The sequence below is a fragment of the Alexandromys fortis genome, unplaced genomic scaffold (assembly GCF_014885135.2).
Source record: "Alexandromys fortis isolate MF-2015 unplaced genomic scaffold, M_Fortis_MF-2015_v1.1 scaffold_129, whole genome shotgun sequence".
NCBI classification, from domain to species: domain Eukaryota; kingdom Metazoa; phylum Chordata; class Mammalia; order Rodentia; family Cricetidae; genus Alexandromys; species Alexandromys fortis.
In genome coordinates, this window is record NW_026068022.1 from 3,647,072 (window position 1) to 3,712,341 (window position 65,270).

The 65,270-nt window shown below is 49.3% G+C and overlaps 1 protein-coding gene across 2 annotated transcripts; it reads left to right on the forward strand.

Moving 5' to 3' along the window:
* Window positions 1–17,381: 17,381 nt before the first annotated feature.
* On the forward strand, window positions 17,382–53,425 carry Lmo1 (LIM domain only 1). 2 transcript variants are annotated; one of them, XM_050163346.1, is made up of 5 exons: window positions 17,382–17,571; window positions 21,865–22,124; window positions 48,189–48,402; window positions 51,120–51,245; window positions 53,028–53,425. In XM_050163346.1, the coding sequence occupies exons 2-5, from the start codon at window positions 22,100–22,102 to the stop codon at window positions 53,131–53,133; spliced, it is 471 nt and encodes a 156-aa protein (XP_050019303.1). In that variant the 5' UTR covers window positions 17,382–17,571; window positions 21,865–22,099; the 3' UTR covers window positions 53,134–53,425. The 2 variants fall into 2 exon arrangements, with proteins under 2 accessions (XP_050019303.1, XP_050019304.1); XM_050163347.1 differs by lacking the exon at window positions 21,865–22,124.
* Window positions 53,426–65,270: the final 11,845 nt, after the last annotated feature.

Here is a 65,270-nt window from a genome sequence, read left to right on the forward strand (position 1 = left end):
CTTTTCTGTGCAATGGAAGGAGAAAGGAGGGAGGGGAGGTCTGCAGGACTAAGGCAGGCCACGGTAGAGGCACAGGGGTCAGAGCTGGGGCCAAGGGGATTGGTGACTGAAGGATTCTAGTACCAGGAGAAAGAGAATGCAGACAGGGGCGGGGCTCCTGGGCACCCTGTCCGGTGACACTGAGAACCAAGGAGCCTCCTTACCCCAGAACAAGGTGTGTCTCTCTCCCCCTCAGGGAGTAACACTGCTGGTGTTCTTGGGTGTGGTTCATGGATTACTATTTGGTCACAACACTCCCACTTTCTCTTTCCACCTCCACAAACACATCAGCGCACAGAATCCTTCCTAGGAGGAGGCGCCAAAGGGCCATTGCACTCTTTTGGCTCGAGGAGTGGGGGCATGGTGCCAGGTTGGATGCCAGAGCTAGAGGCAGCAGAGGAAGGATGCTAATGACTCAAGGAGTGGGGGGGGGGGCTTGCAAGAATGGGAGGGAGTCAGACACATCAACAAGCAGGGCATTGATAACAGGAGGCATTAGGGCAAAACTGTAGGGCTTTGATGAGCTCACTCATTTGTCCATTTATCTATCCATCCATCCACCCACCTGTCCATCCTTCATATTTGCCTATTAAGCAACCCATCTGTATCCACACATACTAATTCACTTGCCAGTGATTCCGCTACCTATCAGCTTTCTAAACGGTTTCCTTTCTACTGTCCCCCAGCCCATCCACCCTCAGTTCCCTTTGCTCACCCACAAACTGTTTACATCGGTTCTGAGATAACTTATTCAGTGGAAAACACGGTTTAAAAATTATATGTCATGGTACGTTTAATTTGTAGAGAACTAAAGTCATGACAACCTGATCCTGTGAGTAATTCTAAAATGAGTCCCTCTTCTAAGAGTGGCAGAGGAGTTGGGAAATGGAATACTGAGCATAGGAATCACTTAGAAGGCTTCCTGGAGGACAGAGATGGAGTCAGAACAGGCTCAACCAGCAGAGAGGACTTGCCTAGAGTGCTGTACTTCTGGCAAGGACCAAGCAGAGCAAGGAAGGCCTGCAATGAGATGTTGGTTGAAGAACTGGGATGAGATGTGCTTTGGGAGTGAGATTCATTGCCAAAAGCTAGGCGGGGCCCAGGACACAGTCTGCAGGGCTCCCAGGCCTCTACAGAGTTCCTAGTCAAAATGTAAGCTCTCTCTTGTTGCATACCTACAATTCCCTCACTCCATTTTTCTAGGGGTGGACACTCTTGTGTCTTCATTAACCAATTATATGTTCTTTGACTTGCTTGGTTGCCCCTGATGAAGCTCCAACTAGTTTTAGAACACCCAAATGAAGAGAAAAGTAAGATCGGAGCTAGGTTTCTGAAAACAAAGAATTAGGTAATACAACACGGGGGGGGGGGGTCTATCACCCCATCTCGACTTGTCTCTTCTTGTGAACCTGATCGTTGTCTCCACAGAATAGCTTCATCTATATTCAGACAATATGAGTTTTGACTTTTAAATTTTACAACTTTGGCCACCAACGAGGGACTAATCCAACTCCTGGTCTTGAGTCCAAAATTCCCATGAAGGAGACCCATTGACCTTGCCTGGGTTAGATGTCTGCTCCAGGAGCCACAGTGCCGTGGGGTATGATTGCATAACAACTGGATATCCTTCATATGAGCACACGAACAGAGCGATGCGTGGGAGTCATGTAGTCACAAGGGAAAGGAAGGGAAGCTACGCAGACATTCCAGTATTTGTTCATTTATAGTAACTGTGAACCTTGGCATCAGCATAAAACATTAGGAAGCACATGACACTGTTGGCTACAGGCAAGAAAAACATCAGGAAAGATGGAGGCGCTATCAGGCCAGCCAGCAGAAATCTCAACCCCACTTCTGCTTGCTGATTTGGCCAGCCTAAGCAGGCTGGGTTACCCTAGGCCATTAGATTCTAGGACAGTTGCTTCCAGTCCTCATGCTCCTAATAGGATCACATCAGGACGAATATTCAAAGTTAGGCTGGCCTGGACCAAGCTAAAGAGCTCCCTCTGGGGCATGGGTTCGTGAATTATTATAATGCTCTAGGACCTCCAGAGAAGGCCTGAGATGCATGGCTCCTTGACTTGTCTTGCGTCTGTAGGCCTTGACTCTATCTTTAATATAGAAGTCTGATCTATAGCAACAGAAAGGGAAGGTGAAAGCAAGCTCTCCCAGAGGCCTTACAGGGAGCACGATTGAAATAAAGGGGTCATGGGTAGGGTCTCAGCCTGCCAGGGAGGTCCTGACATCCAAAGCAACCCTAGACAGAGGTGGTAATTCGTACTAATCCCCTTGACCTTGGCTCCTGCTCTAACTATGCCCCAGCCCTCAACAGAAGCCCTTGGGCCTCCTGCAGGTCAATCCATATCTCTCCAAAGATAAGACTTGCAAAGGAACTTTAGAGACTTTCTTAAAATAAGAAAGGAGCCAGGCACAGATGGGGGTAGGGGGAGTAGGAATGGATTTGTCCAGATTCACCTTGGGCCCAGGCTGAGGCCAAATTCCTGGACTAGACAAACTTTAGGAAGTTTCACAAAGCAGACTCTGAAAATCCGGAAATGTGGAAAAAATATCCAGATTATTGTATTAGTAGAGAATCAGGACCCATTTATTCATTAAGAAAAAGGTTTTTCGACAAGACCCCAAGCTACAGTAGTAGGAGTTGGAGCTTTATTTCTTTCTATTAACAGATTTAAGTCCAAATCAGGAGGGTGTGGTAGAAGCAGGAGGATCGGGAGTTCGAGCCTAACTTCAGTTTCTAGCAAGTTCAGGGCCACATGAAACTATCTAAATAAGTAAATTTTAAAAATCAGAATTGGTAGGGCTGTTTCGCAAGGCCACTCAAAAGTCTAGCATCCTTCCCTCTTCTTCTGTGAATTTCACAGTGTCACTCTTTCTTTTTTTTCTTTTTTATTAAATGTATTTATTTATTTATTAAACATTTCTGCCTCCTCCCCGCCACTGCCTCCCATTTCCCTCCCCCTCCCCCCCACCAAGTCCCCCTCCTCATCAGCCCAAAGAGCAATCAGGGTTCCCTGACCTGTGGGAAGTCCGAGGACCACCCACCTCCATCCAGGTCTAGTAAGGTGAGCATCCAAACTGCCTAGGCTCCCACAAAACCAATAGGTGCAGTAGGATCAAAAACCCATTGCCATTGTTCTTGAGTTCTCAGTAGTCCTCATTGTCCGCTATGTTCAGCGAGTCCGGTTTTATCCCAGGCTTTTTCAGACCCAGGCCAGCTGGCCTTGGTGAGTTCCTGATAGCACCCTTAACTGCATAGAACACAAGATCCCAGCTCTGGGGAGAGGAGAGTATGCCCTGGACAAGTTCATTTTGTGTATGCAAGAGAGGTGAAACCAGGTGATCTTTTCTGCTTACACACAGAGTCACTAACTTGCCTAGGAAGCTGGGAAATGGGGTCTCCAGCTGAGTAGCCACGTGCAGGAGCAAGGGGAAGACAGCTGTGAAGAACATTGCTAGTGGTCCTCGTTGCTCAGAAAGAGACAATCGGCCTTAGATCTGCAAGGAGACTTGAAACTTTGGGTCCAGGCTTTAGCCACTGTCACTAAGATGCATGCCCCCTTGGTTGCACTTGCTGGCCCTGACACTGAATCAGCAGCCTGTCCCCCCCCCCCCCCCCCGTGGCTCAATCTGCTCTGTTTGGGCAAGCCTAGTGTGGGCTCTGAGTGGTGGCTGCTCATGACCCACAGCCCTGATGGGACTCGGATATCTCCGTGACTCACTACAGGAGGTGGCCCAGATACAGGGGCTCGCAGCCTGACTTGGCAGGGCCCAGACAAGCCCTGGGTAGCACTGACTGTGGAGAAATGGAGACTTCTAGAATGATGGCTCTTTCCCAAATTTGCATCACTTAGGAGTTGGCAGGGCCTCTCAAATAGCTCGGGTGCTAGGTGAAGAGGAATTCCTTTGGTATTTTGGATCATAAGTCAAAGATGAGACGTGAAGACCCTACCAGAAAGTAGGGAAGGAAGGAATACGTTGGGTGGGTGTGCTCTGGAGCCAGCTGTCTCCACATACCACAGTCCCTGCCTGCAGCATTGGGGAGGACTCTTTCTGAGCTTTGCGTGCTGTCGGGACTTGTGGCTGTAGCTTGGAGGGGACCACCTGTGTGTGGGTGTGTTCACTCTGATGAGTTTGTCGGGAAACTGTCTGTTCTCCAGGAGTGAGTCACAGTGCCCAGCTCCATGGACCAACCCGTGGCAGCCCATGCAGCATGTCGACCAGCAACAGCCTTGGGAGCATTTGGCAACATCTGCCCTCTCAGAACCAGTCCAGGATCTCTGCAGGGCTTCAGTCTTCAGTGGACATGTGAGAGGGAGGCAGAAATGGGAACGGGTGACCCCTTGTTGTACAAAAGGGGAGTTTAAGCCGAGATTCTGAAGCATCAGGTCAGGCTGGAGCTCAGTTGCTGGGTATTTATAGTCTCAGAGGTGACTGTTGGGGTTCTGGTGACCTTTGGGGGAAGGTCCTGAACGATAGAAGCTACAAAAATGAATCCATTTAGAGCCTGGAGATCACCCCAGCTTTGTAGACGCACATCATCTCTCTAGCAACTTAGACTCTTATTGTAATCAATTCTCGGAGCAAGCTAGTTGGCTAGATGGATCAAAGAGTAGAGGGAGAAAAGTGGAGGGCAAAGGTGGCAACGCATGGAGAGCAAGGTCAAGTTTAGAATCTCTGACATGGGTTGCACTGCGGAGACCTCGTCTGACATCATCTGACCCATTGCTCTCCCAAGTCAGAGGCTGAGAGGGATGATGTGCATACTTCTAGCTTAATAGTTTTCCTTCTATCCTTGTCACACAAATAATTATACAAATAACTATGTAATTAACTAGATCGTTGCGATAAGTGATGTAAAAAAAAAAAAAAAAGAAGGCTTAACAGGGAGATCCAGCCTACTCTTACAGAGACGGGCCACCCTGATGTTAAATTCCAGATCTCAGGTGTGAGCAAGAGGGGGTCCAAACAAGGAGAGGAAGGACATTCCAGGCCAGAGTCAGAACTTCTGCAAGCCTGGAGCTGGGCAGTGCTTTGGGTAACCTGCAACACGGTCAATAAATTTCATCATGGGAGCAAGGAGGGGTGTTTGTGGTGGGAACATGTCAGGAATCAAGGAGAACCTGCAGAGGATGGGGGTGAGGGTTGCTTGCTCCAAAGAGCAGCAGGAAGCCACTATATGCTTGATGGTTGATAAACTCTGATTTGTATTTTAAAAACATCTCCTGGTTGTGCACTGAGCTCAGAGTGAAAGTGAGGTACCAGTGAGCAGATCTTGCAGTCATGAGCAAGAAGTCATGGTTCCTGAACTGGGGCAATAGCAGCTACCAGGATTAAGAGTGTCAAAAATAACTTCTGGCAGGTCGAGGACACAGCTTACCTAGCATGCGTGAAGCCCTAGGTCCAGTCCTCGGGGCTGCATAAACTGGGCCTGGTTGCATGTATCTGTAATCTCAGCACTCGGGAGATAGAGGCAGGAGAATTTGAGGCTATCATTGCTTACATAATGAATGTAAGACTAGCTTGGTCATGTCTGAAAATACCAACACAAAACAAAATAAAAGAGACATTTCAATTTATTTTTTATCAAAATGGTAAGTCCTACGAGGGAGGGGGACTTGATTTGGGGGGGGAGGGAAAGGGGAGGTGGTGGTGGGGAAGAGACAGAAATCTTTAATAAATAAATAAATAAATTAAAAAAAAAAATGGTAAGTCCTTTAGCCATTCTAAATAACAAAAGTATTCTATGCAGCCCCTCCTCCTCTGTCCTTCCTTCTTCTCACTAAGGCCTCCAAGTTTGACAGACTGACCAGAGACAGACCTTCCCATCCTCTCCTGTGTTTCCCCAATGGGACATTACTCCCGGTAACTCTGGAGGCAACTCCCCACTGCAATGCATCTAGGACTGCCCAGGATGGGAGCAACTGGAGAACCGCCATAAACTGGCTGCCCATGCCTGCTTAAGCATTGCCGGGGCATAAATAATGATGACGTGGTACTCTACAGCAGGCTGGAGGACGTTTTCAGGTTTTTTGTTGTTGTTGTTGTGGGGTTTTGTTTGTTTGTGTTTTGAGTTAGGGTCTTACCTTGTAGCCCTGGCCGCACTCCTTTGTAGCCAAGGATGGCCTTGAATTCCCGATCCTCCTGTGTTTACCTCCTAAAAGCTGGGATTACAAGAAGATTACACCACACCCAGACACATTTGCCCCAGACTGTAATAGATCATGCCAGATGCCCTGTTCAGCAGCAAAGTTTTAGTAAACAAGAACAGTTTGCTCTTTTACACTTTTTTCCCCAAAGTTGATTAATTTGAATAATGAAAACTTATTTTGTTTTAACTTGCATTTTCCCAGGGGATAATGAGGGTAAGCATTTGATAGGCCCTTGAAACTCCTGCTGTGAGAGCCCTTTCAGGCCTGGTGCTCTCCTCCTTTCTCTGCAAACTGCAGAGAGACTTTACATACACAGCAATGCCTTTTCTTTTATTCCCATACGTTTAGCAAATATTTTCTCAGAAAATTACTTGTATTCTCCATTTATTTATGTTATTGTTCGACGTAGAAGCCTTAGATTGTCAGGTGCCCTTCATGGCAGTACATGCCTATAACTCCAGCAGTCTGGAGGCTGAGGCACAAGGATTGTGGATTCAAGGCCAGCCTGTGCTTCATTGCAAAACTGTCTCTAAAATAAGCAGCAGCCAAAAGCATATGGAATATTTTCTCCCCCTTTGTTATTCTCAACAAATTATTTGTGCATTTACTTTTCAAACTCATTAATTTCTTTCTCTCAACATTTTTCTAACACTTTGTATTTTATTTTTAAGGTAAACATATCACTTGGAACATAAACCTTTTTATATTTCAGGGAGCAGGAATCCCTTATTTCTAAAGATAGATGAAGCTAGGCACAACAGTGCACACTTGGGAGGTAGAGGAAGGAGAATTGGAAGTTCAAGGTTATCCTTAGTGAAGATAGTAAGTTCCAGGCCAGCCTGGGTTGTATGAGACCCTGTCTCAAAGATGCATAGCCTTTATTAATATCATTTTTGAAACTAATTAAGATGTAATTCACATTTCCTGTAATATACCCTTTTAAAGTACACAGTTCTTAGGAATGGGACGACTCGTGTGGTCTTTGTGACTGCTTCCCTTCACATCCTGTTTTCAGCCTCCCTTCATCTTATGGCATCCTTATTTATGGCCAAATGACATTCGTTTTTGGTTAATAGATATTCTATTTTCCTTCCGTCTTTTGTTTTTTGTGAATAATACTGCTGTAAACATTAATGAGCAAATTTTTGCACAGACACACATGGTCAGTTCTGGGTATATAGAGTGAAGAGGAATTGCTGGGCGGATAGGGACTCTGTGTTTAACTTTTTGAGGCACCGTCAGACTGCTTTCCAGAGTGACTGTAGCATGTTATACTCCTGCTAGCCGTGCGGGAAGGTTCTGATATCTGTCTATGTCTTTGACAATATTAATTACTGGGTTTTTTAAAATATATTTATTTTTATTTTTTCTGTGTGTGAGTATTTTGCCTGCCTGTAAGTACATGCAGTGCTCACAGATGCTGTAAGAAGGTGTCAGATCCCCTGGAACTGCATTTACAGACAGTTGTAAGCCACCGTGTGGGTGCTGGGAGCACAACCCAGGTCATCTGCAGGAGCTGCAAGCACTTTTCCCTGTTGAGCATTCTCTAGTCCTGTCTGTCTTTGATCTGAGTCTAAGATGGAGCTGACAGTCCTTTCAGGTGCTTGTTGGCTTTACTGTGTAAGTCTTCTGCGGAGAAACCTTTGCGGATGACAACACCACTGATTATTTTTTCCTCTAATGAGTGGAAACGAATGTTTTGTCATAGTTTAAATACCTTTCTGTACTTGAATCCTGAATTGGCTCTCAGGTTCTCTGACTTAGTCTACTTTTCTGGCTTACACCATTAGATTAAGGGTAGCTTTATATCCAGTTCATTATCTGATAACACAAATTCCTCACACAGGCCTTTCTTAGATATGTTTTCATAACTAACCTCAGATATTTATTCTTTTTCAAATGCATTGCAGATTAGGACTGGTGTGATGGCTCGCTACACAAGCACGAGGACCTGAGTTTAGACCTCCAGAATCCATGTAAAAAATTAGGGACACTGTGCATGTCTGTCATCCCAGCACTGGGAGGCAAAGACAGGTGGAGCTTTGGAGTTTGTTGCCCTGTTAGGCTGTTGTGTGGGGTGAGCTCCAGGGTTAGTGAGAGAGTCTGTCTCAGAAAACAGGGTGAAGAACAACTGATGAAGATTAAAGATGTCAGTCTTTGGCCTATGCACACATACGCACACCCACATTCACGCTTCTGTGGGAGCATGTATAACACACGCACATGCACGTGCACACACACATACACACACCTAATATATTGCGCATGAAGTCTTTAGCTCTAAAAGTTTTGAATTAGAGATTCTAAGGAAAAATTGCATCACATCTATATACTAATTTAGGGAGGATTGGCTTTTTATATGGTTCCTTCCTTTCTTCCTTCCTTTCTTTTCTTTCTAACATGTGACTTTCTGTATGCTCAGAACTTGTCATATGCCTCTAATATAATCTTGTCACTATCTCCAAAGAAAACCTTTACTTGTCATGGTGCTTCTTGTTTTTAAACAAATCCTAGATAATTGATCCCTTCGTCACAAATAATCTATCTCTTTAATTACTTTTATTTTACACTAGCATTTGGAAAACTCTACAGATTTCACTTACTCATGTATTTAGCTACCTTCTCAATTACTGAGTCAATTATCCTGCTTTTAAACTTTATTGGGCTCTCGTTATACAATGACATAACTTGTAAATAAACATGTTTTGTCCTTTTTACAAACCTATTGTTTATTCTCCTTAGTTCCCTTTCTCATCTTACTGAGTTATAGTCTCCAGAAAATGTTGACTAATAGAGCCACTGATGGGCCTGGGCTAGAGTTCAGTGGTAGCGCATTTACCCAGCATCTGCCAGTCTCTGGATTTGAACTCTGCCCTGCACGGTGAGTGGTTTTCTTTTATTTCCATGTCTCTGAATGTTTTGTTACCAACATATGCTGAATCTGGTGATTCCTGACTTTTGTTTTGGCTCTTTGGAGACAGACTCTAACATAGGCCAGGCTAGCCGCAAACTGTCTACTTAGCCAAGGTTGACCTTGAACTCCTGGTCCTCCTACCTCCACCTCGCTAGTGCTGGGATTATAGCATGTGCCAGCATGCTCGGGTCTGATCTTTGGACATATGTTACTGCTATATTTTGTTCCTTTATTTGTTGATGTGGGTATTCATGTAGGTAGGTGTTCTGATGCTGATTCAGGTTTGTAGTGTGTCAATAAACCTACCTCTTTTATAGTGTGCTATTATGTTGGTACTTCCCCATCTCCAGTTGGTTAATACCTTATTTCAGACTTTATACTCCTATCAAACTGTTGTGTGATTTTTTTTCTCCGTTCTTTTAAAAAATCAATCTTTATAAGGTTAGGGAATTAAGAAATTGCTAGCTCATAAAACAAGCCAGGAAGCTCTCCAACTTTTTATATTGCTTGGGATGGTTTAAGTAGCATTACATTGGGCTTTAAAATGTGTAAAACTTCAGATGATAAACAGGCTGAGAAAGAAATCAGAGAACATCACCCCTCACGATAGCCACAAATAGCATAAAATAACCAAACAAATGGAAGACCTGTATGATAAGAACTTTAAATCTTTGAAGAAAGAAATTGAAGAAGACACCAGAAAATGGAAAGATCTCCCTTGCTCTTGGGTAGGTAGAATTAACATAGTAAAAATGGCAATCTTACCCAAAGCAATCTACAGATTCAATGCAATGCCCATCAAAATCCCAGAAAAATTCTTCACAGACCTCGAAAGAATAATACACAACTTCATATGAAAAAGCAAAAAACAAAACAAAACAAACAAACAAAAACCCAGGACAGCCAAAAAATCCTGTACAATAAAGGAACTTCTGGAGTCATCACAATCCTGATTTCAAACTCTACTACAGAGCTACAGTACTGAAAACTGGTATAAAACAGACAGGAGGACCAATGGAACCAAATGGAAGACCCAGATATCAATCCGTACATCTATGAGCATCTGTTTTCTGACAAAGAAGCAAAAAATATAAAATGGAAAAAAGAAAGCATGTTCAACAAATGGTACTGGGATAACTGGATATCAACATGTAGAAGAATGCAAATAGATCCATATCTATCACCATGCACAAAACTCAACTCTAAATGGATCAAAGACCTCAACATAAAGCCAACCACACTGGACCTCATAGAAGAGAAAGTGGGAAGTACACTTGAATACATTAACAGAGGGGACCACTTTCTTAATATAACCCCAGCAGCACAGACACTGAGAGAAACAATTAATAAAAGGGACCTCCTGAAACTGAAAAGCTTCTGTAAAGCAAAGGACATGGTCAACAAGACAAAACAGAAGCGTACAGAATGGGAAAAGATCTTCACCAACCCCACATCAGACAGAGGTCTGATCTCCAAAACATACAAAGAACTAAAGAAATTGGTCATCTAAAAAACAAATAATCCAATAAAAAATGGGGTACAGACCTAAACAGAGAACTCTCAACAGAGGATTCTAAAATATCTGAAAGGCACTTAAGGAAATGTTCAACATCCTTAGTCATCAGAGAAATGCAAATCAAAACAATTCTGAGATTCCATCTTACACCTGTAGGAATGGCCAAGATCAAAAACACTTATGACAACTTATACTGGAGAGGTTGTGGGGTAAAGGGAACACTTTTGCATTGCTGGTGGGAATGCAAGCTGATACAGCTGCTTTGGATATCAATATGGTGATTTCTCAGAAAATTAGGAAACAACCTACCTCAAGACCCAGCAATACCACTTTTGGTATATACCCAAAAGATGCTCAATTGTACCACAAGGACATGTGTTCAACTATGTTCATAGAAACATTGTTTGTCATAGCCAGAACCTGGAAACAACCTAAATGCCTCCTCAATCAAATAATGGATAAGGAAAATGTGGTACATTTACACAATGGAGTACTACACAGAGGGAAAAAATAATGACATCTTGAAATTTGTGGGCAAATGGATGGATCTAAAAAACATCATATTAAGTGAGGTAACCCAGACCCAGAAAGACAAACATCATATATACTCACTAATAAGTGTCTTTTAGACATAAAGAAAAAAAAAACAGGTCTACAGTTCTCAGTCCTGAAGAACCTAACAACAATGAGGACCCTAAAAGAGACATACATGGATCTAATCTACATGAGAATAGAAAAAGACAAGATCTCCTGAGTAAACTGGGAGCATGGGGACCATGGGAGAAGGTTGAAGGGGACAGGAGAGGAAGGGAGGGGTGCAGAGAAAACATGTAACTTAATAAAATCAATAAAGAATTTTAAAAATTATAAAAAAATAAAATGTGTAAAACTTGCTGCAATACAATCTCTGCTTTGAGTTTTAAAATGTTTTAATTGTGATAAGATATATATATACATATATATAAAATATTCATTGTCCCTATACTCCCCAGGTTTATATGTCAGTTGTTCATATTTATATTGTTGTGGAACCATTTTTTTGTCTTGAAAATCAGAAATGGTGTGCCTATTAAGCAATAACTAACTCCACACCGCTCCCTCCTCCCTGTCCCCGACAGCTATCATTCTGCTATGTGTCTGAGTAGACCAGTCACCCCGTGCGCTACATATTGTGAAGTCAAGCAGTATTTTCCTTTTCGTAACTGGCTGATTTCACTAACCATCACATACTAAAGGTTGTTGGAGCATGTTCCTTCTTTTTAAGGTTGACTAATATTTCACTGCAGGGATAAACCACACTTAGTTCACCCACTTACCTCTTGGTGGGCTCTGGAACTGCTTCCACCTACTGACAAGTGTGAACAATGCTCCTGGGGAAACTAGCTCTCAGTTCTTTGGGCGTGTATATCCAAAAGAGGAATTGATGGAGCACATGGAATCTTGCCACGTTTTAATGACAGAGTGTTGATTTCTTTAGTAGTATTGTCTGTCTATTGGGTGAATGTGAATTTTGATTTCTATGCTTGGTTTTTATCATTTTCTACCTTGCTTGATGACATCAACTTCCTGTGGCTTTTCACACTGACTTTCACAGGTCTAGACATACGAATGTTACAACTCTTTTACACGTTCTGTACCGGTGATGATCTCCCGCCGCCCTCTACTCTCACGTGCTTCTTTGTATTTGATATTGTACATTTTTGCTTCCTTTATTTCTTAGTCAAGTTTTCCAGAAGGACTTTATCTATTTTGTTGGTCTTTTTTTTTTAAATAAAAGTAGACTGGGTTTAAAATTTTCATATTAATTATTATTTTTGATATTTTCAATCACTTTCTAACTTTAATTTGACTAACTTCCTTATGTTTTTATAGACTTGTTTGCACTTCTTCATCTTAAAACATTTAATTACATTTTTTGGGTTTTTTCTTTGTTTGTTTGTTTCGAGACGGGGTTTCTCTGTAGCTTTGGAGCCTGTCCTGGAGCTAGCTCTTGTAGACCAGGCTGACCTCGAACTCACAGAGATCCGCCTGTCTGCCTCCCGAGTGCTGGGATTAAAAGCGTGCACCACCACTGTCCAGCTTAATTACATTTGTTATTGAAGGTGGAGGGATGTGCAAGCGTATATCAGTGCATATGTGGAGGTCAGTGGATACTTGCACGAGTTAGCTCTCCTTCTACCCAGTGGGAACCAGGGATTGAACTCCGGTCCTTAGGCTTGGAGGCTGGCATCTTGACTATCTGAACCATCTGGAAGGTCTTTGTCTGTTCTTTTTCTATTTCTTATATTGTGTATATAGATCATTTATTTTAGGTCTTTCTCTCCCCCCCTCCATTTTCTATTTTCTTTCTGATATTAAAAGCATTTAAGGGTATAGATTTCCCCTCTGACTGCAGCTGTGTCTCACAGGTTCTGCATGGCATGCTGTTGTTGTCATTTCCATTATTAGATGATTTCTATTTTAGGTTTGATCTCATTTTTGATTCAAAAGTAACTCCAGAGCGTATGCTTTCATTTTCAAGCCGTTTATGCTTTTAGCCTTGAAGTTTGCTTTGTTTGACATTAATATTGCTGTTTTTACTCCCTCTCTGCTTGCATTTGCTTGGTATATTTTTTGCCCCTTGCTCTATTTTCAGTCTTTTTTTATCACCTTGTTTTGGGAGAATTTCTTGTAAACAGCATTTGGTTGTATTTTAATTTTTAACTTACTCAGACAATCTGTTTTGCAGTAGGGAAATTCACTCTCTCTGCATCCCCTGTAACATACTGATGCATGAAGCTCCATTGCCACCAGGGGAAGTGGGCAGTGGGCCTGCTTTCTTGGTATTGTTCTGGTCCATCCTGGCAGACAAAGCCTTTCCCATCCTGCCCATTGAACAAGTGAAGCATATTGGAACATAAAGACTATATAAATGCTAAGTACCAGCCGTAAAGAGTTCCAATAATTTACCCCAAATTCTGTTGCTCCAATTCTCTTTTCCAGGACATCTTCTCCACAGCGTGCAGGACCTTTTAAAAATGCTTATGTGTACAGTTCAAATGCCCTCTAGACACCACTAGATTTCAAGTTCCCAAGAGTAATTTCCTGACAATCCAAGGGTAGAGAGGTAGGATTGATGGGCTAGGAGGATCAATGCCTCCCTACAGTTAGAGCAGCTGTCTCCTTCTCTACTAATGCCACCACGCTGCTGATCCCTCCCTCCCTCCCTCCCCCACCCCTTCTTAGTCCAGCAAGGTGACACCTTAGCTTCTAGGGACAAGTTGTTTCATAGGGGCTCCCAAAGCAGCATTATAGAGTTCCTAGTGACCCAGTTTCTTCCTTTCTCTATGGTCCCTTCTTGGCCTAGCAGCATGTTTGAAACCATTGCTTCCTCCAGACTAGGCCTTGCAGCCTAGCCCAGTGCATTGTCTCTCCCTCAGTTTTCAGCACCCCTCCCCATGCAATCAGAACCTTAACCCTTATGACAGGTCTACTCATGTCCCAGTCCCGGCTATGAACTAAGTTCAGTATCTTTCACCAAGATTTTGGGCCCCATACAAATGCAAGATGGGACTAGCTGTCCTTTGTCATCAACAGGCAGTATTAGTTGGTATTCTGTAGCAGTTAGCTCTCTCTCTCTCTCTCTCTCTCTCTCTCTCTCTCTCTCTCTCTCTCTGTGTGTGTGTGTGTGTGTGTGTGTGTGTTTTCCCTCTCAGCTGGTCCCTTAGGTTCATACAGGTTCTTGCCACAGTCAGGATGGCTGCAAAGAGGCCAGGGCTTCATGCTAGCCCCTATGGTACTTTGTATCAATATCAAAAGATGACTTTACCAAGAAGGAGAAGGTGCAGCCTATGCCAGGTATATGGCTTAGGCAGTGGTGGGCAGAGTTTCAGGTCCCAGTTGCCCCCTTCACCAGATGGCCAAGTACAAAGACCAGTTAACACCAATTTTAGGCAGTGGCTCTGCCTGGTCACGTGGAGAACTAAACACAGAGAGTCTTGCAGATTGCATTTGTAGAAGAAATTTGCTGTGGGTCTCTAGTCCCAGGCCATCTCTTTGACATCCTGGGAAAACTTGGTGTTCTGCCCCTGAGCCTCCATTTTGAAATACACAGTTCAAAAAGGGAGAACTGAGAACTGAACACTGACCCCAAGGCTGACCTCATTGCTCACGTCTCCACAGACCCCCACACACATCTCCCAGGAACCTCCGCCTTCGTGTGCACAGGCGCTTGGGGGAATGCAGAGAACCAGGGAGGGGCGTCTGTGGAGAGGGTTATGTATGAAGAGTCACTGAGGCAGAAGGGCAAGCAGATGGGACTTCATAAACATCTAAACTGAAGCAAGGGGCGTGGTGGTGGCCAGGTGTCCCCAGAATACAAGGAGCCTAAACTGATGGATTAAGCACTTCCAAGTTTATCTGTTAAACCCTGGAGAGCCATCACAGATGGTCTGAGCTGGACCTGAGGAGATAGCTCAGTTGCTGACGTCCCTGCCTCACAAACCCGAGGCTCTGCAGTCCAGGAATTGAGGAGGCAGAGACAGGAATCCCTGGGGCTCACTGGCCAGCCAGTCTCTAATTGTTGAAGCCTTGTGTCAATGCAGGTGGACAGTGTTCCTGGAGGGGACATCTGAGATTTCTCTCTGGCCTCCAGATGCATGAGCCCACTCACATACACACATGCATGTGTGCTCAAACCTATGTGTGTGTGTGTGTGTGTGTGTGCGCACACACACACACACACACCTACAGGCACACACAGACATACAGAAAGACTGTTTAAATTTTTAAATCACATTTAATTAGTTCGTTGGTGGGGCAGAGAACACATTCCACGGAGCACATATGGAGGTCAAAGAACCACCAACAAGAGTTCATTTTCTTCTTCAGCCATATGGGTGCCCAGGATCCAACCCAGGTTGCCAGTTGGCTGTAACTGCTTTTGCTTGCTGAGCCAATTCCCTGCACCCCCCACACTCCCCTCCCCTCAAAAAGATTGTTGGAGCAGGAGAGGCACAAGGTAACACTTGGCACCAGGAAGATGACAATTCTGGAACTGTTTAGAATGGAGAGAGAAAGGAACTGGCAAACCCGCCATGGCACAGATACATCCAGGGCCCCAGCACTCCTGGTCACCTACGCAGCCAATTTGGAGGCACCCTCTGAAGGGCCTTCTTTTCATCACTAAAGTGAACATAATTTGTGCGATAATTTCAGAAACTTTCCCAGACACTTGGAGACCATTTGCAAAGATGGAGGAGGGCAGGAGGATCAATGTGAACCCCCCTCTTTCCCCCACCCCTTCATCAGAATGTGTTTTGATAAGTGGGGGCTTGAGGACAGCATAAGGGCTACTAAGCCCCCACCACCACCAATTAAATTTTTTAAGCCTCCATGGAAGGAGTGAATATTAGTTTCCTGATTTATAAAAGCCAAATGGATTAAGCTCATTCATTGCCCGAGGAAACAAAAAGGAAATCTTCAATACCTCTGTGCACATTGAGAACTTGAACAATACCAGTCTTTGGAAAGCAGAAACCTAATTTGGGGGAATCAATTACCCTCTGTGTCCCTGCCTCTGTGGGCTCCCTCCCTGGCTCCCTCAATAGAGATTTCCTGGGAGGTAAGATGGAGAGTCGGGCCACTAGAAGCACACCCTCTCTCCAGCGTTGTGACAGCGGGGGAAACTAGGATGGGGCGGGTGGAGCTGCCCTGGTGTCAAGCATATGTGGAAGTGGGGGGCCTTCGTATTACAGCAGAGAGTGAGGGTAGCATTAAATGGGGGAGGCAGTGAGAGGGTAAAGGAGCAGGGTTGAGGGTGGGGTGGGAACGTGGGGGTGCATGTAGCAAAACTCACTACAGGAGCAGGTGACTGGAGCCCGGGTAGATATTGTGGCTTCAACTGGCTCCAGGCTCACCCCTTCTGTCCTCGCTGTCCCCCTCCCCTGCCCCAGCCTGGTTTCTCTTTCCTAGTCCGTGCTTTCCAGGTTTGCAGCTGCAATCGCCGGCTATAATGAAAAAGGAAGGGGTGAAATGACAGGGAGACAGAACCTCAAAGTCACACACAGAAGCACTCTGCATTCCTGTGCTTAGTCCGCAGTCCCAGACCCAGAGCCACACCCACACCAACTCTCACACACGGAGTCCCACACTCACAGCAGAACGTTCATAGATTGGAAAGTGCATACTTCCACACGCGATGGCACAAATGCCACCCTCCCCACCGGTGGTAAACTCTCCGAGAGGCCCACCACCCCACTCATCCCTCACTCAGGCATGCGGTCACACACGCACACACACATGCACACAGTCCCTCACACGCACACACTCTGGCTGTGCTTTTGTGTTTTGTCAGAATTAATGAGAAAAGTTCCCGTGCCCTGCGGGTAATTAGTGTCCTTGGAGTTAAATAAGCTAATGGCGGGCACCTCTGGCCCAAGCAATTATGTTTGTGTATTGAATAATTGATTCAAAGGGGGGAAGGGCCGCTAATCAGATCTGAGCATAATGAATTGATTTAATTAACAGGGGAATCTGAGGGGCTCTGGGAAATGCAAGCTGCACTCTGCTAAGAGCGGGCACGGCAGACTGCAAGAGGGAACCCGCGTGCGCGGCTGTGGAGGCTGCTCCGGCCCTAGCTCGGTTCAGGCTCCCGCTCGCCTCGGGCCGGGTCCCAGCAGCTCAGCCCACAGGGCTGCAGCCCCGCCTGGAGCCCGCCCCCCAGAGCGCCGCGCCCTCTCTCACTCCTCCCGCGCGCCCTGCCCGCGGCGCTGCGCTCGGGGCGCCGCTCCGTCCGCCCCCGTCGGCGGCCGCGGGGCGCGGGGCCCACGCGCGACCGCGGAAAGCAGTGCAGGCGCTCGGTTGGCGACGGTCCGAGCCGCGAGTCTCTCTGCGTCCTCCTCCCGCGCCCGGCTGGAGCCGCCTGGGGACTATGGTGTTGGACCAGGAGGACGGTAGGTGCCCGGGGACACTTGGGAGCAGCGGGAGCTCTGTCGAGGCCATCTCGACCCGAGTGGCAGAGGCCCAGACACCGGTCCCGACTTGGAACCGGTTGTCGTTTCCCGGAAGCTGGGGTGTGTGTGTGTGTGTGTGTGTGTGTGTGTGTGTGTGTGTGTGTGTGTGTGTAAGGTGCCAGGCTCTGCGCCCCGCGATGAGGAGTCGCCCCCTCCCTGCCCCGCATCCCAGAGCCTGTGAGGAGAGCATGCTCCAGCAGGGAACTTTCTCGCTCCTGCCCCCATCCGGAGCGCACAGAGACCCAAGAGACATAGGCTTCCCGGTAGTACCCATTGCCAGCCAGTTTCTGGGCCTCTCTGAGTATTTTCATATTTTTCCACACCTCGGTGTGGAAGGGATCCCCCAGAGGGTGCTCAGAGAACTTGGCTGGTGAAGGTGCATCTCGCCTAGGGTCCAGGACTTCAGGGCCTACTTGGTGAGTGATGCTGTCTCCCTGTAGGACTAGGAGACTGCATGCCATCAGTTCACCGAGCTCTGTAGTGAGTGTGGGGTAGACTGGCCAAGAGAAGTTAGGGATTCCCGGGATCTCTTTCTGTTGCCAGATCCCTGGTGATCAGTTTGATTAGCAATCTCATATTCCTCTCTCTCTCTCTCTCTCTCTCTCTCTCTCTCTCTCTCTCTCTCTCTCTCTCTCTCTCTTTTCCGCGTGGGTTGGACTGGGAGAATCGGGACAGTTAGTAAGGTCTTGATCTGCAGCCCGGACTGGTCAAAAACTCTGTAACCGAGGATCATACTCCTTTTATTAAAGAACCCTCACCCCTTAAACTGCTGTAAACTTCGGGCCTCACAAAATCTAAGTCTACCCTTGGATCTAACTAACACGCCTTCCATTGTGGGTATCTCGTCGTCTCTGTATCATCCTCAGGGCTGAGGACAGACACACAGGCATGCCTGGAGTATGACACAGCTGGACAGGAGGCTCAGAAATTTAGGGTTGGGAGCTGCTGATTAGCAGGAAGAGGGTCTGTCTGTCTGGCCTTCCTTTGGTCTCACTAGTTACTTGTCTTATCCTGCAATCTCCCCCATGGTGATCAATCATCTTGGCTTGTCCAGAGTCTTGTAGCACAGGGAACCCCTCGGTTTTAGGGCAGCCCTGGGTCCTCCTAAACCCCTAGCTGACTAGGGCCTCGTGTATGGGGGCTGGGGGTGGCTTTCATTTAGGGACAGGGTAGATTTGTGCTGATTTGGCATAGGCATGTCTAAGGCCTAAGTGTTTGTGAATGCAGTTTCTGAAAAGGCCTCTCTAGAATCCCAAAGAGGGAGTCTGCCGACTGTGCACTTCTCCAAGATGAGTTGGTTGTGAATTCCTGTGCATTGGCTGCTTCTGTGTCTGCAGGGAAAAGGCAGGGGACCCAGACTCGGCTAACAGGCATCCTGATGGCACTGCAAATAATGGTTTACTCTGTTCTGTAACTGTCATGTGCACAGGGAAAGGGTCCTTGTCACCCTAAATACCTCTCCAGTCACCACTTGCGAGGCCAGTATGTAACCCCAACCTGGAGATAACTTCACTGTACTGAGAGCAGGGCCCTCAGGCTCCGGCTTGTTGGCTAGCCTCTGAAGAGTTCTGGATTATCTGGTCTGCCTGGGCCCTAGGCATCAAGTGGGATTGTCCCCCACCCCCATTGCAGGAACCCTTTTCTCTGGATGTTTCTGCCAGGCACAGGGATGAACTGCTGGGACCTGTTTAGAAATATGTCAGGCAGTTAGCAACCACCCCCATTCTCTTCCAGGCATCCCTGGGGACTGAAAAAATGGGTGCCCCCCCCCCCGCTGTCCTCAGAGGCATTTCTGGAAGCACTCTTGGTGTGCTGAAGTGAGAGTGATGGCTCACCACCTGTGGAATGCACGGAGTGAGAACTACCTCTCCAGCCCCAGGGCATCTTAGGATTCCACTCAACATTGTTGGCATGTCCCTGGACCTGGAAGCTGTCGGAGAGGGGGAGGGCAGGAGGCTGAGACCCACCTATGAGCTTAAGACCACCCTACAAGTGAAGTCACATCTGGCTTCTTCCTAGGTGTAAGCTTCAAGATTCTCTAAATCCCCAAAGACTTGGCTAGGCAGCTCTGCCACTTAGTTCTGGGGTTCTTGCTTCAGTTTGGGATGTCATGCTCATAGCTAGGGTATAAAGGAAGCCACCTGTGGGGACGAGCCATCTTCACATACAGCACCAATCCCCTGCTGATGTGCCCGCCCTACCTGCTTCTGTAGCTCACTGCTTTGTGCCTCGGACTTAGGGAAGCAGGGGTCCTGACTCCTCAGAGGGATGCCGGCCATGTGGTTCTCAGTTGGGTACCTTGGAAGCTGGGGTTAGTTGTGGTTCAGACAAGAGAATGGGAATGTGGTTCCAGCTAATTGAGTTCTGATTTGTGGGTCAGGGTCAGACCCCCAAAGCAAGAAGTGGGCCTCTGGAGACCAGGAGGAAGACCGTATGTCTCCAGATAGTGCAGAGATTTCTTCTTCACGATGCTGCCCCTGCCTGGACCCTGTACTTGCTACATTGATTGGCCTCAGTTCAGAGAAGGGTGGGGGCTGCACCAGATGGGTGACAGAGGCAGCAACAATGAAGCTCCCCCCCACACACACACACCTCGAGGGCACAGCTCTGGCTGCAGTGGCAGGGGAGAGATCAAGCTTGCAGTCCTGAGGGACAGCGAGTCTGAGCAAAATGATATATTTAACATCAAACATACTCAAGGACTATTAGGATTAAGTATTCAAGATGAAGGGGAACGCGAAACCCTCTGAGCTGCGGATGAGGCTTCTCATTAGAAACAGCTGCACTTCAGTTTCCTCAGAGCTTGACTTCCCTGCCTCGGAGTGAGGATGGGCTGCGGCTCCCCCCCCCCATACTCCTGTAAAGTAGGGGGCCTCCCAGGATGGGAGGGGCAAGACTTAGCCTTCAGGCCTCTCTTGTATGAGACAGTGCCCCACCTCACATTATCCGGAGCACTAGTCTGCCTTTTCATGGCCTCTTTAGAGACAGAACAGAGGTGACTAGTTCATAAACAGGGAAACTGAGGCAAAAAGAGAAGTGACTTGCCAGCTTTGTCATTTATTAATTGGTAACAAATGACTAGGTTCCCATCTCATGTCCCCCACTCCCCCAGGAGACTCAACTTTCTACACCTTGCCAGAGTGGAAGTCCTCTGCAACTGCCAGGACTAAGTTCTGAACACATCTCTCTGGAGCCCTTCTTGAAATGAAGAAAAACCATTTCCACTCCATTTTGGAGCTCTATAATATCTGGGTGGGGGGACCGCTTGGGGTTTTAAAAGTATATGGCAGCCTGGACCAAGTGTTTCCAGGAAGCATGGTCTAAGAGGAAAAGCACAGGGCCTGTCTTCCTTCCTGCTGTGTGAGTGACAGAGCAAGAATTAGCTCCACAACAGATTCCTGGTTTTCTTCTCTGCCGTACACCCGGAGCCTTAGCGTAGTGTGTGGCACATAGTAAGTGCTCAGTAAATATTTGCAGAAGGAAAAACGCCTTCAGACACCTATGCTTCCTCAGAGGGAAGCTGAAACAGGACTTGCTTTCTGCACAGAATCAGGGCGCTGATGGGTGGTAGGGATGCGGTAGCAGATGCCTCTGTAGGACTCACAGTAGGAGGTTTTGTGCCCAGCAGAGGAGTTAACTTTGCCAAACAACTACAGAATCAACTAGGAACTCTAGGCAGAGCTGGTAGAAAGGAGTCCTGAGGGAAATAGCGCTCCTGTGAGGAAGCAGAAACCAGGTTTGAAGGGGCTAGGACCCGCAAAGGCCCACCAGACTGACATTGGAGACCAGGAAGAAACCTTGGGACTCCAGCGTAGTCATTCGCCTAGCTGGAGCGTAGAGACCTCCAGGTGGCGCTGCAGAGCCGGGCATCCGCGCGTCTCCACTCCCCATTAACCCGGCAGGGAGGGGGTCCTCGGGAAATGTGTGCATTTATTCAGTAGCAGGAGTGCAAACCTCATACATTGAGGGAGAAAGGCAGCGGGAGTCGGCCGCCGAGATTCCCCCATCTCTTTGAATATAATTTCAGATTGAGATTCAGATTAAATCCGAGGGGAAAACACTTTATGAGGCTGAAAGCTGTGTCGTTGCCAGAGCCAGGGTTATGAGCTATCAAATGCAATTACATTAAGACAGATTATACTGGGCAAATTGAGCCATTTAGAAGGTGAGAATCAAAGAAACGGCTCTGATCCTCTCTTCCCCCTTCTCTCTCCCTCTCTCTCTAAATTGCAGTTCGTAGTTCCTTGCAATTCTGAGGCACAAAAGTAGGTGAGACTGCTTTTGTATCTGCGAAGTGCTTCACTTCTGAATGTAATTCTAGCTGAGTGCAATCTAGGTTAAGAGCCGGACAAGCGGGTAATTAGAGCCCGCTCGCTGCCGGAGGACCGGCCTCCCAGCCGAAGCGCGCCCGGAGTCGGCGCCCTTTTCCCGGCCGAGCCGAACAGCGGCTGGACACGGAGCGCCCGAGATGATGGTGCTGGACAAGGAGGACGGTAGGTGGCGGGCAGGGATCCCGATGCCCCCAACGCCCTGGTCACGGTGCGCGGGATGCCACGCACCAGGACCCAGGCACACAGACGCGGGGCCACGCCGGGTTGTGGAGCCAGCCGGCAGCCCGGGGCGGGAAGACAGACCCGGGTGGGGTGGGTGAGCTCCTGGCCTAGCACCCCCAGGTCCCGCGGTCCCCGGGCTGGCGGGCGGGGCGAGGCGATGCGCCGAGGGGCGCCGTGAGGCTTGGGCTGCCCTCTGGTCTCCGCGCCCTGGCGCTTGGCGCTGAGTGTTTGGTCTCTGCGGCTGCTCCTCGCTCACCGCAGCCATCACCCCCGCGCCGGCCGCGTAACTCGAGAGGCGCTGAGCGCCCAGCAAATCAGCAGCTTCGGGGAGAATCGGACTAGAGAGCTTGGGGGCGAGAGGGAGCGCGGACGACCGCGCAAAAGCCGGGATGCCTGGCAGAAAGGGGAAGGCCAGCTGGGCCCTCAGGGGGACAGCTGCCCACGGGCATGACTTGGTGCGAGGGACGTCTCCTGTTCTGGCCACTATCTCACCTCACGTCTCCTTGAATGTGAAGGCGGGAATTTGATCCAGAGGAAGAATCGTCCCACCACGGGCCAGTAGCACTCCAGAGGGAGTGGTTTGAGGGTGGCCCGGATGTATGGTCAAGAGCCTGGGTGCATTCATGAGGGCTTGGGAGCTGGGAGGGTCACATGGCTATAGTACGCCACTAGCAGGTGGTCTCATAGACCCCTGACGTCTTTTCAGCTGGGAGAGTGCCTTGCAGTAAGTGGCCTCAAAGGTTGGGGAATCCCAGCTGCTTTGGAGAGAAAACTCAGCACGTGCCCTGTGACCTAAGACAGGCACCCAGGTCCAGGGAGTGGCTGTCTTAGGCCCCTGGGGTAAGGCTTGTATGTTCTGTAGGTGCTGTATGGAGAGTTGGGCAAGATTGTTGGCAAGACCACTGCTGCTGACATTTGGGTGGGGACTGGAAAGGCTGGGAGTAATGGGACATCCCCAGGAATCCTCCACTGGGTCTGTGCCTTCTGACCATTGAAACATTGTTGCCATGGCTACTGCTGAACCTGGGAAGTTAAGTGACTTGTTCAAGGTCATACCGCATGTTCACTTGGCTGCTGTTTCATCCAGCTATCCCAGACTATCTATACCGTCTGAGGTATCAGCAGCAAAGGGCTTTTGAGATGTCTGGCCTGGGTGGGTGTATGCAGGGAAGACATGGGACCATAACTCCCAAGGACTGGCTCTTGGCGTGATTGAAGGAAGAGGTAAAAGAGGGGATCTAGATGGTTCTGGGCTGGCTGGAGGGAAGCATCATCTTCAGCAGATTCTCCTCCATTCACAGACCCACCCCTGGGGCTCCAGAGGGCCATCAGCACTGGGCTGGAGCTGTTCTAGACAGATTGCAAAGGAGAAGGAGAGGCCTGGGGACAGGCCAGACGGGGAAAGAAGAGCCATTGGTTTGGCCACTTTCATCAGTATTTCCTTATCCTGTATTACTTCAGATCGGTCATGCCCAGCTCCAGAGTTTTCTTTTTTAAAAAGAGTGCAGAGGGCCCTTCTCTGGTGTCTCCAGGGACTGTCACTGTGAGAGGCGTATGGAAATCAAGATGTTTCTTTGACCACAGTTATTCCATATTCTTGACTCCCCAGGCCTAAGCCAAGAACCCAAAAGACCTGAGTTTTTTGTATGTAGGAGTCCTCTGTCCAGAAAGATTGGCAAATGGTGTTTCCACCTCTACCAAGGATCTGTGCCCTAGAGGGGGTTGGGCTCTGGGGATTTACAATGCTAAAGGCTGTGGATGTCTGCAGACCACCGAACTGCTATGTAATTGGGTATCCTGGGCATGTAATTCCTTTTGTCCCCACCAGAACTTCAGAGAGGAGCTCAAGATGTCCCTTCATCCCTGACCTGTGCAGTCCAACAATATGGTGACCGTGGTCCTGGAGGTGGCCTTTTCACTGGGGACCAAAGAAGAGCTGTGTATAAACTTACCTGCCTCTCTGTCCTACTACCTAACTTCATATACACTTCCGCCTCCCCAGAATGTGGCCACCTGGACTGTGTGGCAGATGTGGTACTCTAGGCCCGAGGGGTGTGTTCCATAGTGCTGCACCCAGCACCCATTGTCTGGCAGCAGCAGAACCTCAGGGCTCCTATTAGTCTCCCTCAACACCTTTTTTGTACCCGACAGCATCTTGTTGAGATAGTCTGGGCTCCTCTGGTTGAAGTCGGGTCTGCCAGCTGCAGAGGACCAAAGCCCTCTCTCTGCTGGGCTGCAGGGCTTTCATGTTGCACTTCTGAAAAGATAATAAAATATCAATCGTTTTGCCCTAGCAACGGGTTTAAGAGACTTTCTGAAGTATTGAATCATCAGAAAAAAATTTTTTTTTTTGCTTTTAAGCACAGTGCATTATTAATAAAGTAATCCATTAGGTCGAGCAGTGAAGGGTCACCACAGAGACAGAAAGATCTGTTTGCAAATGGTTAAACTTCGGGTTTTAAGATTAATTGCTTTCATTTGGACGCTTGCTCTTGGCCTAGCCATCTCCACTTTACTGGAACTCAGGGTCTGGGCTTTCTAAATGCTGCCGGTTCTCCCTGTCAGCGAAAGCCAGGCAAGCTCCAACTCTCCTGGAAAAGCAGCCCCTTCCCTGGCACCTGCAGCTTGGGCTGTCACCAGGCTATGGACTTTGAGTGTGGGCGGGGGAGACTGAAGTCTCAAGGGAGCAAAGAAAACTCCTGCCCTGAACCCTGCAAATCAAATTTGACCTTCACTGATGGAGAAAAGGCCCCCAAGTGGGGACACACTGAACAGTAAGAGCTTGAGCTGTAGGGGAGCCTGGGCAAGAGAGGATGCTGAGAGCACCCAGCTGGGAGTGCAGGCATGCTCCCAGATGCATGCTGGAGCAGGGCTGGTCTGGGTCTAAACTACCTCTGTAAAGCCCAGCGGGATGGCTTGGGTGACCACAGGAAGCAGCAGGCACATTGTGGAACTAAACACCAGACATGACTCCCAGAGCATTTTTAATAAGTAAAAAATGCTTAAGGAGGAGTGGGGCTGGGTTGAAGAAGACCAGACAGCAGCCGGGTCTTCAATTGTTAATGACTGCTAGGAACACAGCCTCGGCAGCCTACTCAGTTTGTCTGAGAGGTTGCTGCCAGCAGGGCCTCCTGGTCTGTCCCGTCATGCCCTGGACCACAGAGAGAAGAGTGTGGCCTTGGTCTCACTGGCCCTGGTGCTGGAGATGGGGAGCAGGCCTCAGTATTGTCACAACCCTAGCCCATCGGTAAAAAGGCAGAGCCGGTGGGAGCTAGTAAAGGCCTGGCATGGGTGGCAGGGTGGGGACTTCACCTGGCACTCACCAAGTGCCTGGCAGGAGGGGATGTCTTCATCCACACCTGCCACAACTAGTCTCAGCCGCAGCACTCTGCTGGGAGGGAGGCCGTCACTGCCCCTTCCTGTACAAACTCAACCAGGCAGAGTGTCTGCAAAGATGGGGCTCCCCCACCCCTCCTGGAACGCTGGGCAGAGAGGCAGGTGTTCCACTCAGTTCCCCTGCTCTTCCATTCATTTGCCCACACAGAGGACTAAGGGGGGTAGGGTGGGGGACAGGGAAACAACATAAATTGGTCTGTCGTCCAGAATCCATGTCTCACTAATGTACCCAGATTAACTCAACTGTAAATTGTCTCCTTGGATGGCGGTGTCTTGCTAAAAGTTTCCCATATGATTCATGATTTGGATTGCTTTTAACGGCTATTGGCTAAGCAAGCCGGTGACTGTACAAGGTGATGCAATTGGCATTAGCGAGGGGAGGCACGGGAGCGTGTAATGCAGTCAATACTGCATTAACTACTGATGCCCAATTACAGGGAGCCTTTCAGGAGCATTAAGACCAAGGGAAGCTGAGATCACTAGCCGCTGCTTGCCTAAAAGCTTCACCCTTTGCGCGCCGGGGCTCAGCACGGGCATGGCCACCTGCTTGGCCTCTGTGGCTGCAGGAGCCGCCTGCCCCCTTGCTCCCATCCCTCTGAATGTGCCCACAAACATGCTTCTAGCTCATGGAAATATGTTAGGGTCTGCCTCTCACCTCTTCTGAGAATTCATCCCTCCCAGCCCCCGCCGTCCCATAGAAATCAGACCTAGTGACAGTGCGGTCCTTCCTGCCTTCCTCAGTTTGAAGAGCCTCTCAGTATTTATGGACAGTGCTTGGAAGTGGTTTACTTTGGTGCCTCCCCCTTAGGACAGAAGGATGATTGCTGATGAGCATTGGTGGCAAGACCCTCTGTGGTCCTGGGAGAAGGACTCGAGATTCACCCTCATCTGGGCTGCCAGCTGGAAACAACCTGTGCTGGGAAATGGCCATGGATGCATGGGCTGGGCCGTCTTTCCGCAGAAGACAGGGCTGTGGTGATGTAACTGGGGAACGGGGAGCTCATGAATGACTTGGGCCGTGTTGGAAAAGTTCCAAGAAAATCAGATTCAGCAATTTGGGGCTCCCCCCCCCAGAACTGTGCCCCTCCCCCATGGCAAACCTATCTCTATCTATGTAACAGGGAGGCCAAATTATTGCTTGGATCAATAAGCCAGGCACAGGGCCTCCTAGTAAATTCTGATCAAGGCATTAGACAGACTGAGAGTTAGGACAGACGGTAGGGAAAGGGGTATGGGTATCCTCCCCAGTGTGCCAGGTTATTAGACCTGCTGCAGTCTCTACCATTTGCTGAGCTCTGCCAGTGCAGTGTGTGTTCTGTGTGCCACATTCTGCCCAGTGCTGAGGCTGCTGAACCTCCGAATCATCCAACCTCTACAATGAGAACAGCTCCACCTACCTAGATTATCACCAGAATTAAATGAGCTACTGTCTGTCAGTGCACACACTCTGCCAATAGGAAACTCGATGGCCATTTGAGGCATTGCTGCCCCTGCTAGGTTTCAGTACAGTCTGTAATAAGCCCTGGGCCCAGTCCAGTGGCCTGTTCACTAGTGAAAACTGGGCCCTCCTGGCTTTTGGTCATTGCAGGGAGACAAACTACCTTTACTTCTTACTAGTGTCGGGATTCCTGAGGCAAGTGGCTTCATGGGAAAAGCCCTCATGAACACTTTTCCCAAGTCCTTCTCTTTATGTGGGGGGGGGGGGGAAGCTAGATTAAGGGTCAGAGAAAGCAAGAGAGTAATGTTGGATTATGTGGAGAGATACAGTCTGGAACTTCAGTGTCTTTCTGGTTTTCATGTCCAGGTGATGTGCCCTTTGTCTTGGTCCCAAGGTATGGTGAATCTGGGCACAGATCATCAGATGAACTGGAACAATATGCCTGTCTAGGTGTCCTAGTCATGGCCTTAGACAAGTTACCGACTTCCCAGGGGACTGTCCTCAGATAAGATAAGGCTTCTTATCTGTCCTGGGCATTTGGACTGAGAAGACCCACACATATATGACATATAGCCCATCCTGTCTTCCTGCCTCTCTGAGATGCATGGAGATTAAATACACTGAGGCATGCCAGAGTTCTCCCAATGCCAGGCTTCCTAGCTATTCCTAAAATGAGGCCTCCTGGCAGGCCCTACTCATGATACAACCAAACATGAAGGCAACTTGGAATGCTTGCAAGAGCGAGAGGTTTTTGTGCATTGCTTCCAACTCTGAGCTCAATGACATGACATCAACAGCTTGAAAAGGGTCATGGTGTGGATAGTTGTACCCGGCAACCTGGCAAACAGCACATCAGGTCCTTTTCCTGGGGTGCTGATGGCTTAGCGTTTCTCAGCACATGTCCAAGTTGCATTTAAGTGAGATTTTGGACCTATCCCTCTCTCTTCTGCCGCTACCATCTTCCATCTCATCTACCACCTGTCTTCTGGTGCTTATTACAGCCAGACAGCTGACCTCTGCCTCTCTGACATTCATTCTGCCAAAGGCTGATGGCCATCCCAGCCATCACACTAAGCCATGTTGCAATACATCCATGCTGGCTTGTGTTCCACGTAGTCCCAGTGTTTGTCTCCATCCTTTTGCTCCTGTCGCTCCCCTTGCCTTACATGCCATTCTCCCTTATCTGACCATGCTCAGAGACAGTGCCTACCTAGTAATAAGCTTGCCTCTCATCGGTTGGCTTGTGTTTATGTTCTAAGGCAGAAGCCCACTGGGACTGATATAGCTGGAGACAAATAAAAGCAGGTGGTGAGAGAAGTGAGCAGGCTGGACCAGGTTTCAGGGGCAGATGCCTAATGTGAAGGCCTAGGAAGCCACATGACTAGCTCCTTCCTCATGTGCCTTCTCCTAGGGATCAGCGGGGCTTTCCTGAGGGACCTGATGAGTTCAGTGCAGTCTACTAGCGTGGTTCAGAAGACCTGTGTGGTCCTAGTTGGAAGCGGCGTGACTTCAGGCAACTTACTGGGTACCAGTCTTCTTGTCTCTACAGCACGAGTAGTTCCTGGTATCTGTTGTCCACAGATGCCATCCACCAGGATACCTCATGCCTGTGTGAGCTGACATTCCTCTCTGCCATATGATTTTCTTGCTCCTTGGGTATCATAAGCATACAGCAGCTTTCATTTTACGGAACCCTAAACACAAGGCACTGTCCAACGCATACGCATCAGTGACGGCTACATCACCACCTAAAAGTCAGTGGGTTGAAACAATAAGCATTTATTTAGCTTACAAATCTTTGGATTGGTAATTTAACCTGGGCTTGGCTGAGAAGCTTTTCTCTTCTCAGCTGGGTGTATTCAAACCTGGAGGATGGCTGCTCAGTTAGATGCTCAGTTAGACTCAAGACTCTCATCTTCTAGCCACGCCATCTAGAGAGAATGGATGCATACCAGTCTTCTGGGGCCACTGTTTAGCATGGGATAGAGTCACTTATGACACATTCCACTCGTGAAAGCAAATCACAAGGTCATCCCACGTTCAAGGGGTTGGGAAACAGACACTACTCTTGAAGAGGGGGGTAGCATCTTGTATCATGAAGGGTGTGGCTACCAAGAGGTATGGAAATCAGGCAGTGTTGGAACCAACCTTCCATCCATCCCAGCATCCTCCTTAATCTCATTCAGTGCCCATGTTGTTAATGGTAACAACCTCAGGAAGAAGCTACTATTCTTCCCCTCATTCCACAGATGGGGAAACAGTGCAAAGAGCCCGGTGGATTGGTCCCAGACTCTACAGCCTGCTATGCCTGGGCTGGGCTATGAAACCAGGAGATCTAATGGTGGAGCCCTGAGCTCATTTTCTGACCTGCTTTCCCATCTGTCACCCTTTGGTCCTAGGAGAACTCCTGGTAGAGCCTGTTTAAGGATGACATGAAGTGGGAAGGAGCTCTCTAGGTGGGCTCTGTGTGTGTGCTTGTGTGTTTGTGCACTCCCTAGAGCTCTGGGCCCATTCCTCCAAGGGCAGGCTTGGGGGTAGGAGCATTATGAGCCCATCTCCCCTGCTTCTTCCTGTCTCTACTGTGTCCTATGAAGACACAGGACAGTCTGGAAAGGGTGAAACTCCATGGTTAGCCTTAACTGGAGCACGTATGCAGATGCTGGGCACACCAAAGTCATTGGTTGCCCCCCTGGCCTCAAAACAGGGCAGTAAGTGGGCTGGTGAGAGGCCTGTGTACATTCATAAACCAGCTGATTGAAAAGCAATATTTCAGATAAATACAAGCCAGCGATCTATCAGTGGTTGTAATAAAACCCAGGCTTCAGGCTGTGATTTTATTTTGAAATAATAAGAATTGCTTGATTCTTTTTACTTGAGTTACCATGGTAATTCCGGCGTGGAGCGGTGTTATATTGATTTAGAAAGTGGACAGTAATATTTCTTTTGTGTTATTCTGTTTCTAGGCCTTGATTTCTAATTTCTACTTGGAGATTACTTTTATAAATTTCTTAAGTCCTTCCACTTTCTCCCCCCCTCACACACACAGTATAATTTTCCTCTCATGCGCCACGATGTTCTGAGCTTATTGGTTTGCTCTTATTTTAAATTAAACTTGCTGGTTTCAAATATTGAAATGACATCTTTGTCTGTGTCTGTACTTTGGTTTAGCAAAATATTACAGTCTGACGCTCTCTGCTTAATAATTTAAGGGAGGCTTTCTGTCGGCCCTCACTGGGTGCTGATAACTCATGACTCAAGCGACGCAGGCCTTAAACTCGTGACATTTTAATATTGTGTGGCGGGAGCAGCCACCCCTCTGCTTTCAGTCTTCGTAGAGAGAAATCTGCGTGGTACCCCAGAAAGGAGTTTTAATAATTCAACCTTGCTGGTTGGCTCTCTGTAATTCCATTGAAAGAAAGGGGGGAGACCCATACTTTCCAGGGGAGTCAGGCAGTGCTAGCCTGCACTGTGAGGACCTACAGCCGGCACCCTGCACCAACCCAACTTCTCTTCTTTCTTGGATATATAAATGAACCGCCATCCATAGTGTTGGATGGGTAGGGCTGCCTGTGACTGCCAGAGAATGCTTGAACTCTCCGGTTCACTGTTTTACCTTGGGAAACAAGTGCATCTCACACAACTGTTAGTCAGACAGCCTAGGTTCAAGTCCCACTTCCTCACACTCGATAGCGAGGCCTGTCCTCTAGAAGGAAGATGGCAGCTCCAGACTTCCGGGTAGGACACGTACGTCTTCAGGTGCCCTCAGTGGTCTGGATGGTGGTAGATTAGTTACCGCTGGGTAATCGATAGCCTGAACTTGGCACCTTGACACAATACACAGCCGTCATTGCATTTCTCTTGGACGGGAGGCTGGGACAGTTTGGCTGGGTCCTCAGAGCCTCTCGGAGATGGGAATGAAGGATGTCTGCCAGCTACTGGGGGATGACCACTTTTCAGCTCTTATTTGCCTGTAAAGATTCAGTTCACAGATGGACTGGACTGGAGGTTTTGCTGGCTGCCTATAGTCTACTGTGGGCCTCAGCGCCGCACAACACCCTCTGCACTATGGCACTTGCTTCCTGAAAGCCACCAGCAGACTAAAGAGAGAGTCATAGTCAGCTTCTGCAAACGCGCCTGAGGGACCAGGTGTCCAGCAGGCTACCTGCACTGTCCACTGTCCCCTGTTCGTCCTCTATCCAAACAAACACACAAAGTCAGGGTCTTATGTGGTCCAGGTTGGCTTGAACTCCTGATTCTCCTTCCACTGCTCCATCTTGTAGAGCAATAGGTCACTCCCAGAGTAGGAAACACTCATCTGAAATATCCCAGAAAGTGAATGAGTGGTAGGGCTGAGATGAGGCCCCTGCCTGTCAGGAGCTTGGGAAAATGACTGGTTCTAGGGTTATGAATGGATGGATCTCTCTATCTCTTTCTCTTTCTCTCTGTCTCTCTGTCTCTCTGTCTCTCTGTCTCTCTGTCTCTCTGTCTCTCTCTCTCTCTCTCTCTCTCTCACACACACACACACACACACACACGTGCACGCATACACCTACTCATGCACACATAGATGGTCTCTCTCGATCTGGCAGTTTTGTTTTTTTTTTTGTTGTTGTTGTCCTGCAGAGCAGCTGTCTGATAGGACTCAGCCCAGAGCATACCCCCTCTCTCAGCACCTTGGAGGAAGTGAAAGTGGTCCCTTTTTGAGCCAGCCTACCTGTAACTGTTAGCTGTTAGGACTCCCATCCCCAGTGGCTTTGCTCGGTGAGATGAGGACAGAGCTGTAAGGCAGCCTGGGCAGAGATGGCTTCACAGCTCCCTGTGAGGGGACAGAAGTGGAGACTAGTGCCCCCCCTTAGGTGCCTGGGAAGCATGGAGCTGAAAGTCAGAATTCCAGCATTCCCATCCTGGCCCATTGCCCAGTAGTGTGTCCTTGGGCAGGTCCCGTCCCCATTTACATTGGCAGGGTGGCTGACTGCAAAAGCAACCTGGACAGTTGGGCTCTTTGCTTGTTGATGGGAGGCTGCCTCTTCCAGGCAGCTGCACACCTGCCTCCCCTACCCAGAAGCCATTTGCCATCTGTGAGGCCTCTTCTTGGCAGGGGCCAGGACCCTGGGGAGCACTGGGCAGGGGGCAGGGCTCCCTGGGGCACCTGGTTGCAACCTGGCACCCGCCCAAATGCAGAGTGTGGTGTTTTCACCTGCCTGTTTGCCCCAAGGATGCCTTCATGCTGCTCTTTGATCTCGGGCGGACTTTATCAACTTCATGGCAAAGCTGTCTTACCCACAAGAATAATATCTCATTAGTATTATTGAAAATGCAAAGTAAAAAAAAAGAATCCAGGAAAAATTAAAATCAGTCGAAATAATTAACACAGAGTAAAGCTGGCAGCAGTTAAGCCTGCACCTGGTAAAATATGTTATTGACTAAAAATTGACAGAAGAATTGAATCTTCCTGACAAAATTTAGATCTGCAGAAGTTGGCTCTGGAAATATTTTCTGTGAGAAATCATTGTCACAAACAAAGTCTCAACGGTGAAAAACACTAATTTATAAGATTTGATATGAGCTAAAAACAATTCGTAGACTAAGAAGTCACTAAAATATCTAAAAAATAATTGATCTTGATGAAAATAATACCAATACATTTAAGATAGAGGGTGTGGCTTCATACTATTGAACAGAAAAATTGATCAAGAAATCCAATTGACCTAATGAAGCTTATTAAGAATTACTTTCTTAATTAAAACCAGCACCATTATTGTCAAAATGCAGGGGTCAACAACCAGGACCTGATAGCAGGCGGTTAGTGACTTCATTTGCATGGGTCGTGAGCTAACAGGTGAAGGAGATCCAGAGTGGAAGGGCAGGGCAGCGGGAATCATAGGATTCATTTGTCCCAGAGAGAGGGTGAGGTGGTGGCCCAAGAGGTCAGTAACTAGAGACCAAAGCATCGTTGGTATGGCCACACCAGTGAGCACTGACAGAATCACGCTATTGTGAGCTGTGCCTTGTTTAGGACTAAGATTCACGTTGAGGAGTACTCTGAGGCTTTGTGTGGGATCAGGATACTTTATCAGATCGTTTGGGTCACTCTGTGGGGAGTGGGCTAGAAAGGATAAAACTAAAAGCAGAGAATAGGGCATACAATAGGAGGAAGGGGTCCTCTTTCAGCCTTGCAAATGCCCACTCTCCTCCCCTCCAGCTTACATGTCCTTTGTACCTTCCTTTAGTTCCCTTCCTAGCTTGTAGTCTGGACCTATGGAGAAGGCAGTGGAGAGGGAGGGGTCTGCTTTGGTTATGAAAGAGGCAGTTAATGTTGACCCACAAAGGGAAGAACCTCTAGGGACATGTGTCCAGACACTGCAGATTTGAAATCTGCAGAAATCTTTGAAAGAAATAACAGCCCCATGTAGGTCTGACTACTGCAGAGGTGCCTTGTTGGCCTAGGAGGTGACAACTACAGCTCTTGTCCCATTCCTGCTCTGCCATCCTCTGTCTGTGAGATCTGCAGGGTGACTCTGGGAAAACCACTTAATTTCCCTGCTCCTTGCTTTCCTCACATATAAATCAGGACCCAGAGCATGCTCAGTGTTCCCTGAGTGGATCTCAAATGAGAGGCACTGTCTCCATGTGCTTTGTTGTCTGGGTGGCACTGTTGGTGGCTTTGGAAAATCAGGAGTACCAGCCACACCTCCAGCCATCTCTTCCTCTAGACATCTCAGTCTTAGGCTCCATGGGACCTGAGAAGGGAATTCTCAAGAAGTATAGAGTAGTTTTTGTAAGGTGCAGCTCCCTAAGCTGGTACCCATGACAAGTCATGGAGACCTACAGGAGCCAGCCTCAGGCTTAGAAAATGACACGAAGGCCCAGACATCCTTCTCATAGACCAGAGCCATGCTGCCCCCTTCTCGAGGCCATTTCCACAGAGAGGCATGGAAGCTGGCCTGCCTTTGTGGAGAGGAGCTGTTGACACAATCCTCAGCCCAGATTCTGGGGCAAGTGGCTATTTCCTGCCACAGTGTGCACCTGGCACCCCTTGCTGGCTAGAATGCTTTTTTATTATTTTGACCCTCTTAGACTAGCCCCTCCAGAGGCATCCTTGCTTCCTTCCCTCCTGACCCTATGCCTGGGATCTGAACCTTCACACCCTGCCCAAGGTGAGGCTCACAGACCCCAAGAAAGGATAGCGTCTCTCCCCAATCTTCTCTATAACCCAGTCATTGTGCACATGTTGTTCTGTACCTCCGATGACCCACACGGAGCTTGCCACTCTTCACATATCGCTGTGCGTAGCCACACCACTCCATATAGAATGGGCTCAAGATTCTGAAAGGGACCCTGCCCACAGGCATGCTCTCTTTGCAGAAGAGACACCGAAGCTTCAACAGCGAGCCCATACTTCATGGTCTAGTGGTTAAGATTTGGCGCACTCACAGAGCCCCGGAAGATAAAATAGTACAATTAGTTCATCATTCCTTTTCATGATCCAATAAATTCTACTGTGTGTAAGTATATTTTTTATTTATCCATTTGTCAGATGATACATGGTAGGCATTTGGATTATTTCTACCTTTTTGACTGTTGCACACGTTGTGCAGACCAATGTTTTCTTTTCTCTTGGACATATTTAGGAGCAGAATTGCTGGGTCCTTTGAAACTCTGTACTTAGAGATCTTTTGTTGGTGTGTGTACACATGTCTTTGTGAGGGGTGTGTGTATGCCATGGCAATGTGTGGAGGTCAGAGGAAACAAGGTATTGGTCCTTGTTTTACCTTATTTGAGATAGGTGTGCACACCAGGCTTGATGGACTGTAAACTTCTGGGAATCCTCCTGTCTCCACCTCCAACCTTCCTATGGGAGGACAGGGGTAACAGACACTGTGTCCAGCTTTTGTGGGTTCCGGTAATCAGTGCTTTAACCCATTGTCCATCTCCTCAGCCTAAGATATTTGTTCTTAAATAACTGTTTTTGGGTGAAGTTCTAGCTGTCTGAGTTCCAGAAGTGAGGTGACCTGCCATCTGATCCCTGCTGGGTTCTGGGATTCACTGTATGCCTCAGTGTTCTGATCTGTGAAATAGGGCCGTGCCCCTTCAACTCACTTCAAGGACTTTGAAACATAATCATTGCTTATGTGGCACATGAAGAATATCAGGATGTTCCTGCTTCCACTGTTTGCACTCTTTGGTCCTGTCATTTGGGTTTGGCTGCTCCTGTTTGGCTGAGGCAGAAGCTGAAGCTCTCAGAGGGGCTAAAGACCCAGTCTACTTAGTAAGTCAGTGGGAGAACCAGAGCACGAACCCAGACATATCCAAATCCTTAAACTAGGACTGATCCCTGCCCCAGATGCATCTCGGCTGAAGGCTCCCTGAAGCCTCCAGTTCTCTACTTAGTCCTGAGCACAGGAGATGAGACCCAGATTCAGTCAGGTGTAGACTCCAAGGCAGAACATGCTAGAGAAGGAGCAGAGCCTTTGCCAAAGTCCTGGTTTTTAGCTCTGAGACTGTGGATAAATTGCTGAAGCACCCACAGCTGATCATCAACCTGGAGGCAGTAGGTAAAGCACTCTGGGTGCTTGAAGGGGATAGAGGACAGTATGGGACCATCATGGAGAAATGACAGGCATCTAAGCTGCTCAGAGCAAGCTTGAAGGAAGAGATTCTACACAGACTGACTGGAAAGGTGGGAGGCACCTGGCAGATTCCAGTGTTTGCCAGTCCGGGGCTGCCAGAAACCTAGAGGGCTTTGCAGGAGCCCCAGAGATCTCACCCTGGAGAAGAGATGTAAGCAGCCCTTCTGGTGCCCCTGATCCTCACCCCCCTCCACACACCCTGCCTGCTGATGCCTGGGGTGAGGGGGCTTGCCTGACTGCCTCAGTTAGCCCAAGCAGTAATAAAACACTTTAAATTTATTGTGACATTTGGATTTAATTAAAAAGTACATACTTAGAGAAGTAGAACATAATGGGGAGAGAGACAGGGTGGCTTTTCCCCTCCTTTCTTCCCCAAACTAATTAGCGTTGTATTTTAAATTGTTTATGTGCCGCTAATCATCGTAATAAATCATTTATACTGAAAAAGACACACTCGGCTGTGCCCGCCGCGCGGGTTCCGCTCGCCGGGCTCTATCGCGAACAAATTGATCTAGAAGTGAATTTATTAACCACTGGGGAAGAAATCATTAGTGCTTTCTCTAAACATTCCCCAGGTACGCTTTATCGCCGCAGTTTATGCTGTAACTAAAAAGGAGCATTACCCAGGCCTTCGCTGCAATTTCCTTGCGAAGCCATCCGCCCACTCCCAAGCTAGGGGGCACCTGTCTCCTCTCCAATCTGTGGTCTGGGAACCCCAGCCTCTGTTCCCAGTGTTCCTTTTTAAATTAGGAGCTCCCTATGAAGCAGGAGCAAGACCCTGATGCTCCTGTGGCTGTTTGTCTCCTGCTGAGTGTTTCATGGTTATTGGGGTTTATGTTGTAGGCACATGGCATAAAGAGGCCTGAGGTTTTGGAGAAGTGGGGAGGCTGTGCTTGCAAGGGACACTGTTAGAGGGTAGCTTCCCAACCCAGAGCCTGGGAAAACATCGCCTGTAAGCTAAGAGGAGCCCTAGTAGGAGCGCAGGACCAAGCTGGGACATCTGGAGCACACACTGATGATCTGGGCCCCCAAGGCCTTCCTCTTGCAAGCTCTGGAATCTTCTCCATGGTTTGGCTAGAGTAGTCTATTCTGCCCAGGTTTCTGGTGCCCTGTGTATTGCTGCCACTTCACAGTGCCCCAAGAATGGCCTGACAGATGACAGACAGCTTGACCAACAGGCAGCTCCCAGCTACCGATACCATGTCGCACAGCTGGTGGCTGTATTCACAGCAGTCTGTTCTGCTGACTGCCACATAGGTCCCCCTGCTTCCCTGAGGCTGTGCTCCAGGCCCCCTACTTCCCTGGGGCTGTATGCCGGGTCTTCTTCCTCCGTTTTGCTGGAAGGGAAGTTTGTTTTGAAAAAGGATCTTCTCCCCAGGAGCCCCTGGCTGGTCTGGAAGCCATAGCTATCCCACTTCAAAGTCCACCAACTAACCTGCTTCCCAGAAGATTGGGCCGTTCCCAGTCCTGCAGGGAAGATCTCTGGTAGCCCCCAGGATGTCTGTAGGAATCTCCAGCTCTATGCTCTTTCAGCTATTACTGAGAAGTGTTCCCTGTCCTTTTTGTCCTGGTGACAAGGTGCAGCCCACCCCTTGCTGTCCCCCTCATAGTAGCCAGCAGATGCTGTCTGTGCTCTGCTGCTTCAGGAGAGAAGCAAAGCCAGCAGCTGGGTAGGCCAAGCCCGGCTGGAGGATCCCGTCTTTGTGCCTGGAGAACACATTTAAAACTTTGAATTCAAAATTGATTTTGAAGGGCCCTAATCTCTGCGCTCCCGATGCTCGCAGTGTGTCTGCGGCTCCTGCCAGACTCTCGTTTTCTGGTTCAGCGCGTTGGTGCTCACGTCCCTGATGCTGTGAAATTGAGACTCCTTGGAGAGTCTGGGTCCTCCTCCTCCTCCTCTGAAGATTGTAGGCCTCGTGGGAACCCCGTTTCATTAGATGGGTGATGCTGGCTTTGCAGGGGCCCAGGATATAGCTGAGTCACCATCTGGGGAACACAGCTTCCAGACACATCCTCTCTTGTCCTCCACAGATGTGTAGCTCTGGGCAGCACATCTCTCAGGAACATGGGGGCTGACTTCTGCATCCTGGGATGAGATTGGAAGACTCTGGACAGAAAAAGGCTTGGACCTGGGTTCTCTACAGAAAAGGCCAGGGGCGGGGTGACGTTTCTTCCCATTGGCTGCTAAAGGCTCAGCCTGGGCTATAAGGGGAAAGAAGTCACATTAAAATACCTAGAGGACCTTCAGATAAGAGCAAGGGAGGCCAGGTCTGTGTGAGGAGACAAGGGGTCCAGGAGAGAGCTGAAGAAGAAAGGACAGAATTGTTGGCCTCCCACCGACTGACCCCTGAACCCTACAGTGCTACCTATTACTCCCTGAGGAGGTCAGAGTGTTAGTGTTTAAAAGAATCATGGAGTAGAGCCCTGGAATTCACCTCTCAAAAATGTACTTCAAGAGAGTGCTTGCTGTATGAACACGAAGACCCAAGCTTGGCACCCATTAAAAGCACAAATATATATATGTATACATACAGGAGAACAAAAGTTGCGTGTGGCAGGCAGGACTAAGTCCTGTCTCTTCTTTTCAAGAGGGCCACAGAGCCACAAGTGTCTTGGGCTATGTGGCGGGGGGCAGCAGTATGCCATCAAGGCCCCCCTCTCTGGGGACCTGCCTATATAAATCTACACACTCCAACCAGAGACGCTTGCCAGTAATAGCTGGATAGCTGCCATTAAGTCTCTTCATTCATTTATTGAAGCGATGCTTAGGACTGCTGTCAGGTTCAGTGCTAGGAGAACAGTGGTAGATAAGACAGGAATTGCACCTTCCTAGGGGCTTCTATTCTTGGGAGAGAAGCCCATCATTTTCCCAGTAAATTCTCCAAAGGAAAGCAAAAGCAATGACCAGTTGCTATTGAAAACTCAAAAGGAAATGACAGGCAGGGAATGGGTGGTTTAAATAAGGAAATGGGGGTAAAAAGTCCTCTCTATTGATAAAGCTCAGGGTGGAAGGCAGGAACCACTGACGAATCAGGGAAAGAATCTGCAATGTGCAAAGAGCCTGAAACAAGAACGGAGAGCGAGAGTGGGGTGGAGCTCAGCATGGACAGGGAGGCAGGGGGCCAGAAGACCACATGAAGCTATTCCAGGCTACATGCTGAGCAGGTGCGCCATGCTCAGGGTACTGGAAGCCATGGAAAGGTTCCAAGCTGGGCAGTGACCAGCCTGGTTTATTTGGAAAGGCTTCTCTTACTGCTGAGTGAAAGAAGCGTGGGGGACCTATGCCCAAATTGTAGTGAAAGATGGGAATAGGGGCCTGGGGATGTGCCTCAGTTGAGAGAGGTTTTGATGAGCATGTATAAAGCCCTGGGTTCACTGCCCCGCACTGCATAAACTGTGAAGGGTGGTACATGCCCGTAATATCATCATTCAGGTAGAGGCAGAAGGATCAGAAGTTCAAAGTCATCCTTGACTACATAGTGATTTCCAGGCCACCCTGAGAGCAGTATGAGACCCTGGCTCAAAAAGATAGAAGTTGGCTCTGGAAATGGAAAGAAGTGGCTTGGATGGGGAGCAGGATGTGTATGTGTTGTGTATGTTTGTGTGTGGTGTGTGTATATGTGGGGGGGTGTGTATGTGGTGTGTGGGTGTGTGCTATGTGTGTATGTGGTGTGTGGTATGTGTATGTATGTGTGTGTGGTGTGTGTGTGGTGTGTGTATATGAGGTGTGTGTGTGTGGTGTGTGTGTGTGGTGTATGTGGGGTGTGTGTATGTGGTGTGTGTGTATGAGGTGTGTGTGTGCTGTGTGTGTGGTGTATGTGGGGTGTGTGTATGTGGGGTGTGTGTATGTGGTGTGTGTGGTGTGTGTGTGGTGTATGTGGTGTGTGTGGTGTGTGTGTGGTGTATGTGGGGTGTGTGTGTGTGTGTGGTTTTGATGCTGAGTTCCTCTAGGAACAGAGGGAAGGGATGGGACTGATGGATACCCTGAAGGGGAGATAGAACACAGAGATCAGGTTTGGGTTGGTAATCAGAGCTCCTAGCTTAGATCTGTAGCTTTTTAGCTATGCCTGAGATTGCAGGGGGAAATAAATAAATATAAAATAAAATAGAAGACACCCAATTCTGACACAGAGGGAGAGGCAACATTGGATATCTGTGCCATTAACTTAGGCCTCGTTCTAGTTAGGGGACCCCAATGAGCATGTACGGCTTCCTGTATGTCCAGGTCCTGGTTAAGGACCCACAGAAGACCTAGGGAGACTGTGGGAGGTTAGCCCATGAAGCTGCCCTGGAGTCTTGAATGTTTCCTCCTGCTGGCCCTTCTACAAGGTCTCAGCTGGCTCCTGGAATATATATGTCTCCTCTAAATCTCTGAACTTAATCCCAAACTCCGCAGTAGTGCTGTTAGGAGATGTGGCCCTTGAAGGCAGAATCATGAATGGGATTGGTATCCTCATGCGTGGGACCCCTCTGCTGTGTGAAGTACAATGGGAAGGCAACTGTCCATGAGCTAGAAGCAGGCCCTCATCAGACCATGGATGGGTCAATGCCTTGGTCTTGACCTTCCCAGGACCTAGACTGGGTAAATTAATCTGTTATTTACAATCCACCAATCTGATGCTCTGTCAGAGGTGCCCCCCTTCCCCATGGATGGAGAGTGTCTGCAAGGTGTTGTCTCACACTCCAAGCCCTGCAGAGTCCAGCTTTCTCCCACAACCCTGGCCTCAGCGCTTTCCACCTCTAAGGCACTAAGGTCACAGTGCTTTCAGGGTTTAGATGCAAGATCCTAAGGACAGTTGGCCTCCTGCAACCCCCACACAGACGTGCCTCCTGCTTCTTACTCTTCCCTTACTCTCCACCCTGCTAAGCCGGAATCAGCGCTCTACCCGCAAGCAGCCATCCTGTTAGCTGTCTGCAGTGTAGCCCAGAGCTTTCTGCCTTAGCACGGGTCACATGGAGCCCAAGAAAAAAAATCACTTTTCTCCATTGTTTAGGAAAAAGTGTGATGCCACCCATGATCCCAGGATAGAGCAGGCTGGACATGGGTGCTCCCTCACAGTAGCCAGCCTCCGTGGCATCCTTGGTCACTCCCAGATTTGCCATGGGGCAAATAGCATGAGATTTCTGGGCACTGCTTCACAATGAGTGAAAGGGTGACGTGGAGTGTTACCATCCATCTGCGTGAGGTGACACTGGCAGCAGGTGCTAGGGACACTCTTGTAGACTGCCCAGAGAAACTGGGCACTTTAGAGAAGACACGTACTGTAGGACTACATTTCAGTGTCTGACCCTGTGCCAGGCCACCTCCAGAACTCTCCAGGGCGCCACCCATCATCCACACACAGGCCTGCAGCCATGCGTTGAGCCTCCCCTCCGCCCTAGGTTGGAATCACAAATTTTCACCTCTGCATGTGGCTCTGCTTCTTCGCCAGGACCCTAGGAATTGAATTGCTGGCTCATAGCATGCACGTGCCTTCTCTTAGCTGGTTGTCCTAAGCTATTGTTTCAAACTTAGTTAAAAGTACTTCATGGCTATGACCTAAATTAATCTTCAGAACAATCATTTAGCACAGTCTACCCACCTTTGGTAAATGAGTAAATGGAGTCAAAATTGGAAAATAACAGAACCAGAGTTCCAGCTGAGGCCATGTGTCTTCAAATGTCTACTCCCTACCCATCTTCTCTAACTTCAGAGACAAAGGCTCACTCCGTCCCCCGAGCTGACCCGCCTCGCAGTCTTCCCTCCGTGCCTCAATAGGGAGCTGGAGGCCATGGGAGCCTCCATTCCCCTCCCTTACCTGACCCAGTAAGCACCATGCTGCGAATGGACTCGCAGAGAGGTCAGTAATGAGTGCGGACTAGGTGACCATGGCCGTGGGTCCCAACGGTTGTTCTCTGTGGCTTTTGATTCCAAATGAGTAGGAAATGCTATTAGCTCAGGCCTCGGCTGCCACGTGGCAGGGCCTGGGATAGGAGTGCAGTCAGACGAGAAATTGTGGAGATAAAACCGGTGTGAAATGGAAGCCTTCTTGCAGGCTGCACGGGCCTGTGCAGAATAGAGTTACTTCTGAGAAAACGAGATTGAGAGAGATGTGGCAGAATTAGATTACACTTTCAAATTTCTTTATTCGAGGGCTTGATGCCTAGAAGGGGCAGAGATGGGATCCGCTGGGGTACTTCTCTGCAGCTCCACGTCTGGGATGGGGCCCCAGTGGAGGGCAAGAGCCCCGATCTGTGAGACCTCTGAGTCCTAGGCTGACAGGGCTGCCTGCTGGGGGCTCTGGGGCTCTGCAAGGATTCAGGTGACTGCTGCTTCCTTCTGTCCCTAAGGTGTCAGGTTTTTTTTTTCTTTCAAATCAGAGTTTGTTTAAGAGTGGTGGCTGTGACAGCCGGTGGCTGTGTGCACCTGTGCTTCAGCGTGCATTTACATCAGCGCACCAACATGTGTGTGGACCCAGCCATGCATATGCATACTTGCACGCATGAATGTGTTTTCATGTGCGTTACTGAACACCTGGTGTGTGTCACTTCCAAGCTAGGCTTTGACGGAACTGATATGGAGAGAATGAAACAGACACAAACCCTTCTTGTGTGGCCCTTGTGGGCCTGTGTGATTCCATGCCCGTGGAGGCGTGTTTGTGTGTTCTGCCCGTGTCCTGTAGCTGAGTGTGACTTCATACTTCTCAGTCTTCATCCAGTCTTCATGAAGGCTCCTCCTGTGTGAGTGTCCTTAGGACCTCACTGAACAGCCCTGCCTTGGGTCAGGACACTTGGGGCCCAGAGACAGACTGCCAAGGTTCAAATCCCAACTTTGTCTGCTTTGCAGACGAGTTGGGAGCCTTTCTTACACCTTACGTTTCCGGTGCTGGGATGGAAGGAATTGTAGCCCTAACTCAGCAATGAGCAAAACCCTTAGGGTATTAGGTCAGACTGCCCATCCCAAGTCCCTGCTTATCACAGGGGCAGGGGTGCTCATGGTGAGAAAGGGGAGCCCCAGAAGGTAACAGGCATCCATGTTGTGCTGTGAGGCTCTGAGTAAGGCCTACAGCTGAGTCTCCTTCTCTGGCCTACTATGGACCCAACACAGAGGTTCATTAAGGGATTAGGAGGGATACCAAGGTTCTTCATGCCTGGGCCCCCAGAACACTGCTCAGACTCTCCGAGAGACCTCTCTGAGCCCGGTAGCTAGCCTTCCCTACTCAGCTGGCCACTGGGGCTGCCTTTGGGCAAACAAGTGGGGCTGGCTTTCTCCTGGACAAGCTTGCTCTGACTACTTTTCTGGCTTCTGGATGACTCTGAAATCTGGCCAGAGCCCACCTGACTCTAACCACAGTGGCAGGTTCATATCTGACTTCTGCTCTACAAAGGAAGTGTCTGTCCCTAGTGTCGGCCCGTGAGGTGGGGCTGTGACTGAGCATCTCAGTGTGCTGAGTCAGAGACTCTCATCTTCGCTTGACCTTCAGGCTCAGCTCATCCTATATAACTCACTCCTTTATAACTCATGGGGGCTCTCTGAGTTGAGGATTCTTTTCTTTATTTCCTTTGGTTTTAGATTTTGTTTGTTTTTGTTTCTTTGAAACAGGGTTTCATTACATAGTCCTGACTGTCCTGGAACTCACTATGGAGACCACAGTGGCCTCAAACTCGAAGAGATCCACCTGTTTCTGCCTCCCAAGTGCTGGGATTAAAGGCACTACCACGGCCAGCAAGAGTATTGTTTTCATACCTGTTTTACAAAGAGGAAAACTAAGGCCCAGGGTTAATGAAAAGGTATCAGATAAATCTAGATCAGGGATACTCCAGAAATAGCTGGCTGTTCTGCCTCAGAAGTGCTGATGGATAACTAGGAATTCCTCGAGTGAATGAGTGTCTTAGCTAGAGCTATGGTCGCAGTGATGAAACACCATGACCAAAGCCACTTGAGGAGGAGTGAGTTTGTTTGGCTTACACTTCCACGTCACTGTTAATCATCAAAGGACGTCAGGACAGCAGGGCAGGGACCTGGAGGCAGGAGATGATGCAGAGGTCATGGAGGGGTGCTGCTGACTGTCTTGTTCGTCATGGCTTGCTCAGGGAGTACCTGAGATCACATTCTAGAGCCCATGCCAGGTGGCTCACAACTTCTTGGAACTCTGGCTCCAGGGATCAAATGCCTCTGGCCTCTACAGGCATGGGGCTCACATGCACGTATCCACACACTGACATACACAAAATTAAGATTAACCTTAAACCGGGCGGCGGTGACACACATCTTTAATCCCAGCACTCAGGTGGTAGAGGCAGGTGGATCGCTCTGAGTTCAAGGCCGGCCTGGTCTACAGAGTTAGTTTCAGAACAGCTAGGGTAACACAAAAGATGTATCTTTACAAATAATGTAAAGCTCAAAATGATAAAAAGTTTAGAAGAAGCAAGTACCCTAAGGAATAGCATCCTAATGGAGTATATATTGTTCCTTACCCCATTCCAGCCTCTGGGCTATGGCCTCAGGTTCCTAGCTGCATCTTGACCTACAGTCTGAGAACAGTGAGAACCCTTGGCTTTGTGTCACAGGTGCAGGTCAGGAGGGAGGGGCTGCTCTGGGCCTCTAGCTCTCCAGAGGGCCTCTAGCCCCCAGTTTAGGGCCCACAGTTGACTCTGTCCTTTACGGCACAGAGGACATAGCCTGGACAATGGCATTTCTCCTGGAGCAGTGGTGAGTACCACCCTTGGGGCAGAAACCAAGCAAGGTCCCTGGCAAGGCTCGAACAGGAAGGGCACCAGGATGCTGCCAGGAGCAGCAGGATATACTGGCTGGCACCTGCAGTCTCTGTCCCCAGGTATCTGTCACTGGCAGCACTGCAATCCAGTAGGAGGCATACCTGAGGTGTGGGCTGCAGGGACCTGCAGCAGAGTGGAGTAGACACATCATGGGCAAACTGGCCTTGCAGAAGTGGGGGGGACCTCCTGTGACTCAGGGCTTTCTCTCTGCTGTCCACTGTGGAGCCCACTAGCCTTGCGATTTGGAGACGCCCACATCCCACTGGAGAGGAGCAGCCTGGTTTGGGCTGCATAGGTAGGAGCTGCTGAGGCTATGGGGTCTGGCTGGCAGACAGCTTCTTGTGTAGAAGGCCTCCCTCCAGGGTGAGGAGCATCGTAGGAGGAAGGACTGATCGCTTCTGCCCGGCTCACCTCATCACTGGGGTGTCTGACTTTGGCCCACATTGCAGAGCTGAGGGTGAAGTCAGAGTTCTGCAGAGCCCAGGAATGGGAGTTTGTACAGGCCTGGAGCCTTGCACCGACCTCTTAGGTAACTCACTGCTGACAGCGGGACCTGGAAACTGAAGACTTCCCCCACAGCCTGGCCACCTCCTTCAGCAGCCCTGTTGCCCCCTCCCTGGGACAGAAGAGGACAGGAGTTCAGCCTGTGTCCCTTCAGATATCATTCCCTCTGCACCCTGAGACTGAGGGTGGCACATGGGCTAAGTGAGCCGATTGTGTTGCCAGGCCCAGTGTGTGTACCTAAGCGTGTGCCTGGGCCTGTGTGTGGGCACAGGCAGCCTCCATTGTTAAAGATGGGTGTTTTCATGCGTGAGTCGTAATTACTGGGTAATGCTTTAAAACCTCTCCTGAAGGAGTGCAAAGCTGGTTTTTCCCCCCTCCTGAAGTCGGGAGTACGTTAAAAGGATTACCATGTAGATTTGATTTTTAGATAACGCTAAAATGGATCCCAAATGGACTTGAGCAGAGGGCTGCCATCTCCCTAATGGAAAGTACATGGCCCGAGGCTCTGCTCCCAGAGCCAGCGGAGGAGGGGCGGGAGGGTCTGCGAAGGGCTGGCTGGCTGGCAGGGTAGAGGGGGCTGGGGAGATAGGAGTGGGAGCCCAGGCCTCATTTGGGGAGCAGGAAGTTGTCAATGTACCCCCTTGAAGCCCCTTTACTTCCCTGGGAGGTGTTTTTACCTCCCCTACAGGATTCGGCCCTGCAGAGTCAAAACCACTCCAGCGGGAAGCAAGGGGTTATTTCCATTCGCCTTACTGGGCAGATGGGGGAACTAAGGGTCAGAGGCTAGACCATTTCCTTTGGACTACCTGGCTACAGCTTGGTCTATCCACAGGCTCATGCTGGGATAGGCTTTTCCTAGGTGAAGAAATCTCAGTGAACTCTGCGTTGGTGTCCAGAATCAGGGTCGTAGGATTCTTCCGCAGGCTTTCCACTTCTGTAAGAGTTAGGCAGAGCCCAGGGATCAGAGTTAACACTGTCCCAGAGCCTTGCATAGACCGTTTTTAGGTAACCTATGTGTGGCAGGCCCAGCATAAGTGCAGGGAGGATGGAAATGTAAGGGGTGTAGGAGCACCCTGTGGTATCACTCCTTGTGGCTTCCATTGGGTCCTCAAGTGTGGCCAGGAATGTGGAAGCCCAAGCTTGGAATGAATGCCAACTGTCAGGCAGAAGAGCTGGCGTAGATGCTTTAGAGCTGGGGTCTGCACTGTCCCTTTTTCGTTTAGGAGGATGACTTAGTGGCTGCAAGCTTTCCCTGGTGTGGTGCAGCTACTCACCCGCCTACTGATAGCACCCAAGTACAGAGCCTGGAGAGGCCAAGCCCGGTGAAGAAGGAGGGCAGTCGTGTTGAGGCTATAATGGCCCCACCTTGAGATCTGAATTAGTATTTATATGAACAGCTCTACTGCCTGGGTGCCCCTCCACAGGCCCCAGGGACAGTCTTCCCAGCCTTGGAACCTCAGGCCTACCCCCTATTTTCCTACACTTCATCCCTCCCTGTAGGCCAAGCCTTAGAAGGAACTTGTCATGAGGTCTGCTGCATGGGCAGACAGAGCTGAGCTCTGTCAGAGGAGACACAGGCTGACCCTGGGACAGCCATCATCCTGAAGACTATCTCTCATTCAGACCAATTAACCTTTAGAGCTGCATTAAGGAAATTAGGCGGCGAACTTCCCAGCTAACAGATGGTCCTACGATGACTGGAGGAGGGAGGGAAAGGGGGTCAACCTCTGTCTGCCTGGGGCAGCTACAGGGCATCCTCCTCCATGCCCTTACCTGTCCCTTTGGTCCTGTGTTGCCATAGGTCTGAGCTCTCTTCTTGCAGAGAGGGTTTCCCTGACCTAGGGCCTCTCCTCTTCTCCAGCAGAAGTCAGTGGGGTTGGCAGGAGAAACACGGGAGAGGAGCAGATCCTGAAGCTGTCTCCATCCGTGGTGTAGTTGTCACAATCACCACCCGAACTTCATGTAGGGGAGAGCATCTGCCCGGAAAGCTGAGGGCCATTCTGACCAGACAGCTATGAATCCAAGGTCTCTAGGAGGCAGCTTCTCCCCTAAAGCCAGAGGACATACATATTCCTTTCTATAGAAGAAAGGGCAAAGGAGGGAGGTGGCTCAGCAGCTAGGCCTGTAGGTGGGTACAGAGTTGGGGCTGGGTGTGGCAGAGATACCCGGGTACAGAACCGAATGACATACCTGGAAACAACATATGTATTTGGGACAGGATAAGGCCAGGGGAAGCAGAGACTCCAGGCCTGTCGGTAGCTGGCCTGATGGAATGGCAGGCTTTGCTGGCTGTGCCTTAGTCATGGGTAAAGTCTGCCTCTAGCCCACCCTCTGCTCTCTGAGGGGGCTTGTTCTGCAGCAGCCTTCCTTGAGAAATCAGACATTTGGTTTCTGGGGTCTCTTGTGTGGACACCGTGTGCCCTGTTTTTTCCTCAGCTGCTCTTCCCTGTGGTTCTGGGGGAAGGGACCAGGCATGTGTGTCTGTGTGCTCATTTCTGTCCACACCTGCACATTATACTGTGCACAAGAGTGTGTGTGAGTGTTCCTGCTAACCTCCCAGCAGGCTCTGCCCTCAGTGACTGCACACTGAGTCTTGCCTGGTACTTGTTGCTCCTTATATGCTGAGAAGCTTCTGAGGGAGCTGCTGGAGGGAGATTCCTAAACAGGGAGGTTGAACCAGGCTTCAGTGGCTCTGGAACCTTCGTCCCTCTTTCCCTCCCTCCCTTCCTTCCACTCTCTTTCTCTCTCTCAGACCAGGACAGATAGAAATTTGACTTTGGTGGTGTGTGAGGGGAGCCACACACAGCCCCTCAGCTGATACCCTGAGCCTCCTCCTTTCTTCCCGATGCTACCATTCTATACTTATGGGCGGAGGTTGCCATGGTCCAATGCAGAGTAACCCTTGCACTTCAAGAAATGCTGGAGGTGGGACTCTTGGTGGAACTCGTTCTTAGCTCTAATGTGGCCAACTTTGACTGTGTTAGGAGGACGTGAGTCTGCCTGGATCGGACCACACAGGGCACGGTGGCTGGGAAGGGAAGGGCCCAGCAAGGCCAGCAGCCTCTAGACCTCTTGAGGGGTCTAGACAGGACAAAGGCATGGCATGCTGCTTGAAGGCCAGACTTGGGGCCTGGAGAAGAAGTAGGAAGTGAGGACTCTAGGGATCCTCTACTTAGAAGAAGCAGTAGAGAGAAAGACGTACCCCCCCCCCCAATTCCCTGGAGGAGGGTCTGCCAGAGCTCCAGGTCACTCCCGTGCCCGTCTGTTTTTCCATTACAGGTGTGCCGATGCTCTCTGTCCAACCTAAAGGGAAGCAGAAGGGCTGTGCAGGCTGCAACCGCAAGATCAAGGACAGGTACCTGCTGAAGGCGCTGGACAAGTACTGGCATGAGGACTGCCTCAAGTGTGCCTGCTGTGACTGCCGCCTGGGCGAGGTGGGCTCCACGCTCTACACCAAGGCCAACCTCATCCTGTGCCGGCGTGACTACCTGAGGTGGGTTCTGCTGCTCTGCCCTGCACACACAGCCCCTATCCTTCCAGTCTGGAGCAACTCGGCCCCAAGCTCTAAACCAGACAACCTGTGTACACAGCTGTGTGGCTACTCCTTGTTTACCCCTTTGTCAGCCCCGTGAGCCACCCCAGAGCAGGCCTATGTCTTTAACTCCTTGAGCTTGGCCCCACACTCTCCAAGCAGGCACAAATAGCATTGGATACCAAGATAATCTTCCCATGGGTACCAGCCTGGCTTCAGCCTTACCTATCTCCTAAGGGTATCTTGGAGGGGATACCTCAGAGGGGCCTGGAGGAGTAGATGAAATGGCCCAGACTTGCCTGGGCCTTTCTCCTTGGTAGCATCTCCTGCCCACCTCTCCCCAGGTGTGCTGGGATTAGGGTCTCATTCTCTTGACTAGCAGGAAGTTGTACCCTAGGGCAAGGCCACTACTGCCAATGCTTTTTAAAGACCTGGGTTTGAAGCAGCCCTGGGCATCGAGTTGGAACCTTTTCTCTGTTTAAAACCCCCATTCCCCACCTTGCATTCTTCAGAGCTCTTGCCCCTCTGCCACAACCTGGATCCCATCCCCTGGGGCTGCCTTCCCCAATTAACCCTCCCTTAGGCCATGTATGACATCAGCAAGGCTGGAAGGAGGCCATGAAGCAGGGGCCTTGGCTGAGACCCAGCACCTGCATTTGGCTGTCGCTGGCTGCTCTACGGTGGCCGGGCTGCCTTGGGAGGAAGGGAGGCCTATCACATTAATTAGCAGAATGGGGTGAGAGCTGATGGGACTTCTGCTCAAGTAAGGACAAGTTGGAGGGGGCAGGGTTATCTAGAACTGCCCACCTTCCCTGGAGAGCCTGAGATTTACCTGTCTGCACCTTTCCTTTCAATTGTTGCCTTTAGCTTTAGAAGTAGGGTTTTTTTTTTTTTTTTTTTTTTTTTTTTTTTTTTTTTAAAGTGATAGTGTTTAGGGTGGAGAGAGGAACTGAGGCTGGGAGGAAAGGTTAAGGATATGCTTAGGAAGTTAACACCCAAGGTCATGGAAAGGGGACCTTCAAGTCTGGAGGTTTGGGACGTCTGGGTAGTTGAATTAGCAGACTAAGGAGAGGTGGCTGTACAATTGGTGGCCTGCCATCAGGACTGCGAGGAGCATCGTGGTGTAGTGTGGGCTTGTCAGGAACTCCAAAGCACCTATGGCATTCCGGGCCCTAGCAGCCATAGGGGCTGGCGGCTTTTGTACCTATGCTCTAGTAGGGGTAAGGAATGACTTCTGGAGGCAGGTAGGCCAGTAAGTTAGGGAGGGGTGACTACCCAGAGCTGGCCCTTTGCAGCAACTCCTGGTGTCAGAAAAGGCCCCCATTGGCAGGCAGATGGTGTGACCCAGCCTTTGTCTGCCTTTATCTGAGCCACCAGGCAGCTCAGGCCAGGGAATAATGGAGCCAAGCTGGTCTGCAGGTGCCTGAGCCCCATCGACAAATCGGGGATTAGAGGGCCCCACCACCCGCCTCTCAGCCCCCTTGCACCATTCGGAGCTTGCTCAGCAGAAAGGAAGCAAGGCGGAGCTTGGTTTGCTCTGACCATTAGAGCGCCCAACCAAGGGTTGCTATGAATGGGGAGGGAGTGAACTTCCTGTCCCCCTGTTCCCAGAGCTCTGCAGCCAGCAGCGGCCAGGAGGGATGTCCTCCCTAAGAGACCACTGTGCCAGCTTCCCTTGGAACTTACTTTGGGGCCAAGTTCAAGGTGAGAAGCATCTTAGGCAGGCTGTGCTGGTCTGGCAGCCTCATTTTACAAAAAGATAAACTGAGGTTCCAAAAGGGAAAAGGATGCATAGGTGAGTGACCCAGCGAGATTACGGCAGAACACGATTTCATAAAACACCATAATCTTATTTTTGAGGCGTGACAACTAGGCTGGCCTCGAACTCCCTGTGTAGATATGGATTACCTTCCGTTCCTGCTCCTCCTGCCTCTGCCTCCTGAGTGCTAGGATTGTAGACATGGATAACCACATAGGACTCATGTGGTACTGGGGGTGGAAACCAGGGCTTCTCGCCTGCTAGGCAAGCGCCCTGACTGAGCTACAGCCCCAGAAAGCACTGCATTTAAGCAAGAAGTCAGTGGCATAGATCACTCTCCCAGAGGAGCCAGGCATGTGCCCCCAGAGAGCTATTTAGCTCGCTGTGAGTCACTCTTATCTTGAATGGGGATGACCTCAGAGGGCTGTGTTGAGATCAAAGGAGGTGATTTTTTTTTTGTAAACTCTTAGCATGTCTCTGAGCTACAGGCTCGGTTAGGGTTAAGGTTTCACGTTGTTAAGTGCATAGTCCTGTGAGCGATACATTTTAGTCTTTGACAGTCAGGATAACTGAGGCTCTGGGAGGTTCCAAGTTTCTGCCTGAGGATACACAGCCCATGATGGGCAGATTGCCTCAGAGACTTAGGCTTGTGAGGGTCTGGAGCCTTTGCTTAGGGGCCAGCCTTGAGGGAGTCTGGTGGAAACCTGAAATGGGTGTAGGGGGATTGTGTGTGCTAACACCCGACTCTAAGTTACATAGCCTCCTGGGAAGGGAGATGCCAGTTTTTTTAAGCTCAATCTAGCAGTTGTCCGTGGGATAGGCTCACCTGCTATCCCATGGGCTAGAGAAAGGGGCAGGTCCTTGGGTGGAGGCAGCTCCTTGGCAGGTCCTTGAATCCTCCATGCCCTTCCCCTGGCAGGCTTTTTGGCACCACAGGAAACTGCGCTGCCTGCAGCAAGCTGATCCCAGCTTTCGAGATGGTGATGCGAGCCCGAGACAATGTGTATCACCTTGACTGCTTCGCCTGCCAGCTCTGCAATCAGAGGTGAGTGCCAGGCCATCCGCCAACCCAGCACACTTCCCAGACCCCAGACTGAGGCCTGCTGCTTGGGCCAGGGTTGCTGGAGAGGCATGCATGCAAGTATGGCTTCTTTTGTGTGTGTAGCCGAGTATGCATGCTGCCATTGCCATACGTGTGCATGTGTGTATCTACACCCTGTGGTCACATATGGGTGGCAACTTCCTGTATTAACTTAATGATGGCATATGTGTGCATTTTCACACTATGTATATTAAGTAGATGGACATTTGGGGAGGGGTTTTCGTGTCAGGGTCTCATGTACCCCAAGCCACCCTCAAACTTGCTGGATAGCCATGGTTGACCTTAAACTCCCGCCTCTAGCTCCTGAGTGCTGAGATGAGATTACAGGCCTGTATTGCCATGCCTGGTGCATTCATTTCTGGGACTGAACCCAGTTGTGTGCATGCTAAGCAAGCTCTCCACCAACTGAGCTACATTTCCAATCCAACCTCTATTATTTCTGTTTGGTGACAGGGTCTCAAGTAGGCCAATACTTCAAACTTGCAATTTGCTGTAGATAACTTTGAACTCATGATCCTTCTGCTTCTACCTCCCTGGTTCTGGGCGTGCTGGGATTGTTGGAGTAGGCCACTATGTCCAGTATATATGTACTTGTGTATGTATTTTAAATGTCTGTGTACACATGGATACTAGTGCATGGGATTGGTGTGTACTTGTTCATTCTCAAGAGTGTATGTATACTGCATGTACATGATGAAGTGAGAATGTTTATGCACATGCTTTAAACATGTGTGTACTATCCTGTACCTGTGTGCATGTGTTTTGTGTCTTGTCTAGTGAGAAGGGGTTTCCAGGCCCACAGGGTGAGAGATCTCTTCAGGGAATATCACTCCCTCCTCACTCCACTCCTGTGTTCCTGGTTCCAGTTCTCTATTTCTCCTTGGTGAATTTTTGGGTCCCATACACTCTCCCAGTCCTGGGGGAAGCCTTGAGGGATTTAAGGCCTTCACCCCTGGTTTGGAACCTACCACCAACAATCAGGACATCTCCCCAGGAGCCCTCAGATTAGGTAGGCATTCATACAAACGTTCCCAGGTTGAGAGATCCAGAGGCAGCACAGGGGACACTAGGCTGGCCCAGTGCGCTGGCCAGACCGCCTCCTAGCACTGTGAAGTTCCATCGCCACCTGGTGGTTGGACTGAGAGCCAATGCTGGGATTGAGTCGGTAATGCTGGGACTTAAAGTCTCAGCCACCAGTAGATAGATATCTTTGAGGAGAAGCTTGAAATCCCTCAATACTTCCTGAGGACAAAGAGACCAAAGTGTGATCTCCCTTGTGTTGGAGAATAAACTGTGGGCTTGGGTCACACTTTCTTTCGAGGATTCAAGCCCTAAGCTGGGATGGCAAAGGGATTCGTCTCCCTCCCCACTTCTCATCTCTCATTCCCCACCTGTCTCCTCTCTGTCTAGTTCTGGTTCCGTGCCCTCTTGCACCTTCTCCGGGACTGTTCTGAGTTATCTGAATTCCTCCTGCACCTCCCTGAGTAACACAATGGTGGGAGGCCCGTGGCTTTACTGTCTGTCCCACAGCCCAGGCTGCAGGGGTCTGTGGAGAGTGATTGACCAGGCCTGCTCTGATGTTTCTTCCATATCTCTGGAAGATTCCCGGAACTAGCTCATCAGCACCACCACCTCCCCTGCATGTTCCCCCTCCTGGGCCCGGCTAGGACCTCCTCTTGCTGGACTTCACCTATAGCCTTTTCTCTCTTGCTTGGATTTTTCTAGATTTTGCGTGGGAGACAAATTCTTTCTGAAGAACAACATGATCTTGTGTCAGATGGACTATGAGGAGGGGCAGCTCAATGGCACCTTTGAATCCCAGGTTCAGTAACGCCCTGCATCTGGCCTCCAGGTCCATCTGTCCGTCCGCCCGCCTGACCACCTGCCTGGCAGGCTGGCCAGCCACTCTGCCTGCGCGGGCTGGCCAGCCGCTGTCCTACAAGTTAGAACGTCATCGTCAATGGGAAGGTGGCTTTTTCTCCATCAGCACCGCCCATCTCTGTGGGCCCTCCTGGGGCCAGGCTTGGCCTGTACAGTCTGTCTTGTGTATATAAATGGGAACATTTATTTTATGAGAAATGTAATGCGATTTTATTACTGGCGTGGATTAAACTTATGAATGTTTCCGGGGACATGACTCTGCATTGTTCACGTGACTGACACAGTTGTACCTCCCTACCTTCTGCCTCTGGTGGGTAGGGCGTGGGGAAGCAGACTCCAGCATATGCTGGAGGAAAACAAGCTTAGCTTTGGGGATCAGAAGGAAGGGAATAACTTAGAGTGTCCTAGGCACAGGTGAGAACTGGGGTATCCCTTCCCCTCCTACAAAGCATGCATCCTGGTGCCATGCAGAGCCCTAAGAAGGGGGCCAGCATGATGCTTGGTGTTCTTTTAGACTACCCCTCCCTCACTGGAATTGCTAGCAAAGTGACCAGATGGGGACCCAGTTCTGCCCTGCTCTACAGTAGAGCCCCAAATCCCAAGCTTCCATAGTGTGGCAGTACCCTCCTAATCCCCCTTCTCTTTCACGGTGACTGACTTGGAACCTAGAATCTTATTCATCAATTAAGAACAATTCTATTTCCCTTCAGCTTATCTATGCAGGCTGGAGACGGTCAGGGAGCCACTCGGCAACCCTCATTCTACTCCAGGTCTTAGTCATTGGCGTTAACCCCAAGGGAATCAGGCATGAGGTTCAATCATTGATGAGACACAGTCCCTGCTCTTGAGGAGTCTGCCAGGGACTTAGAAAGCTGAAGCCTCAGTAAGGGGCTTCAGCGCACACCAGGGGAGACATAATGCTGCTGGGGAGACCTGAATGGGCCTGTTCCCTGCAGCAGACAAAGGCCATGATGATTCTTAAGAGTCAGGGACAGAGGACATACTGTCAGACAGACACATGTGCCGACAGGCAGAAGAGACAGGCAGGCGAGCCAGCAGGCAGACAGCCCAGGCCAGAAGACAGCAGGACCTGCAGACAGGCAGACAGTGTGGCGTTTCTATCTGCCTGGCTGAGCTGGGCTCACCGAGAGTAGCAGGGATAATGCCACAGTGCCGGGCACAGGGCCTGGAAGGGCAGCAGTAAGAAGTCTGGCCAGGGCAGGCTGCATGGAGAGGCTCTCCACCCAGGCCTTTGCTTCTCTTCCTCGGGGCCTGTTTTCTACCTGGCCATAGCCTGGAAACCAGGATGATTGGAGGAGCCTGGCTGTGGCCTCTGGATCTGGCTGCCCCTTCCATAGCTCTGCATCAGCCCCACTCCTCGGTCTGAAGTGTGGAGATAAGGCTGTCAGGTGCTTCTCTGAGGCCTGGTTTTGTGGCCAGGGGAAGGAATGGGTAGAACCAGAGATCACAGGGTAGGAATTCTCTGTGAAGGAGCTATGCCCATGCATGTGTGAGGAGGGAGAGAGAGAGAGAAAGAGAGAGACAGCGCACCAGGGGGTGTTTGTGTATGTGACGTGTGTTAGGTGTGGCTGGGTTGGGTGCTGACTGCGCTATCGATAGTGGGCTGGGAAGGAGGCTGAGTAAGTGCAGAGATGGGGGAATTAGAGTCTACGATATACAGTTTTCTCCCTCAACTTGAAAAAAAGCAGATCACCTCCCTGGATTGTAGCACAGTCCTCTACCCCAGGCCCTCTGTGGACCCTTAAGGTCCAGGGTGCCTGCCCCAAAGGCCTGACTCCTAACTTCAGAGTTTGCTGTAGATAAAGTTGTAACACAAGTTAATTACATGGTTCTGGAGAGATAACGGAGCCACTCGAATGCCGTTTCTGGGCAATTACAATTGTTTCCAACAGAGTTACCATATTGCAGCCATGAAATAACATGTCATTCTGTGGTAATTATGTAATTAACTTGTCTCACCACTCTAGGTTGCACAACAATTAATTCACTCACAATAAGATAGACTCCAAATCAGACAGGCGGCGTTTGAAAGCCCCCAGTAGAGGAGTTGGCCTTCTCAGAAGCCCCAGACCTGTTCTGTCCACCCTCAGAGCTTACGGGGTGGGGCTTTCCCAGCTCTGTGTGTTCCAAGCTCACTGTCACGGACCCAATGTATTGCTTTCTTACCACCTTGCCCAGGAAGGAAGAATGATCTGGTTCCTAGGTGAGCCAGGAGACTCAGATCTACACTGTGAAGGCTGTGCTGCCTGGCATAAGCTGGTCTCACCATGCTGGACACTGGGAGGGCCTGAGTTGGATGCACCTCACGAGGAAGCCCCCACCAGCCCACGGATGCTCTGAAAGCAAACTCCGCAGGCCTGGCCTTAGCCATGTGAAGCCACTAGGAGAGAGGAGGTAACCAAGACCAAGCACTCTTTCGCGGGGCAACTGAGGCAGGGCAGCACTGACTGCCGCAGCCTAGGGGTTATGTATCTGGAGGGGATTTGTGCTCTCTGAGGTGACTTAGGAAAAGCCTCGCCTCCCTCACCCCAGCCACTGCTAGGGGAGTTAGTTAGGTGCAGGGTATGAGTTGTCCTACTTTGGTTCCCTTGGGGACTGCAACCCACAGATGATTGAGGTTCAGGGACAGAGAGCGCTGAGAAGCCATTGGGGGCTGCATCAGGTCTCGCCTAGGGCAGGTGGCACTTGAACTATGGACTGACTTTGCACTACACTTAAAACCTTTCCTTGGCCAGCCCCAGGTGTGGGGGCGGGCCTCCATCTCCCCTCCTGTCTTCCTAAGTGGTCTAGTATCAGAAACAATACCACAGGGCTCCTGGGCCTCATGCACGATAGAGACTGTTCTTGTCCCCAGTCCTTCACCTGCAGCTCAACCCCAGGGCAGGGCTCAGGAAGGACCGTGACTCCAGTCCTGATGCTGCCTGGCACGGAATCTCACATGAGTCTCTCTCTCTCCTGACCATGGTAACCTTTCACACAGGAAGCACTGACAAAACCCACATGACATTCCTGTCTGGGGGAGCTCATCTCTATGAAGAGATGATTGCTTTTCTTGACTTCTGCCATCAGAGACCATTCGTGGCCAGGCTAACTAAATCAGACACCGAATGATCCCCAGAACTACCAAGTGAGGGCAGGCCCAGGAAAGATGCTTCCTGGCTGCAACTGTTGATCATCCTCAGAGAAAATGCCACAGAGAAAATGGTGCTGGTGAGTCAATATTTAGCTATCTTTTACCTTTAAAACTTGAATTTCCTGAAAATGAATGAATACAGATGGGCTGATATGAAGATAGGTGGGTTCAGAAAAATTATTTGGTCAATCTTGGTTTATCATGAGAGAATAATCATATGAAACACACAGACACAGACACACACACACACACACACACTCATAAAACCAGAAAAGAATTACCTTACTCAGAAAGCACAGTCAATCTTTATCTTTGCATGAGATCGGGGGCGGGTATTCATATGTTTTAGCCCGTCTAGGGTCTTAGTTTCTTGTCCCTGGGGCAGGAAGACAGAGGATTGTCCCACTTTTCAGACTGTTGGTAGCACTAAAGTAGATTATTTTTTGAACTCTCTACATGATTTTTTGTCACCCACCAGAAGCCAGCCCATTCCTCCCATGGTTTTGTCTTCAGCTTCGTAGCACTCTTGGCCTCTGCTATCACAGTTAGATTCTCTTGGACTCCTAGCTGAATACAGTGTTAAAATAGTAGGATTCATGTCAGGCTATTTCTGCCCCTTCGGCAGCCTGTATCCCCTTCTTGGAGCTTGGGATGTCCCTTGATGAAGCTCTTTGTACCTGGGTTCCACCTTCTTGACACTGCAGGGTTTGAGTCAGACCCAGCAAGAAGACAGTTGCTGGCCACAGCTGTAGAGGAAGGTCTGGTCCCTACTCTCTGCAGACTCGGGGAGAAGGGAGACAGGCACTCAGAAAAGAAATCAGTCTTTAAACTCTTATTCCCGGCGGGGGTGAGGAGGCTGTGTCAAACAGGCTTGCATTCAGTTTGTCTCCCCTAGGTGGCCTTTGTTCCGGGTACCACTCCTCCTTGAGAGCTGGTGGAAGCCCCGGGTGAGCTGAGCTTCCTCGGAACACCCACCTCCCCTCTTTTCAGACCACCCACCCCCCTAGGCTGTGTACCTACCCACTGCTTCCAATGGACACTATCCAGAGTCTGCTTCTCTGAGATCATGGGTTCTGAGTCCAGCAAAAGCAACTACCCAGTTATCCCCCCCTGAGCCTGGGCTTGGCAGAGAATTCAAGACCCCTTGAGAGTCTGGGTCCCTTTGGCTGGCTGTGGTCATTTGTGATGGGGGTAGTCCTTTCCTTGTCCCTTCCATCTTTGGCACACAGACTGATTCCAGAAAGGATGTGATTCCAGATGGTCTTGCCTGAATGTTAGTGACAGGTTCTGGCCTAAGTCTGCTCTGTAATGGGTCTCTGGTGAGGAACTGGAATTTCCAGGTTTTGTTATATTTTGTCTCCCAGAGGCAGAAGATGCTTGTTAGGGACTAAGGCAGGCTGTGGGTCATACCTCCTGATGTAGTGGTGAGCATAAAAATTCCTATGGAAGATTCAGAATCTCAAGGCTCCTCTCCTTCTCCTGTCTCAGCTTCTGTGCTCATCTGCCAGCCCATGGCATAGGTGAGATCTGAGGCCAGACACAAACAGGGCACAGGGTTCAGAACAAAGAAATGAGAAAGAATATAAGATGGTGCTTGGCGTGGTGGCGCACACGTGACATCCCAGCACTTGGGGAATAGAGGCAGAAGGGTCCAAAGTTCATTGTCATTCTCAGCTACATAGTGAGGTCAGGCGAGCCTGGGATGCTGAGACTGTGCCTCATGAACACAAAAGAGGGGCTGGGGAAGGAGAAGACTGTGAGGTGGGGTAGAAAGAAACAAGAAGATGGATAGAGCAGGGATGGGGGGAGGGTCCAGAAGGAAGTTTTCTGATTTCTGGGACGAGCCTGATAGAAGGGCAGTGTGGCGGGACTGAAATGCTGACTCAGAAGCCAGGCTGGTGGCACGGTTAGAACCAGAACTTCCCCACCTGGCCGCTGCGCGGTCTGAGGTGGCTACCTGAGTCTCAGCTTACAGTCTTTTCTTGAAAGAAGAATATTGACAATACCTGTTTTTCAAAGTTCTCCTGAGATTTAGACAACACTCGGCTTCAGACATGATGGTCAGCCCAGACAAGCGCTTGGTGAAGGACCCTTTATGTTCTGTAACTGTACCATGTCCTCTGGTCTGGCCTGGGTCTACCTCCAGGACAGTTTCTGGGCCCCTCCTGTGCAAAGGCCTGCTCACTTCCACAGTCTTGGCCCCATCGTCGCAGGCTGTCCCTGGTACCCTTCTGCTCTCTGGAGGGAACACTGTACTCGGGAGCAGTGGGGACCAGAGGAAGTTCATCCCACACTAGCAAGCAGGCTTTCACAGATAAGTTAAACCCGACCCATTTCAGCCTTTTTGCAGTTTGGAAGTTAAAAAACAAAAATAAAAACAAACAAAAACCCAACACTGAGCCCCTAGGAACTTTGTGGGTTATGCAATCTGGATTTGAACTCAGGCCTCATCAGACTCTCTATTCCATGCAAGTTTTTCAGAGATTAAAATCTCAGAGGCAAAGATCTGGCCAGTAGGAGTATCTGGGAATCCAGAAGTAAGTTTTACTTCAGATAGAAGCATAGCCCTGTCTGCCATGGGGAGGTGCTCAGTTGGTTAAATGCTTGCCTTGCAAGAAGAGGACTTGTATTTGATCTCAGAAGCATATTAAAAAGTGAGCCTGCACTATACCTTGTAATCCCAACACTGGGGCAACAGAGGCAGGTGGATCCCTGAGGCCATCTAGCCAGTCAGCCTAGCCTACTTGACAAGTTCCAGGTCAATGAGAGACCATGTCTCAAAATGTAGAGTGGATGACTCCTAAGGAATGATGCCGAATGTTGTCCTCTGGCCTTCATACCCATGGGGATACACACAGAATGGTTCTTGGCTGAAGACAGGGCCTGACATATTTGTCTTTCAGTGCATGTCTTAGCTAAGCGAGTCAGCTCTGCCTGACCTGCATTGGATGCAAGATAGGATAATCATGGCAGGCTCCTCATCTAGTCCCCGGCTTGGAGCCTATCAGGGAGGCAGGACCCAATGCAACGTTCTTCAATCAGGAAGCAAGTCTATTAGTCAATCAACTGACAAGAATCTAGTGCCTGCTACACACCAGGTTTGGTGCTAAGAGCTGAGGAGTGAAAGTACTAAGTGCCAAGCAATAGTGTGGAGGTTGAAGGAGGGACAGGAAATAGTCCAAGTCATAGGGCAGCAGAGAGAAGCTTATTTAGGCCTTAGGATAGACAAAATGGCTCGGTGAGTAAAGGTATCTGCCATTAAGCCCCATGACCTCAGTTCAATCCCTGACACCCAGATGGAGAGGACCAGCTCCCAAATGTTGTCGTCTTACCTCCACAAGCACACTGTAGCATGCACACACAGAAAGATAGATGGATGGGTGGATAGATGATAGATAGATAGATAGATAGATAGATAGATAGATAGACAAATGGAAAGGTGGATATTTAGATAAGATAGGTAGGTAGGATAGTCAGATGGATAGACATATAGATGGATGATGGATGTATAGATGTATAGAAAAGATAGATAGATAGATAGATGATAGATAATAGATAGATAGATAGATGATAGATAGATAGATAGATAGATAGATAGATAGATAGATAGATAGGCAGACAGACAGATAGACTAGAGTGGCCTCTGCTAACTCACCCATAGAGACTCCCTTACCCAAAGGGCTCACTCTGGGGACACTGAGGTCCAAAGAAATGATTGGCAAGTACACACTGGATCTATCTAGCTTGAGGACTTGGTGTCCTTATCCTGCTGCCCCGGGCCTCTGCCTCCTGCCTGCCATGCCTTGTGTTCCAGTCTAAGACTCTGCCTGGACACAGAGGATGGAGGACAGGCTACTCCATGTAGCCCTGACACCTCCTCAGTGCACCCTTCCCTCTGCTTTCCAGATTAGTAAAACACAAATAAATAACTGAGTTTGGGTTCTTGGCTGCCATCCCCCATCCCCCAGTTCCAGCTAGGGACACATTGGGCTGGATCTATGGTTTCTGGAGATTCTCTTGGGTTCCTGGTGAGATTGTTCTGAACACTTAAAATTACTACCCTGAGTAGAAGATGCATCCAGAAAGTGGATTTCTCTATACTCTGCATGACTAGTTTTCTAGGGGAAAAGACAGTTTGCTATAAAAGCAGGAATTAGCAATGCCCAAAGGACCACAGGACATGGGGAGCTGGCAGGATGCATCCTGCGTTCTTTCCCTCTGGCCCTTCTTAACCTGCCCAGTTTGCTGTGATGGGGAGGGGCTGTGAGCCGAGGCTAAGCCTTCGCACTCATTCTGTACCTCCCGGAACAAAACTAGCTTGGGGCTGCTGAGCTCCCCTTAGCTGTGACTCACAGGTGGGGCTGGGGAGGAGGGGTGTCCACAGGGTTCTGCCTGTTGCTACTGACAGCGCCCCTTAGAGGAGGGGTCTGCTGGCTGGCTCCTATGGACCTCCCATCTTGCTTCAGCTTGGGTTTCACCCAGGGCTGCGGGTTTCCAAATCCCTGTTAAGGTGACAGCAGATCATTCACTTCTTGTCTGGGGACTTCAGACCGTCTTCTACACATAGCTGCTCAGAGTGAAGGAGTGAGGCTGTCTTTGTATAAAGGATAGTAGGGGTGAGTACCCTGAAACCCCTGCTCCCAGTCCTCACAGGCTGGCTGTCTAGGGCTCCTGCAGCCGCAGCCTTCCCTGTACTCCTTCCCTGCACCTGTCTTCTTACTTAGGGCCTATGTGGGAAATAATCCTTGTGTTCATTATGTGACCCCCCCCTCCTCTGCCCCTCTGCTTTCATTAGAGACAAGAGAGCTAATTACCACCCCTCAGAGGCCCAGCTACAGGCCATTTAGAACTGACACAGCCCTTGAAATGATTTAAAAATCCCATTTTCCTGCAATGAAATGGGCCACCCTTTCCTCCTCATTAAGGCTAATCACTAAACGTTTCCCATTCGAGGAGGAGCCTTGCTCTCACCCTCTGCCCAACCCCACCTCAGGGACTGGTTCCCCATAGAATCTTCCTGTGCAATAGCAGAGGCTCTCCCCTGTCTTGGCTGGATTTTGAAGACCCACTATGCCGCAGCATCCTATTGAATCCCCAAAAGCAAAGGCTAGATAGAACAGACAAGATGGGATCAAGCTGGATGGAATGGTGTCAAGGAGGAGGGGGAACATCTGCATGGTGAGGGGACACCAGCACCTCTGCAACTTGCAGTAAAAGCTCCTGAGCCCAGACCAGAACTTAAACCTTTGTTGCATCCCAGGGGAAGTCAGTCACGGCTGGGGCTGGGGTGGCTAGTCTCCATGGAGCTCTCCAGGGTGCTGGATTTTCCTAGACAAGTCTTTAGGCTCAAGAGCAGATGGTTCCATATTTAGAACCAGAAAGATACAAACAAACAAACAATACATTATAAAATGAGCAGAGTTATTATCTTTTCCTAGGGAGATGTGAAAATTACAGAGAATGCCCTAGATGGGACACTGATGACAGACCAAAGAAATTATTCCACCGAAGTCTAGCTTGGAAAACCAATGATTTATTGGGGTTCTTTACAGGAACAGAAGTAACTTAAATGGAGCTGCACTATTGAAAAGCAAACCCCATCATGAATGATGTCTGATAAAAGTTGCATTCCTGCAGCTCCTTATGCAGCTGATGGGCAGCTACACCAGTCCTCTTTCCAGAAATTGTCTACCATTTTTAAAACCTTGGGAAGCTTTTGGCTTTCTCAGCTTCCTGGGTCTTGTAATCTTGGTTAGGTTCCTCAGTCTTATTAGGGTCCCTCCTGAACCCAGGAGGAAATGTTTCAATTCAGAGGAAGTAGTTACAAAACACCAAATTAATAAATAAGACTGACCTCGGACTTACTATGTAGCCAAGGATGACCTTGAGTTTCTGGTCCTCTTGCCTCTACCTCCAAAGTACTGGGACTAGAAGTGTGTGATGGCCAGATGGCAGTGGTACACACCTTTAATCTCAGCATTCGGGAGGCAGAGGTGTAGTATGAGGCAAGCAGGCCACATCCTGCCGCCCAGCTAGCTTAACTTCTGAAATAACCACACAGAAATTGTATTAATTAAACTACTGCTTGGCCCACAACCTCTAGTCTCTTATTGGCTAACTCTCACACCTTGATTTAACCCATTTTTAATAATCTGTGTATTGCCACATAACTGTGGCTTACCAGCATGAGTTTAACCAGCATCCATCTCAGGCAGAACCATGGCGTCCACCATACTGCCCTTCTTCCCAGAATTCTGTTCAGTCTACTCCACCTATCTAAATTCTTCCCTATCAAAAGGCCAAGGTAGTTTCTTTATTCAACCAATGAAAGCAATACAAATACAGAAGGACCTCCTATACCACAGAGGTAGTTCTGTGAGTTTGAGGCCAATCTGGTCTACAGAGTGAATTCCAGGACAGGTCCCAGAGCAACAGAGACACCCTATCTCGAGAAAACAAAACAAAACAAAAAGGTTTGTGCAGCAGTGGGATTGAGACCCAGGACTTTATGCATGATCGACAAACACTCTATCAACTCAGCAGCATCCCCAGTCCTCACTCTTAATTTCAGTCTAAATGTGTTTATTTCCTAACATTTATTCTTTGAATTGGGGTTTCTAACTTAGGCTTAAAACTCCATCTGTCTCTGCTTTCCTGTATTTATTGAGGCCTGGGAGATGCAGCCCCTAAGGTTCTTCTCCTGGCATCTGTCAGAAGCCTTTCCTTTGCCGTCACATGTGGTATGAACTGTCCCTCCATGCCTTCCTCCCAGCCTCACACATTAGTGTTTAGCTCCTCAGTGAGCTCTGTATGGAGGGTAGTGGTGTTATATAGGAAAGTGGTGTTACCTGCTCTGTTGGAGATGCCAAAGCCTTCCCAGTGTGCCAAGCAGGAACCAGACTCTATATTCCACAGCTGGTTTTGTCCCCACCGACCCCCAGCTGCAGAGACATTTCAAAGAGTGAGGCGCCATAATCTAAGTCCCCTTCTGGACTTTGTCAGTCCTGCCTACATTCAAGCTTTGCCTTTTGATGTCTGCAAGCCAGAAAAGCTCAATGTAGAGGAAGAAGTACCCATTTCAGAGTATCCCAATACATGTATATTCCAGCCTCCTGACCCCATCTGGGTGACGTCTAGATCTCCACAACTCCTGTCCCTGTTTGGTCTAAGCACACCCCACTTCTCAGTGGCCTACCTTCTATTTTATCCAGTCAAGACTGCAGATTCCCTCGTGTCTCCAGCTGCTGTATCTGCAAGGAGCAGCTTAGTATTTACATCCGTTGGTATTTTCTGTCACAAGCGCTAGCCCTTCCTCAGAATTTTCAAGACCCGCTCTCCATTCCCCACTCTCACTATGCTAATGGTCCACACCTGGGTTGGTCACTTTTGTGTCACCATAATCACCATGTCTGTTGGGACAAAGCTGGAAGGAGGAAGGATTTACTTCAGCTCATGGTTTCAGTCCATCCTGGCAGCAAATGTGTAGAACTAAGAGCTCATGGCTGTTCACACAGTCAAAGAACTAGAGGCCAGACATTGATGGCCTTCAAATGTCCACCCCTAATAATCTACTTCCACCACATGGGTCCCACAGTCTAAAGGCTTCACAGCCTCCTCAGGCAGTTCCATCAGGGAAACAACTACCCAAAACGTGAGTCTCTAAGGAACGCTTCAGTTTTGAACCACGACAACATCTAATGTACCAGAGTTCTCTATCCCAAGAAGCCAAAGAGCTGATGTCTGTTCTCTCCTGGGCATCACCTACCTACATGGCAATTTGTGGTACCTTTCACCTGTAAAATGGGAAAGCAGCTCCAAGAGGAGTATTGTGAGGAGAGAAAAGTGAGGTGATTTAATTCATCCCCCACTGCTACCCATCCCTCCATCCTGCCTTCCACCTATCCTTTTATCTAACCAATGTCTAACACAGGTTAAGAGAGATGCAGAAGATAAATGAAGCCAAGGCCCTTTCCTCAAAAACCATCACAAAGAGAAGAGTCAGGAGCCAGCCCATGGAAATGTCGCAACTCATTGTGCTCAGAACAGAGGCCGCAGTAAGAAGGCTGCATGGAGGAGTCTGGCATTCCAAGAGAAGAAAGTTTCTGAGATCTCAGACGTGGGTGGATGAGCGTGAGGCAGTGGGTAGAGACACAGAGATGGGAGAGAGTGGGGCCCATAGCTTGGCATGCCTGCATCCCAGAGGCCCTGGAAGTGACCTGCAAGGCTGATAACAGGGCTCTCATTTCGGGCTAGAGAAACCTTCACCCACAAGGCCACAGGGAAATGGCAAAGCTTTTTTAACAGAAGAAGGACATGATTGGATCTGCACTCTTTGAGAGATCATTCGTGGATGACATCAAGGGCCACTCAGAGGGAATCAGGGGTGGGGACAGAGTAGACAGCAGCCTTGGAGACACCACTACTATCATCCAGGTAAGGAGTGGGCATTGCATTATTTGCTCTTCATGAGCCCTTGATGGGCATTTTTGTGTTTTGTTTTTCAAAAATAAAATTTTAGGTAAGGGTTCTTCTTATAACTTAGGCAAGCCCAGAACTTGCTAAGTATTCTAGCCAGGCCTTGAACTTGCAACCCCCCTGCCTTGGTTTCTTGAGTGCTGGGACTGCAAGCTGTAGCACTCTTTTTTTTAGAAGGGAGGGGTTATTGAGACCAAGTCCCTTATAGCCCAGACTGGCCTAAACTACTTATGCTGCCAAGCATGCCCTCGAACTCCTGATTCTCTTGCTTCCACCTCTTACGTACTGGGGTTCTGTTAATCCACCCCCATGGACACCTTGGTTACTTTTTTGTCTATATCCACCAAAACTCCTACTTCAACCCTCTTGGGGGTGTCAGAGGGCAGGTGTTCCCATTCAACCAGTGTTCCCCAAGTCTATTTTTCTCTGTTTAGAAATCCAGATTACATACCAGGGAT

Coding starts and splice junctions, on each gene's coding strand:
- Lmo1 (XM_050163346.1), top strand. CDS start 22,100: ATGATGGTGCTGGACAAGGAGGACG. Junction 22,125..48,188: donor GGTGCTGGACAAGGAGGACG/GTAGGTGGCGGG, acceptor TTTCCATTACAG/GTGTGCCGATGCTCTCTGTC. Junction 48,403..51,119: donor TGCCGGCGTGACTACCTGAG/GTGGGTTCTGCT, acceptor TTCCCCTGGCAG/GCTTTTTGGCACCACAGGAA.